Raw genomic sequence first — 72,089 nt, 5'->3', positions numbered from 1 at the left:
TCTTCACCTTCACCTTCTATATGTATTCAGTAATGCAAACACCTAGCTAACGGAAACACGCTGGCAGCACGAATAAATAAATTATTTTTTTTTTTTCTCCAATTTCCAGGCAGTTTCATTGCAGCTGCAGAACTGTTAGCCTGGCACAAAGTGGAGATAAACTGTACGGGCAGGTGGATAAATTAGGATCCTCAGAGGAAAAATTGATACTGAAGTTGAAAATGAATTAATGCAAGATACGACTCAGCAACTAAAATATAATCTATAGCAATAATGTTTTGCTGCAAGGTGTTTGGAAAATAATGTATTGGGGATAATTCACTGCCCAGGAGAACGGCAATCTGAATTATGTGACAAGTGAGTACAAGGAAATATGGAGCCATTGAAAGGAGCTGCAGATCCTGGAGCCGGGTTCAGGCTGGGCTGATAAATGGGCCGCGTTAGTGTATCAGAGCCATTACATCCTTGCTGAATATCGGCACCACAGGCGCTAGAATTATGTGCCGCCTTCACAAGCATCATTCAGCAGCACAGCGTCATCTGTCCATATCAGACGAATGATTCCATTACAAGCAATGCTTTATTCTTCACTTGACTAAACAAACAGAGCTCAAACTTCTGGCTGCGCTGTGAAATACAAAGCCCAATGCAGAAACGTGTGGCATAAATTCTGCAAATTTTCCATCCAGATCTGCAGGTGGAAAAACCACAGGGTATTACAGCACCAGCAACGTGGAAGAGATTTTAACAAATTTCATCCATGGGCTGTAGAGAACTAAATTGATATGTGTCGTGAATCATAAATCCGCCGCATGTCATTACTTATTGCACATTTGGTCGTAGATTTTCCCTATTGAGTTTAATAGGGAAGTAAAAAAAATCCTCAGCAAAACTTAAAGTGAGATTATTTGGAAGCAGAAAAATCCATCAAGTTTTCAAGAGGGATCCACTATAGAAAAAGCTCATTGTTTTATTTTTTTAGGCTGTGTGCACACGTTGCGGATTTTTTGCGCTTTTTTCGCATTTTTTCGCTATAAAAAGCTATAAAAACGCATAAAAATGCATACATTATGCATCCCATCATTTAGAATGCATTCTGCAATTTTTGTGCAAATGAAGCGAAAAAGACGCATCGCGGTAAAAAACACAGCATTTTTGCTAATTTTTTGCGTATTTCCCGCTATTTAATGCATTGGGAAGCTCCGGAAAAAAACATATAACATCAAAAACATGCAAAAAAAGCATCAAAAACGCATGCTGATTTCTTGCAGAAAATGTCCGGTTTTGCTCAGGAAATTTCTGCAAGAAATCCTGAACGTTTGTTTTTTTTTTATTTCTTGAAGCATTTCCTAAAGTGGTGTTCAAGATAGTATTGAAAAATTTGTTTTCTCGCTGTGCTTTATAGCCATTTGATTTCACAATTTCAGGTTTGGGGCTGAATCCAATAGAAATTCGCCACAAAAAATGACACTTTTTTTTACCTCGTTGCTAAAAAAGAAGCTCAAAAATCTTAGACAGCAAAGTGAATTTTTTTATTGAATGGAAAAGGCAAAATGTAATACTCCAAAATTTGTATAATATGCCATTTATATTACTGGTGTTTGCTTAAGCAGCAAAAGGAAATCAAGGCACAAGTTTAAAGGGTTGTCCAAGCTTAGGACAAGTCTACAGACTTGTGAATCCTTACAGTGTGGACAGAGCACACTGTCAGGATTCTCCTGAGCGGGGGGGTCGAGTGCCTGCAAGTATATGATTTGCATTCTTCTGGCCTCATTCCCACTAGACATGTCTGGCCTCGCTCAATTCACTTGTATTGAGTGAAGCCACGCATGTCTAGTTGGGATGTGGCTGGGAGTATACATATAACATACTCTCGCTTCCAGCGTTGGCATACCGCGTGCTGTGAGGATTCACAAGTCTGCAGTCACAGAGAGAGGCTGCAGACTTGGGCCCCAAGCCTAGACAACCGCTTTAGCTACAGCCCCTACACATCCTACACCTAAGCCCTTGCATTAGTTTATATTTCAATATTGAGCGTTTTTCCAGCTGTCTTTTCGAATTAGGCACTGTTCACATTACATTTGCAAACTACATTTGGTGGAGGTGTCGGGAGAGCTCCTGGCTTATATGACAGACATACCAAAAAGGCCTATTCATTTGACATATAACGAAATAGTGTTGGTATATATTTCAATATTCTAGAGAAAAAAATGTATATCATACTGTACAAATATGTTACAATTAGAGCCGACACATACCCCTGAATGTCTATAGAGTGGTGTACTCTGCAGCCTATTTAATCAGTGGTAAAAGAAAATAAATTATTCTGATTACCTTTAATGAAAATCTCAAACATAATGCGAACAGAGTCTTAAATGTGTATGGAAATGTCAGCCCAAATGGCAAAAATGTCAAGAGGTGAACAGTACACAGATGCACCACATTACTTGTGCATTAGTCTCATTATAGGGAATTTGTGACTAGATTTTGCTACTCCATCGGAGAGAAGCATGATGTAGGGGCAGAGATCCTGATTCCAGCAATGTCTCTCTTGCTGGGCTGCTTGCTGTCATTTTGATACAATCACTGTTTTATCTGCTGCAGATCTAGAAGTTCCCTGAATGCTGAGCCCTGTATAACCCCACCCACACCACTGATAGGCAGAAAACTGCCAATCAGTGGTGGAGGCGGGGTTATACAGAGCTCATGAATATGGAGGACTATATGGCACTAGGTTTACTAGTCCTCTAGCGATAATCTCCAATCAGTGATTTTATGAAAAGTACAGGAATCAGCCCAGTGTGTGACACCTCGCTGGAATCAGGGTCTCTGTCTCATCATTATGCTACTCTCAGATTAGGTGGCAAAAACCTGCCAACGGATTCCAGTTTAATCTTTCTTATTATATTTTATAGAGATAATCAAAGGTGACTTGTAAAATGTAAAATATTTCTTATAATAGAATTATTCTAAATTTGATTTGAGATTATGTTTTATAGGAATATTTCCTGCATAGTTTGTAAGCTTGCGACCACGGCCCTCATTCCTCTTGGTATCTATTTTGAACTGTGCTTTCTGTTATGCTGTAATGTCTATTGTCTGTACAAGTCCCCTCTATATGGTAATTTGTAAAGCGCTGCGGAATATGTTGGCGCTATATAAATAAAAATTATAATATATATATGTATATATATATATATATATATATATATATATACTGTATATATTACCATGGTAATGGTATATATAAATGGTAATGTGTTTTGTTTTCCAGACTTAAATGGCGTGGTGGAAAATCTCTATATCATTCCAGCTGATTATTTTGGTTCAGTTTAGTAAGTGCAACATTGATCCATGCCCAACGTCTTGCATCTGTTTTCCGTTGCAAACGAGAGGATTAATAGTTAATTGCAGCTCAAGGCATCTCAAAGATATACCAGATCTCCCAGTGGACACTGTACGGCTTTACTTGCAAAATAACTTAATAACATCTGTTTTATCTGGAGCTCTTGATCACTTGGTCAGCCTCCAGGAAGTCGATGTGTCTGGAAATCCTTGGAATTGTGATTGTCAAATACTGTATTTCAAAATCTGGCTTGACTCCATACCCGTTCAGAGAAACCCAGCAAACGTAAGATGTGCAACCCCAAATACAGTATCAACGAAACCATTCCAGAACCTCACTGGGAATGACATGACTCCATGTGGAAGAACATGGCCAATTAAGTGTAAAAAGTTCTTTATACGAGACATGTATATGATTGGCCTTGCTGTGTTGGTTCTCATTTTGATGTCCTATGTGCTCAGGATGGCAAGAAAACTGGCTTGTTGTGTTGCAGTCACTACCAGCTCTCGTCACAAAAAGGCCTCAAATGAAAGCTACAAGTCAAAGTAATTACAAGACCTGTCTCCAATGGTGGATTATCATGAGTACATCTACGATCAAAGTCATACCAAGGGGATTCTGAATACTACGCCTTTTATCAATCACATATAGTAGAATAAGCATGCATGTCGCTAAACGTATATTTCAATGCACTTATGGCGCGCACCAATAAAAAATGTTATTTTTGGACAGCAAAATAATTTGACTATGCAGTTCTCGGACAGATTATTTCCATCTTTTATTAAGCCTATTAAATGCCACAAATTAGGTTGGTTACGCAATAGCATTTCATTTTGTATTCTACGCTTAAAAAATGAAAGTTTAAAAAAAAAGAAAAGCAGTTCAATTAATCTGCCCCATCATTTGTGATTTTACACTTTAATAAGTAGTGATGTATTAGGTGAGATATAAGAAACACTGAGTCTCCACTGTATTTATGCCAAAGGATACACTGAGACTTTGTTGAATACATCTCTTAGGATAAACTGAGATTCTGCTTTATACATCACATAGGATACACTTAGACTCTGCTGTATACATTACATAGGAAACACTGAGACTCTGCTGTATACATTACATAGGATACACTGAGACTCTGCTGTATAGATCACATAGGATACACTGAGACTCAGCTGTATAGATCACATAGGAAACACTGAGACTCTGCTGTATAGATCACATAGGAAACACTGAGACTCTGCTGTATAGATCACATAGGATACACTGAGACTCTGCTGCACATATCATATAGCATACATTGAGATTTTTGTATGTATATCACATAGCACAACACCAAAAATATATCCACCAAAGAAAGACCATGAAGGAATATAATTATACCACCAAAAAACCGCCTTCACACAAGGTCAGTAAAACTGAAGTAACTTTATTGACCAATCAAAAAAATTAAAAAATATACATATAAAATACAGTGGGAATACACCAAAGCACAGGAATAGGTGGGCAACCCAGATATGAGCCCCATGAAGTAGTAACATCATATAAACATCAACCCAATCATATTTTGACGCAAAGAAGTAAATAAATGTGCAACTGACCATGTACAAAATATGCAGACAAATGATAAGGTAATAGCTGTAACACATGAATATATAACAAAAGTAATGATATATAGTTACCAAATGGGGCACTCCTGGGGGACCCACCAACACCCGACGCGCGTTTCGCACCGAAATGCTTCGTCTGGGGGTGGTTGGGTACTGGCCATTGTTAGTATATATGTATAAAGGATCCAATAGGGACAGAGTTACCAATAATTAGCTAATATGAGAGTCCTGTGTACGCCTGCGCAAATAGAGACCATCGCGGTTGAAATAGAATATCAGATGTCAACCCACCTTGATAACTAAAGAGACACATGCATCTACCGACGGCCGCCATGACCGCATAATCACCGCCTCTCCAGCCGTAGCCGGAACCACCATCGCCGCCTAGCGCTGACATCACATCCGGTGTGGCGCGGCTTGGCACCATGGCAACCATAGCCTGAAGACAAAGCGCTCCATCAGCCACATGAAATACCTCAGCCGCATGGACACTAGCGGGAGACGATACCCGCACTAGGAACGGGCATCGAGTAGCCAAGTGCTAACCACACGATTGTAGCGTACCAGTACCATAGGCAGCAAGCGCTGCCAACCACTGACGTCACATCCGGCGGCATGTATCACCATAGTTACCATCATACACATAGTAGCGACCGCACGATAGATAAGAACGTAACAGAAACCCGACGAACAAAAGGTGCAAGGTGAAAAGGTGCGCAGTGAGTGAAAAAATAAAAAACTGAAAAGAAAGAATTAAGTTAGTACAAACATATAAATTATGTCGACATATATATAATGTAGTAAAAAGGACTATTTATGGTATGTAAAAAAACATGTGGACTCAGTCCAAAAGCCACATGCGTAAAAAAGTATAATATATATATATATAATCATTAACATATTATGCAAAAGAGAGAAACACATATATACCCATACAGAAACACAAATATATATATAAATATAATGAAAGCACATAATGCACATGGACACCAGCACACGAAAGAAATAAAACGCCGATAGTAGCCATATTCCGAAACCGATATGATATCAAAGAGGCGGAAGAAGTCACATGACACCATCATATCCACTGTAACACAGGACACAAAAGATCAGCACTAGTCCTAAGGATCAAACACAAGACAGAAAAAATAGTTTAATGATTAAAACAATAAAACCAGCTAAAAACAACAAATAAAAGACAAGAGACTGCACTACATAACTGCCAAGACTAATATAATGAAATGAGAAAAGAGAAAATCAGGTAAGTATAAACAGAAGGGCTAAACCATGTCTACCCAAAACACAGAATACCCTAGCTCCAAAGATATCCTGGAACCAAATCACAAGAATATCACGGAATCAAATGGACAAAAAGGCGGAAAAACTGTTATGATCATTTAAGCCCATAGGTGTGATAGTGTCTAACTTATAAATCCACCTCGCTTCTTTCTCGGCCAACATCTTCTTCCAATTGCCCCCTCTTGGTCCAATAAACACTCGATCAATGCCTTTAACGGACAATCCCCTAGGGTCACACCCATGCCGAGCCTTAAAGTGCCGTGGAATGGGCTTAAGCTTATAGGAATCAGCTTCTGTCACTGCCCCTTCTATGTCTAGCACATGTTCGCGTACCCGCCTACGAAGTTCCCGTGTGGTCATCCCGATGTAAATAAGACCACACGGGCAGGTAGCATGATAAATAACGGCCTTTGTTGTGCACGTAATAGTGTGTGTAATGCGGTAAACACGATCGCCTTTAGCATTCAAAAACTCTGAGGCTGTCTGAATGTTCTGACATGCCACACATTTACCACAATTTGTGCAGCCCCACTTAGGGCCTCTAGCTCCAAAAATAAATTTGGAGTCCGATGCCCTGTGGTAGCTGTGCGCCAAGTGATCCCTGAGATTTTGCGAACGTCTATATGTGATGGAAGGATTAGAACCAACACATTGTGCAATAGTTTTGTCTGTCAAAAGGACAGGCCAGTATTTACTAATGGCCCTCCTAACATCCTCACTTCTGGAGTTGAAATCTAGGATGCAACGTACCTGGTCCGTACTCCCATCCTTATGACGTTTTTGTAAAAGAGAGTTCCTTTGACAATGATATGCCCTCTGGTAAGAGCGGCAAATGGTCTTCTTTCCGTAACCACGATCCTTAAACCGAGTGTATAAGTCCCGGGCTTGATTCTCAAACAGTTCATCATTAGAGCATATCCTTCTGGCACGAAGAAATTGCCCCGTTGGGATATTCCTGATAAGATGACGTGGATGCTGTGAGGACGAATGTAAGAGGGAGTTAACTGATGTAGTCTTACGAAACAAATCTGTGTGGATTGTTCCGTTGCTACCTACTGTGATAGCAATATCCAAAAAATCGATTTTTTCCGTTTCATACCTATAAGTCAGTTTGATGTTTTTAAGATTTGAATTTAATACCCCAATGAACGACTTCAACTCAACCTCTGTCCCCTGCCACACCATAATAACGTCATCAATATATCTCCACCATGAAACAACTTGATGACTCAGAGGGTTACATACCATAAATAGTCCTTTTTACTACATTATATATATGTCGACATAATTTATATGTTTGTACTAACTTAATTCTTTCTTTTCAGTTTTTTATTTTTTCACTCACTGCGCACCTTTTCACCTTGCACCTTTTGTTCGTCGGGTTTCTGTTACGTTCTTATCTATCGTGCGGTCGCTACTATGTGTATGATGGTAACTATGGTGATACATGCCGCCGGATGTGACGTCAGTGGTTGGCAGCGCTTGCTGCCTATGGTACTGGTACGCTACAATCGTGTGGTTAGCACTTGGCTACTCGATGCCCGTTCCTAGTGCGGGTATCGTCTCCCGCTAGTGTCCATGTGGCTGAGGTATTTCATGTGGCTGATGGAGCGCTTTGTCTTCAGGCTATGGTTGCCATGGTGCCAAGCCGCGCCACACCGGATGTGATGTCAGCGCTAGGCGGCGATGGTGGTTACGGCTACGGCTGGAGAGGCGGTGATTATGCGGTCATGGCGGCCGTCGGTAGATGCACGTGTCTCTTTAGTTATCAAGGTGGGTTGACATCTGATATTCTATTTCAACCGCGATGGTCTCTATTTGCGCAGGCGTACACAGGACTCTCATATTAGCTAATTATTGGTAACTCTGTCCCTATTGGATCCTTTATACATATATACTAACAATGGCCAGTACCCAACCACCCCCAGACGAAGCATTTCGGTGCGAAACGCGCGTCGGGTGTTGGTGGGTCCCCCAGGAGTGCCCCATTTGGTAACTATATATCATTACTTTTGTTATATATTCATGTGTTACAGCTATTACCTTATCATTTGTCTGCATATTTTGTACATGGTCACTTGCACATTTATTTACTTCTTTGCGTCAAAATATGATTGGGTTGATGTTTATATGATGTTACTACTTCATGGGGCTCATATCTGGGTTGCCCACCTATTCCTGTGCTTTGGTGTATTCCCACTGTATTTTATATGTATATTTTTTATTTTTTTGATTGGTTAATAAAGTTACTTCAGTTTTACTGACCTTGTGTGAAGGCAGTTTTTTGGTGGTATAATTATATTCCTTCATGGTCTTTCTTTGGTGGATATATTTTTGGTGTTGTGCTTATTGTTGTTTATTGACTTTAGGTCAATATTTATCCCGATCCGACATGGATTTTAGAAGCAGAGATGCTTCAAGGACGGCTTATGCTCAGAATGTTTTCAGTGAGGGGAATTCTCCAGCACAGGAACCAGTACAAAAGACTGCACTTAAAAAGACTTTTAAGAACTTGTTAAATCGCCGTACTCGGATATGGTGGAATAAAATGTCCCTTGAAAATTATATATCCAGGAACTTGGTCCCACGAGGTCTAAGGGTCCAGATATTTCCCTCGTTTCCAGTTCATGATGTGGTTCCAAGGACTCGCTGGGAGGCGGCATGTCATACATGTTCTATGACGTTTATGACTATCTTGATTGATATTAATACAAAGACCATCAATGATCTGGGATTAGAGATTGATGAGATCTATAATAACTTGCAGAAGGAGTGTACAACGGAGGAATTTGATGTGTTCAAAAAGGAGATTGATGGCTTTTGTGATGAACTGGAAAAGGATATCTCTGCTAGCAAAAATAAGAAATTCCAACGGGATCTCCAGGACAAAAATGACAACAAAGTGTATAGATGGAGTCATGTTAAAACACAGGATAAAGGGGACCCTTCATCGGAAGTGGCCAGTACATCTAGTACCGGGACATCTAGATCATCTGTTAATATGGATGATCAAGGTCACATGCGGTTCAATCAGAGGCGGAAAGATGACCGTTCCCGGAGATATAACACTAGGAGAAGACTTAAGGGGAATTCTGATGAAGGGGGTGACGAACCTCAGAAAAATCAGATGAAGGTAATTAATCTTTCTAATGTGGAGCTAACAGATGTTCATGTGGCGGTTTTGTGTAAGGGCCTTACCTTTTCCCCTTCTTCCGCTCCTGATCATTTTTCCATCTTAAAAGATTTGCAACTTTTTGCACGTAGATTGTTTTTTAAGCGAATGTATCATCAAAAATCTCCCTTGGATTTGTCTTCTACAGAAACAGAAACGGAAGTACTCCAGATTTTAGAGGAATTAGCTAGGGAAGCTGATACCCCTATGCTATACCCTAAGTATCTCCTTCCCAAGTCCAAAAAATTCCCACAGATTAATATGGTGCCTGCAATTGATTTATTTGTTCAGTTAGTTATGAAGGATATTGAAAGAATTCCGGAAACCATTAAAATGGATAATTTGACACATGACGAAAGATCAGCATTGAAGGAGTTGAAAGATCTTAAGGAGGTAATCATCAAACCTTCTGATAAAGGGGGCAATGTGGTTGTGTGGTCAAGGGTTGCATATGAGAAAGAAATGATGAGGCAACTGAGAAATCCATTATGTTACAAGAAGTTAACCTTTAATCCCATGTCTAAATTTAGGGGCGAACTCTCGGACTTACATGAGGAGGCGGTGTCTAATGGCATACTGACATCCAAACAGAGGGAGGGGTTGTGGAATGAGGATCCAATGGTAGCGAGCATATATCTCCTACCGAAAATTCACAAGGACCCAGTTACTCCTCCAGGTAGGCCCATAGTATCAGGGGTCAATGGCTTATGTGACTCTATAGCTAAACTAATTGATTTCTATCTAAAACCCCTGGTCGAGGCACTACCGTCTTACCTCAGAGATACGACCGATGTCTTGAGGAAGTTAGATGGGCTACAATTAGAAGAAAACATGGCTCTTGTCACCTGTGATGTCGAGTCTTTGTATACTTCAATTCGACACCAGGATGGCTTGGAAGCCACTTCGTTTTTTCTCTATAGTAGTGATTTAGATCGGGATTTTTGTGCGTTTTTGATTAGGATTTTGGATTTTGTTTTAACACACAATTTTTTTATGTTCCGGGATTCCTTTTTCCTTCAGTTACAAGGCACTGCAATGGGGGCGTCTTGTGCGCCCTCTTATGCAAATTTATTTTTGGGGTTATGGGAGCGGGATATTTTTCAAACTAATCCTCACCCTCTGAGTCATCAAGTTGTTTCATGGTGGAGATATATTGATGACGTTATTATGGTGTGGCAGGGGACAGAGGTTGAGTTGAAGTCGTTCATTGGGGTATTAAATTCAAATCTTAAAAACATCAAACTGACTTATAGGTATGAAACGGAAAAAATCGATTTTTTGGATATTGCTATCACAGTAGGTAGCAACGGAACAATCCACACAGATTTGTTTCGTAAGACTACATCAGTTAACTCCCTCTTACATTCGTCCTCACAGCATCCACGTCATCTTATCAGGAATATCCCAACGGGGCAATTTCTTCGTGCCAGAAGGATATGCTCTAATGATGAACTGTTTGAGAATCAAGCCCGGGACTTATACACTCGGTTTAAGGATCGTGGTTACGGAAAGAAGACCATTTGCCGCTCTTACCAGAGGGCATATCATTGTCAAAGGAACTCTCTTTTACAAAAACGTCATAAGGATGGGAGTACGGACCAGGTACGTTGCATCCTAGATTTCAACTCCAGAAGTGAGGATGTTAGGAGGGCCATTAGTAAATACTGGCCTGTCCTTTTGACAGACAAAACTATTGCACAATGTGTTGGTTCTAATCCTTCCATCACATATAGACGTTCGCAAAATCTCAGGGATCACTTGGCGCACAGCTACCACAGGGCATCGGACTCCAAATTTATTTTTGGAGCTAGAGGCCCTAAGTGGGGCTGCACAAATTGTGGTAAATGTGTGGCATGTCAGAACATTCAGACAGCCTCAGAGTTTTTGAATGCTAAAGGCGATCGTGTTTACCGCATTACACACACTATTACGTGCACAACAAAGGCCGTTATTTATCATGCTACCTGCCCGTGTGGTCTTATTTACATCGGGATGACCACACGCGAACTTCGTAGGCGGGTACGCGAACATGTGCTAGACATAGAAGGGGCAGTGACAGAAGCTGATAACTATAAGCTTAAGCCCATTCCACGGCACTTTAAGGCTCGGCATGGGTGTGACCCTAGGGGATTGTCCGTTAAAGGCATTGATCGAGTGTTCATTGGACCAAGAGGGGGCAATTGGAAGAAGATGTTGGCCGAGAAAGAAGCGAGGTGGATTTATAAGTTAGACACTATCACACCTATGGGCTTAAATGATCACAACAGTTTTTCCGCCTTTTTGTCCATTTGATTCCGTGATATTCTTGTGATTTGGTTCCAGGATATCTTTGGAGCTAGGGTATTCTGTGTTTTGGGTAGACATGCTTTAGCCCTTCTGTTTATACTTACCTGATTTTCTCTTTTCTCATTTCATTATATTAGTCTTGGCAGTTATGTAGTGCAGTCTCTTGTCTTTTATTTGTTGTTTTTAGCTGGTTTTATTGTTTTAATCATTAAACTATTTTTTCTGTCTTGTGTTTGATCCTTAGGACTAGTGCTGATCTTTTGTGTCCTGTGTTACAGTGGATATGATGGTGTCATGTGACTTCTTCCGCCTCTTTGATATCATATCGGTTTCGGAATATGGCTACTATCGGCGTTTTATTTCTTTCGTGTGCTGGTGTCCATGTGCATTATGTGCTTTCATTATATTTATATATATATTTGTGTTTCTGTATGGGTATATATGTGTTTCTCTCTTTTGCATAATATGTTAATGATTATATATATATATATTATACTTTTTTACGCATGTGGCTTTTGGACTGAGTCCACATGTTTTTTTACATACCATAAATAGTCCTTTTTACTACATTATATATATGTCGACATAATTTATATGTTTGTACTAACTTAATTCTTTCTTTTCAGTTTTTTATTTTTTCACTCACTGCGCACCTTTTCACCTTGCACCTTTTGTTCGTCGGGTTTCTGTTACGTTCTTATCTATCGTGCGGTCGCTACTATGTGTATGATGGTAACTATGGTGATACATGCCGCCGGATGTGACGTCAGTGGTTGGCAGCGCTTGCTGCCTATGGTACTGGTACGCTACAATCGTGTGGTTAGCACTTGGCTACTTGATGCCCGTTCCTAGTGCGGGTATCGTCTCCCGCTAGTGTCCATGCGGCTGAGGTATTTCATGTGGCTGATGGAGCGCTTTGTCTTCAGGCTATGGTTGCCATGGTGCCAAGCCGCGCCACACCGGATGTGATGTCAGCGCTAGGCGGCGATGGTGGTTCCGGCTACGGCTGGAGAGGCGGTGATTATGCGGTCATGGCGGCCGTCGGTAGATGCACGTGTCTCTTTAGTTATCAAGGTGGGTTGACATCTGATATTCTATTTCAACCGCGATGGTCTCTATTTGCGCAGACGTACACAGGACTCTCATATTAGCTAATTATTGGTAACTCTGTCCCTATTGGATCCTTTACACATATATACTAACAATGGCCAGTACCCAACCACCCCCAGACGAAGCATTTCGGTGCGAAACGCGCGTCGGGTGTTGGTGGGTCCCCCAGGAGTGCCCCATTTGGTAACTATATATCATTACTTTTGTTATATATTCATGTGTTACAGCTATTACCTTATCATTTGTCTGCATATTTTGTACATGGTCACTTGCACATTTATTTACTTCTTTGCGTCAAAATATGATTGGGTTGATGTTTATATGATGTTACTACTTCATGGGGCTCATATCTGGGTTGCCCACCTATTCCTGTGCTTTGGTGTATTCCCACTGTATTTTATATGTATATTTTTTATTTTTTTGATTGTATATCACATAGGTTAATATTGATGCTTTACTTCATACACCACATAGGACACCTTGCAGACCACCGAGACTGCTGTATATATCACATACGATACGCTGAGATTGCTGTATATACAGCAAATATGATGCACTGAGACCACTATACATCATATAAGATACACTGAGGCTGCTCTATACAACACAAGTGATAAATTAATATGACTCTGCTGCATTTACATCTCATAGATTATACTGATGCTTTGCTATATACATCCCATAGAATACATATGTACATAACATAGGTTACACTGAGACCCTTTCTAAGAACAGTATATGGGGCCTTTGCAGTCCACTGAGACTGCTGTAAAAATATCACATAGGATATGCTGAAATTGCTGTATATACATCACATAGGATGCACTGAGACTCTGCTGCATACATCACATAGGACACACTGAGATCACAGGATACATCATATAGGATACACTGAGACTGCTCTATACAACATAAATGATAAACTAATATAACTGCTACATATACATCAAATAGATTTTACTAATGCTTTGCTACATACACTGCATAGAATACATTGAGACTGCAATATAAACATCACATAGGATACACTGAGACTGCTGTGTACATGACATAGGAGATACTGATTTTGCTGTCTATATCACATAGTATACATTGAGACTGCTGTATACATCACATAGGATACATTGAGACTGCTGTATGCATCACATCAGGAGCAGACACACACAGACGAGGACCCCAGTGCAATAACAGTATATGGGAACTTTTGCAGTGCAAATAGCTCATTACAATGAAAGAGACTCCATCCCTCTGTGAAATCATGTTCAATGTAGTCAGCATTAGGGGAACCAGATCAGAGAGGAAGAAGGAATTAACTTGTCAAACAACCCACAATAATGGCAAATAAATTAAACCAAGCATACATTAGTCATAAAAAAAACCCTTACATTATTCTTTCATGGTAGTGTATGCTGTACTATGTGTTAAAACAAAAATGCTAAAGTGCTGTTTTCACCACACTGATCACCTAAATTTATATACTAAACTGCAGGATGTCTTGCAAAACCATTTTATTTTTGTCAAGAACAAATAGTACACATAAGGCAAAATTGAATAAAAAAAATAGGAGCATATTGTGTAAAAAATGTGTAAACTTAACTAACAATCTATGTTACTGTTTCTATTACAATACTTAGAGGTGGAGGCTCAAATTTATTATGAAACATTTAGCTGAAAATTGGCAATAAATAGATATAAATTGAGTCTAATTGTTTTCATTGTATAATTGGTAATTATAATTGAGATTGCATGTATCACATAGTATTCTGGCCCATAGAAGCATAATCAATTGTGAAACTGCCGTATTTGGTTTGTTACGCTGCATGCATCAGCTTTCTACCCCTGTACACATTTTTATGCCTACTATAATAAATAAGAAGGACTTTGCTGCCTGGTGATTGCCTTCTACTATTCCTGTATAAAGACTTTTTTAACCGGCGTTATAGTTATGTCTTAAGAGCTGGACCCTTATATCTGTGGGGACTCAAGGGTACTAGTATTATTAACGGTACATGGTAGGGGTTTTTTTTCAGCGCAAGAGTGGCGCTTTAAGGCTATGTGCACACGTTCAGGATTTCTTGCAGAAAATTCCTGAGAAAAACCTGAAATTTTCTGCAAGAAATCCGCAAGAAATCTGCATGCATTTTTGCCGTGTTTTTGACGCATTTTTGGTGCGTTTTTGATGCGTTTTTTTCCGGACATTCCCCAATGCATTTTGTAGTGGGAAATCTGCAAAAAAACCGCACAATTAATGAACATGCTGCGTTTTTTGTTGCGATGCGTTTTTTTTCGTGGAAAAAACGCATCATGTGCACAAAACATGCAGAATTCATTATAAATGATGGGATGCTTATTGTATGCATTTTTTTGCGGTTTTATAGCGTTTTTATCGGGAAAAACCGTGAAAAAACAGCAACGTGTGCACACAGCCTCAATGTAAGTCCACTGTCCACGGTCATAAACTCACCCTACGGCTTCTTCACCGTTTTTCGGCACCGCTTCGGTTCCATGGTGCCATTGTGAGCGCAGCTTCTGAGTGGCCGGAAGTCAAAAGTTACATCACAAGCTCTCATTACAAGTCTATGAGAGGCAGAACAAGACCAAAATGAGGCTCTCATAGACTTGTATTGAAAAGTGACCTCTGCGACGTTCCATGAAACTCTGGAGCTGACGGCAGGTCACTTTTCGCCCGAGACTGACGGGAGTGATGCTGGAAAATGATAAAGGCAGCAGGTGAGTATGATACAGGAGCAGGGGAAATTTAAAGCACCACTCCAGCAGGGCATTAGAAAACAAATGCTGGAGTGGTGCTTTAAAGAATTTGTACTATGTGTCCCTGGGATCTTCAATGGAAAAGAAAAAAGTACACCAGCAGCCCAATGAATATGTTTTCCATCTATCTCCACATTCTTCTTACTTGATTGACAGGTCTCGCTTTACAGGAAGGGCAGAGATAGATGGGAAGGTGCACTGAAATGTTTGGCCTCTCAAGGGAGAGTAAAGGAATGAAGAGATATATATTGTATATATATATATATATATATATATATATTGCCATTGCAAGGAGTGAATATATATATATATATATATATATATATCTAATATATAAAGCTGAATGTGTGTGTATGTGTGTGTGTGTGTGTGTGTGTGTATGTCCGGGATTGGCATCTGCACCGTCGCAGCTACAGCCACAAAATTTTGCACAGTCACACGTCTGGACCCCGAGAGCATCATAGGCTATGTTGTGAGGCGAAATTTTAACCCCGCGCTTTCCAATCCACCAAACAATTTTGTCCCTATCTACATAATGGGGGAAAAAAGTGAAAGGAAAAGTGTTGGAGGCGTCGCAGCTACAGCCACAAAATTTTGCACAGTCATACGTCTGGACCCCGAGAGCGTCATAGGCTATGTTGTGAGGTGAAATTTTAACCCCGCGCTTTCCAATTCACCAAACAATTTTGCCCCTATCTACATAATGGGGAAATGTGAAAGGAAAAGTGTTGGAGGCAAATTGACAGCTGCCAGATGTGAACAAGGGGGACTTAAAGAATGAGAGCGATGGCGCCAAAGAGTATATACTGTACAGTTGCTAAGGTGGGGCCCCGACATGGGATACTCACCACACACGGGGATATGAACACACACACAAAATGCACCACACACTACCACGTGCTTGAACACATACTACCCTCAGCACACATTTCACCACACATACACCAACCTCGCCACATAAAAGTCGAAACACAAAAGTCGCCGCTCAAAACTCGCCACATGCAAAAACTAGGCTCACGCAAAACTCGCCACAAGTGCAAAACTCACCTCATGGAAAACTCACCACACGCAAAACTTGCACACGTGGAAAAATTGCCACATGCACAAAAGTTGCAACACATGCAAAAGTTGCCTCACACAAAACTTGCACATACTCAAAACGCACCACACATAAAACTCGCCACGCACAAAACTTGGCATGTGCAAAACTTGCTGCACACAACTTGCTACACTAACCTGTCACATGCAACTCGACACACAAAAAGTTGCTACACGCATGTCCCCACACAAAACTCATCTCACAAAAGTCGCTACATGCATGTCTCCACATGCAACTCAATACTCACAACTTGACAAACGAAACTCACCCTAAAACACACACAAGTCTGGTATTATCCTTCAAAAATAAAAATCTGATTAATAAGCAGACAAACTACAAGAGCAACAAATGTACCATATAGGAAATATGGCAGCTGTCAGTCACATGACCTGTCTATTATGTGTATGTGTGAGCTAATATATACAGCCAGGGGGAGGGCTTCCTGTTGGCTGGGGATTTATCAGGCTGCCAATTTAGCTTACAAATACCGAGGTAAAAATACTGAGCAAATAACGTGTGAACGAGGTCTAATACAGGAGGAGATGACATACAGATATATACTATATACAGGGGAGATGACACACAGATATATACTATATACAGGAGAGATGACACACAGGTATATACTATATACAGGAGGAGATGACATACAGGTATATGTTATATATAGAAGATGACATACAGGTATATACTATATACAGGAGGAGATTACACACAGATATATACTATATACAGGGGAGATGACACACAGGTATATACTATATACAGGAGGAGATGACATACAGGTACATACTATATGTAGAAGGAGATGACATACAGGTTTATACTATATATAGGAGATGATGACATACAGGTATATACTATATACAGGGGAGATGACACACAGCAGGTATATACTATATACAGGTGAGATGACATACAGGTATATACTATATACAGGAGATGACATACAGGTGTATACTATATATAAGGGAGATGACAAACATGTATATACTGAGGTGAAAATGAGGGGTGTGAGGTGAAAATGAAAAGGTGTGAGTGCAAAATGAGAGGAGTGAGGGAAAATAGTGGAGTGATCGGAAAATGACAGATGTGAGGTCGAAATGACAAGTGTTAGGGGGGAATGAGAGGGGTGAGGGAGAAAATGAGAGGTGTGAGGGAGAAAATGAGAGCTGTGAGGGGGAAAATGAAAGATGTGATTGGGAAAATGAGAGGCGTGATGGGAAAATAAGAGAAGTGAGGTGCTATAACTAACCACAGATATTTACTATGCCCAGGCAACGCCGGGATCTTCAGCTAGTATATATATACAGTGGGGCAAAAAAGTATTTAGTCAGTCAGCAATAGTGCAAGTTCCACCACTTAAAAAGATGAGAGGCGTCTGTAATTTACATCATAGGTAGACCTCAACTATGGGAGACAAACTGAGAAAAAAAAATCCAGAAAATCACATTGTCTGTTTTTTTAACATTTTATTTGCATATTATGGTGGAAAATAAGTATTTGGTCAGAAACAAAATTTCATCTCAATACTTTGTAATATATCCTTTGTTGGCAATGACAGAGGTCAAACGTTTTCTGTAAGTCTTCACAAGGTTGCCACACACTGTTGTTGGTATGTTGGCCCATTCCACCATGCAGATCTCCTCTAGAGCAGTGATGTTTTTGGCTTTTCGCTTGGCAACACGGACTTTCAACTCCCTCCAAAGGTTTTCTATAGGGTTGAGATCTGGAGACTGGCTAGGCCACTCCAGGACCTTGAAATGCTTCTTACGAAGCCACTCCTTCGTTGCCCTGGCGGTGTGCTTTGGATCATTGTCATGTTGAAAGACCCAGCCACGTTTAATCTTCAATGCCCTTGCTGGTGGAAGGAGGTTTGCACTCAAAATCTCACGATACATGGCCCCATTCATTCTTTCATGTACCCGGATCAGTCGTCCTGGCCCCTTTGCAGAGAAACAGCCCCAAAGCATGATGTTTCCACCACCATGCTTTACAGTAGGTATGGTGTTTGATGGATGCAACTCAGTATTCTTTTTCCTCCAAACACGACAAGTTGTGTTTCTCCCAAACAGTTCCAGTTTGGTTTCATCAGACCATAGGACATTCTCCCAAAACTCCTCTGGATCATCCAAATGCTCTCTAGCAAACTTCAGACGGGCCCGGACATGTACTGGCTTAAGCAGTGGGACACGTCTGGCACTGCGGGATCTGAGTCCATGGTGGCATAGTGTGTTACTTATGGTAGGCCTTGTTACATTGGTCCCAGCTCTCTGCAGTTCATTCACTAGGTCCCTCCGCGTGGTTTTGGGATTTTTGCTCACCGTTCTTGTGATCATTCTGACCCCACGGGGTGGGATTTTGCGTGGAGCCCCAGATCGAGGGAGATTATCAGTGGTCTTGTATGTCTTCCATTTTCTAATTATTGCTCCCACAGTAGATTTCTTCACTCCAAGCTGGTTGGCTATTGCAGATTCAGTCTTCCCAGCCTGGTGCAGGGCTACAATTTTGTTTCTGGTGTCCTTTGACAGCTCTTTGGTCTTCACCATAGTGGAGTTTGGAGTCAGACTGTTTGAGGGTATGCACAGGTGTCTTTTTATACTGATAACAAGTTTAAACAGGTGCCATTACTACAGGTAATGAGTGGAGGAAAGAGGAGACTCTTAAAGAAGAAGTTACAGGTCTGTGAGAGCCAGAAATCTTGATTGTTTGTTTCTGACCAAATACTTATTTTCCACCATAAAATGCAAAAAAAAATGATAAAAAAACAGACAATGTGATTTTCTGTATTTTTTTTTCTCAGTTTGTCTCCCATAGTTGAGGTCTACCTATGATGTAAATTACAGACGCCTCTCATCTTTTTAAGTGGTGGAACTTGCACTATTGCTGACTGACTAAATACTTTTTTGCCCCACTGTATATATATATATTGCCATTGCAATTTTTTTATATGTTGTACTAATCTGCTCTTGTATGTAGATGTTTGATGCAACTGGTTAATGTATGATTAATGCCTGTCGATGAAATGTATAGGTAATGTGAAAGTAACACTAATAAATACTACTACTCACTACTACCCAATTGGATGCTACTTCTATGTGACTGCTTACTTTAAGAAATCTGGTGTCACGCCGTATGCGGCGATAAAGGGGCAGGACGGCGTACTGGAACCCGCACCTGTCCCTGTCTCTATAGAAGGGCCCTGGCTTTCCCTTATCTCGGGGGTACCCATGATGGTTAGGAGGCCCGAGCCGCCAGCGTATCCCTGTCTCCTGTGCAGGCCCTATAAGTGGCCCCCTCTCCCCCCAGGGAGGTGGACTGCACCAGTATAACAATACAACTAAACAGGGTATACAGACAAGGTAACAAAAAGTCTCAAACTCGCCAAATGCTCACACAACCACAGAGGGTACACATAGAAGGGAAGAGAAGGAATAAACTTAGGAAGGAAAACAGGTTTAACAAGCATCCAAAACAGCAGACACCAATCTCTGTAAATAAACTTCCAACTCCAACACTACGCTCCTTCAATCTCAAAGCCAGGCAGTAGAACTGATCACTGACAAATAGCTGAAGTCAGGCTGAGTCTAAATAGAGGATGAGATTACAAAATCCACTTCAGCTGAGAGACCCAGCTCTCAGCAACTCAGCAATAAGGTTAACTCCTGCACTGCTGGCACAAAGCAGCCAGGTCAGAACACAGGAGAAGAGCTTCTGTTCACTGTGTGTGAACGAGGCCCAGAGCGCTGTGGTTCTCTGGAACCTCTCTGTCGCGGTAGCCCCGTGACATCTGGGTGTCGGGTATGCATGGTTATGGCCATAGGGAGAGGCATGAGCAGTTTTCCTATATTATTGACAGTGCTTGATTCCTGGTTGAAGAAAAAATGGCTATATGAATAGTTATGAATAGTTAACGTTGCAAACCTGTATTCTTGACAGTAGATCCGAGGGGAGAGTTGGTGAACTCATACACCCTAGACTGTCATCTGTAATGTACATGTCAAGCTCAAGTTAGTCAAGCATGTAAGTCACTGCTACTGGATCAGAGACCACAACCAACCTTCATCTGGCCCTGCATATAAAGATGTTGAAATGTTTGGAAACAGAAAAATCCATCATAATAAAGCTGTTTCTGGATCTTGTGTGCTCTACCGGAACAGATCTATAATTAAAGATATTGAGGGGGCTTTATTAAGACTGACGTTTCATATTCCATCTTTAAAGAGGAACTGTTAGGTGTCCCAAAAAAATGATTTTATTTTCTGGCCAAAATCTCTTCCCTGCATTGAATCTGCTGTTGCTTTCCATTTATAATTTTATTACTCCATTGTGGAGATATGCCCTTTTTTATTTCTAGTAGGGGAGGATGATATCACGTTAAACGGCTGTGCTGCGGTAAATGAAAAGCCTTTTGTTTTAAAAAATGAGTCTTTACTTTTCCATCACGTTTTGGGACCGGACAGGCGCCGTTCTCAAGGTAAAAAAACAAGTATATCAGTATAGTTAGGCTTGTTTTTTTACCTTGAGAAAGTCACCGGTCAGGTGGCGAAACGTGTCAGGACAGTATAGAGCCACCTGGAAGAAGCATATTCTCCTCCAGCCACGGGGCCGCAGCAGTTTATACAGGTGGTGTGCGTTCACACACCACCAGGTGGGTGAATACTCCAGCCTTTTACTTTCCTTACCAGGCGATACTGCTCTTTTTGTGTGTTTTTTTGGTCCCCAGAACAGTTTTTCTATTTTTTTTATTTCGGCTCCAAGAATGCTTGCGATCCAAAAGGGCGTTTTAGAAAGTTTTCTCTTGGGATGTGAAGTCCTCCCCCTCTAAGACATAGCCCAATTGAGGCTCAGGAGCGTCGAAATTTGGTTGAACAGCATGATCTTGTGAGAACTCCATGTTCTTGAGAGACCACTCTGTAAGAAGACTAAACTGGTAAGTCACATTGAGAACAGGTTGATCTCACGCGATCACTTTGTTCAACCAGTTTCAGATGCTGCCAAGCTTCGATTAGGTAGTGTGCTAAATGGGAAGGACTACGCTTTTCTAAAATGCTGTCTTGGACCACAAGAATACTTGGAGCTAAAATAGAAAAAAAAGGGCATATCTCCTTATCCAATACTTTTTGGATGATCCAGAATGCAGGCCCAACATCAGGGTCTGATCTCACAACTTGTCTCTTGGATGATTGAAGAACAATTCTGTCACGACATAGCTATCAGGTGACCAGGGGCTCCTTCCCTGTCCCTAACAGTAGGGGGCATCCTAGCTAGCCCTGCTCCCCGGAACCAGGGACTCCTTCCCTGTCCCTAACACTAGGGGGCTCCCTAGCTCACCCTGCTCCCCAGGATACTTCAGATGGTGAAGATGCCGGGGCCTCCACACTTGCCTTATTTCCTGAGTTAGCCCTCCATCTGTTCTCCTCCACCCAGGGAAGAGGGGGCGCTACTGTGCACCATAGTACGCCAACCCGACAAACAAGGCAACACAAACAAGGGTTAACAGAAAACTCCAGGCATACAAAATATTCACTCACATATAACAGAGGAATGCATCGGGGTGTGGAGGTAGGGGAATAAACCAAAACAGAGAAGGATAAGGAATTACCACATTACCATGCATACAAACCAAGTAACACTCACTAATAACTCCTTCAACTCTCTTTCTCATACAAAATCCTCTCCCTCCGTTAGATGCAGCAAATGCTAGCTCTGACAAGGATTTGAATCTAAGCCCAGATTATGAAGGGGAAAAGAGTGGCTAACTGAGCACAGCTGTGAGCACAGGGATTTCCAACATGGCCGATTAACCCCTGTTCTGGCAGAAGGAATAAACACATATAAAATGAAGGAGAAGTGATTCTTCTCAGCGCCGGAGTTGAAGTAATCAGACGATGCGGTCTTCTGGCTCCACACTGTCGCGGTAACCCCGTGACAAATTCCCACAGATACCCTCCAAAATTGGGTAAAAATAATCCTTCCCAGAAGAGCGGAAGATGGTGGAGATGGGAGACGTATTCCATATAAATGCCTCTGGCTTTAGAATGGGATGTATAAAATCTCCTGTAGGTATACTGTGTATATGTCCAAATTCTTTTGTCTATATAGTTTATATACAAAACACATACTTATACCTACAAATAATGACCGTAGTAGAACCCTGGATTCTCAGAGTTTTATTAACCCAATTAAAACCCCATTGAGCAATAAATCCTTCTTCTGTGTTGGATCCTTGAGAGTCTGAATATTATAACTGTCTGGAACTTTATAATAAAACTAGTTAAATGACTGTCTACATAGGCCTGTGGCGTCGGGAAACCATAGGTATTGTCTAAGGACTGTACACTACTGAGTTAATTATGTGAAGCCCCAAAGAAAATCTTATGGGACTTCAATTTGGTCCTTGCTTCCATACATTCAATTACTAGCCTCGGCCCTTAAGTATGATCAGCAATGCAAGACACGTGAAAACCCAACGTTCCCCATCCTGAAGCTCGTAGAGGGCCAGTTTCTTCTGCTTCCATCGGTTAATTACCGTAAGGCACCGTTGTACCGGTATATTTGTGCCCATATTCACATGCTAATTATACAATATTTTTGTCGCTTCAGTATACAAGTATTTGTTATAATTTACAAGTTAATGGAAAGAAACAAGAGCCCCGAATCTCCGCACGGTACCTGAGCACAGACGGAGATCAGGGGAGTGTATCAGAATAAATTGACAAACCCATCACGTCTGGAGCTTAATAAATGACAGACCGCGCAGCGTGATATTACACGGCGGTCACACATAGGATATGGCACAAAAGCCATTTATACAGATACACCCACACAGCTGGGAAGAATCTCCCACTACTCACAGCCCATTCTTACTATTGTAACTGGGGAGAATGGGAAGCGGAGCTGCCGGCGTCAGTATCACTAATGTCATTTACATTCTGCCTCTGCTCCTCACGGCTCAGGCTGGAAAGAAACATTTATTATTCAGATAGAAATTCATTTCCCATCGACAAAAGTAAAATAACTTTGTGAATTGCTGTGTAACGACTGACGGTAAAATAGTGCACAATTTCAGGTCATTATTGAAAAAAAAAAAATCAACAATTCTGTTCTACAGGGAAACATTCAACTACATGCTTGTTGCCAAAAAATTCTTCGAGTGAAAAATAATATTTTTTTATATGCTGGATTTATGCCGACTCTAAGCAACAAGCTACCAGCACGACTTCCGTGTCAATTTGGAAGCTCTATTCACTTCTCTGGGTGCCCGATGCTGCTCTGCCCAATGAAAGGCATGGTAATACTATCACAATATCAATCATTAACGTTTTACAGGGAGCGTTACTACTCGATCTGAAATCAGCATGATGTAGGGGCAGAGATCCTGAATCCAGAGATGTATCACTTACTGGGCTGCTTGCTGTAGTGTTGATAAAATCAATATTTTATCTGCCGCAGATCTAGCAGTTCTCTGAATGCTGAGCCCTGTATAACCCCACCCCCACACCACTGACTGATAGCTTTCAGTGTACACCGCGCATAGGCAGAAAACTGCCAATCATTGGTGTGGGCGAGGTTATACAAAGCTCATGAATATGGAGGACTAAATGGCAGTAGATTTGCTAGTCTTCCAGTGATAATCTCCTGCTGATAAAACAGTGATTTTATCAAAACTACATCAGGGTCTCTGTCTCTACATTATGTTGTTCGCAGATTAAGTGGCTAAAATTTTGTGACAGATTCTGTTTACGGATACAGCCAATTTTCGCTGTTCATTTTTTTCCCCCTCTGTCACCATATTAATCTCATCAGTATGATTGTGGTGGTGATGCCAAACTAATACAATTTTTTAAATTATTTTAGTGGCCTAAAAATTTCAGAAATGTTTAAAAAAAATGGTTTATGTCGCCATTTTCCCGAGACCCCTAACTTTGTTTTTCTCCTCAATGGAGCTGTCTAAAGCCTTTGAAAATGGACCACATACGGACACAAAAAAGGATCTGTGAAGGAGGCCTCAATGGTGGTGTGCACATGTCACATTTTTCGCACACGGTCCTCGTGTCCGTGTGAAAAACCCGCTGACACGTCAGGTTTTTTTGCGCAGCACAGACAAAATGCTGAGATCAACGTGACCAGGAGACAATGACGAGAGCTGCCTTCAGCAGCCGTCCGGCACCTGGGACCAGCAAGAACTGTACCCCTTCTTCCCAAGCGCCGGTATGTGTCAGGCTGATGACAACTCCCATCATTTTAGTCCTCATAAGAACTGGGCCGGACTGTGTATTACACCTGCCAGAAGATAGTGAAATAGATAAGGTGCATGGCCCAAAGAGAGAGTGGACATACAAGTGTACAAGGTACAAAGAACTAAAGCAAATCCAAAAACATGGGCCGGAACACGTGATGGTATAAATGCAATGTGTACAGGTGCTAACCGTGCTATCATCAAAAAGTTAATTAATTTCAGTTCTTTAATACAAAAAGTGAAACTCATATATTATATAGAGTCATTACAAACAGAATGATCTATTTCAAGTGTTTATTTCTGCTAATCTTGATGATTATGGCTTACAGCCAACGAATACACAAAAGTAATTTTATCAGTAAATTAGAAAACTTTATAACACCAGCTTGAAAAAATGATTTTAAAATCCGAAATGTTGGCCTACAGAAATGTATGTTCATTAAATGCACTCAATACATGGTCAGGACTCCTTTGGCATCAATTACTAGATCAATGCGGCGTGGCATGGAGGCGATCAAACTGTGGCACTGCTGAGGTGTTATGGAAGCCCAGGTTGCTTTGATATCAGCATTGAAACCATGAATGTCCAATGATGGATATATCTGACATTGGGTGCCTACCCCTGTTTGCTGTGGGCTCCAGCAATGAGACCACCATGACAGTTGATCTGAACATCTGACATGTGCCTCTAACAGCCGCGGGTGGAATACGGATCCACCCCAAGCTGTTAAGATTTTAAATGCCGCTGTCAAACTCTGACAGCAGTATTTAACATGCATTCTCAGGAAGCACGTCATTATTCCAGCCCATCGACGCCCATGTCATATGACTGCGGGTTGCCAATGGGTTGGCATAACAACCTGGGGTCTGTAGGAGTCCCCTGTGGTTTTCATTGCCGGATTGCTATTCACTTACTTACTACAGGGTATATGCTAATTTTTTTTTAATCTTAGTTCTTAGTTTTTACTGTTATATGACCACAGTGTGAACGTGCACTTACATATTGCAAGTATACCAAATTATGCTCCGGCTCATTTTTTTGGTTTTGCTTTACTATATTTATGACAAGTGTTGGGTCCTGTTTGAGGAACAATGTCGGCTGTATCTTTCCAGGCAATATATGGGATTCTCATTCCACAGCTGTTTGATATTCACTGATAATTTATCTGATATGCCAACTTTATATTATATGATTTTCCACATATGAATATCTGTTGTCTGCTTCTAGATTAATCATTTTCCACGAGGCTGCGATTCATTATTGAAATTCTATATTGCGCCTTTTGCATATATCAGTATAGCTACAAGATATTTACTGCAGATGTCAGGCTTGCTGAATGCTAACGTATGATGTAATAAATCACTGGATCAATAAACCATTAGACCTGAACCTGCGGCACATATATTACCGCACGCATCCTATCACAGAACTATTCAGGTACTCAGACGTTGGTAGAGAAAATGTGCTTAAATTTATGTGCAGACATTCTACCTCTCCAGATTCATAAGTGGTGATGGAGACACAGGGGAGAGGCGCAGGGTTTAGTGCAGGCCTGTTTTATCATGAAATTGAGGATTTGTGATATGATTCAGAGGTAACCCTAGTGCAAGGTAAAAGGAACTTTCTCGGTGGGTTAGTTACCAGATTACATCTCATTTTGGATAAAAATGTAGTATTTTTTGAAAATATTCTTCGTCATGAGCGACGCTCTACGCTCTCACTATCAGATTTTAGTTTTTTTTTGTAATGCCAGGATTTTAGAAATGTTTCAAGTTTGCCATCTAGTGGTAAAAACGACCAGATTGTTAGATTTCCCATTCTCCATAGACAGATTTGGCCTTTTTTTTGGGAAATTCACGTTGCAGCCTCCGTGCATTTATGATATTGATGTACAGTAGATATATGCTGTATGCCTAAGTATATGTTCACACGGAGTAAATACAAATTAGTAAAAACCCGAAGGGTATTTGTGCTAGTATCCATGACACCTTGCGGAGAGTGACAGGCATGCCGATATGAGGAGACTTAAAGCCGCAATGCTCCTCTGGGAAATATGCAAATTGTCTCTTCAGAGAGGAAGAGGACTAGAACTCTAGTGCCACCTATAGGAAGTAGCAATCCTAACAGTCAATGTCGACCCTTTAACGAGCCTTGTCACATGACTTAGGATAAAAGCCAAGCCAGAATCTCAATTTGCAGACACTGTGTTTTGGGGTACTGCCCCTCGTCAGTGCAAAGCGGAGATCTGGCTTGGCTGAGTGAGAAGCGTCTGAGCGGGATCCAAGAAGTATTGTTTCTCCTTACGGAGATTGCCATGCTAAGCATGCCGAGATGAGGAGACTTAAAGCCGCAATGCTCCTCTGGGAAATATACAAATTGTCTCTTCAGAGAGGAAGAGAATTAGAACTCTAGTGCCACCTATTGGAAGTAGCAATCCTAAAAATCAATGTCGACCATTTAACGAGCCTTGTTACATGACTTAGGATAAAAGCCAAACCAGAATCTCAATTTACAGACACTGTGTTTCGGGGTACCGCCCCTCATCATAGACTCCATCCTATAGCAATGCGTCCTTTAATTTCTGCGTAGGAGATGATGTGTCCCAATATGGCGACTACTTGGCTTTCTTTACTATAGACGCTTAGTAGCTACGTAGCTACAATGCTATAGGCATTTTCTTCCTCTTGTTTCACTTTAGTTTTGCCTTCTGTGACTCGCCAGTTAAAACTCCACACTGCCCTGGTGGACTTCCTGGTCCAGCCCTAAGTCCCATTTCTTCCCATTCACTTCTTTTGGGCATCCTGTCTGCAATTCGACTTCCCTCTGCTTCTTTCCTCTCCTCAGAATCTTACTATCTGGGTCTTTAGTCTCCCTCTTGCCACCAGGGCCAGCACTAGGGGCAGGCAGACCAGGCAGTCGCCTAGTGGCCCCCCTCATCCAAGGGCCCCAGCCAGTGGCATGCCGTTAATAGCGGCACATCATGTGACCGCTTTGGGGCCCCTGATTAAGAGGGAGAGGGAGAGAGCATCATGTGAAGCTCCCTCTCCCATCACTCCCTCTCTGTCTCTGACTCAGCCTGTGCCAGCAGTAGAGCTGAGGAGAGGCTGAGATGCTCTGCAGAAGCTAGAGCAGCAAGGGAACAAGGAGAGGCAAGTATTGTGAAGTATTGTGTGTGTGTCTGCTGCACAATACTGTCTTGTGTATGTGTCTGCTGCACTATACTGTGTGTGTGTGTGTGTGTGTTTGTGGGGGGCTGCATTATACTGTGTGTGTGGGGCTGCATTATACTCTGAGAGGGCTGCTTCATACTCTGGGGATGCATTATACTGTCTGTGTGTGGCTGCATTATACTCTTAGGGGGCTGTATTATACTCTGAGGTTGCTACATTATGATCTTAAGGGGGCTACATTACACTGTTAGGTGGCTGCATTATACTCTGAAGGGGCTGCAGTATACTGTGTGTGGTGTGAGGAGGCTGCTTTATACTGTGTGTTGGGGCTATTTTATACTCTGGGGGACTGCATTATACTCTGGGGGGTTGCATTATACTCTGGGGGCTGCACTATACTCTGGGGGCCTACATTATGCTCTGAAGGGGCTGCATTATACTCTGAGGGGGCTGCATTACTGCGTTATACTGTGTGGGGGGCTGCATTATATTCTCATGTGTATGTCTGCACATTGGCGGACACAAACATAAGAGGTCCCCTGTGCAAGAACATTATATGGGCCCCTTGCAGTCCAAAAGCTCATAAAAATGCATAATTCTACCTGCTTTGAAGGTAGTAGTGGCCTCTTTACCTCCTGGGCCCTGTGCGGCTGCACAAGTTGCACCAATGACATGTCCACCCCTGCATGATCTGCGTGAAAACTGCTCAGTCTGACTCCCATTGTGCTCAATAGATTAAAATATATTGCAGATCAACCTTTAAAAGTCTTTTCTATTACTGACATTTCATGTCACTTATTGATCACAGCTAGTAGTCAAAAGTACAGACCTGAAGCAGTTTAGATTTTTGCCATGAATTTTGGTTGGATTTTCCCAACTTTCAAAACATTTGTTTGGTTTGTACCTTTTATTTTTGAAAGTCAATACCATCCGTGGATCTACAACACTGAAGGGGTGCAAAATTTATAGTTTTGATTCTGCTTATTTTTCACTGCTGGATCACAAATTTTCCTGCGTAATGCTGATTACAGTATTGCAGTGTGAAAGTGGCTTTACAGAAGTCTGGTGGAGAAAGAGTTAAGGTGATTATGCAAAAACTTGTTTGTTTGTTTTTCTTCCTTCCTTCAAACTTATTGGATATCAGATCATCGGGGCGGGGATATGCATTCGTGTATGCGTGTTTGCATCTGTGTTCAGCATTGATATAACTCTCACTAACATGCCAGCTTGAGAATGGCTTGCAATAAAAAAGTACATTTCCCCAGTGGACTACCTACGCTAACTTCATTGCTGTTTGGACTCATCGACTGAGGTGGGAACTTTTCTTTTCTAGACTAGACCTTAGCTTGAGGAAAGGCTTTGTCTTAAAGATTTGGTGCCAGGGCTTTCGTGCCGCCACATAAGGGAGAAACATGTATAAATAATACAAAATAATGAATATTATGAAAAAATATCTAAAAGAGCTGTTGATACAATCCAGATAACATAAGATACTGTAAAAATTAAATATACTTAATAAAGGTAGGCTGTGTGTTGATGCCTTTCTCCGGCCAGCACAGCATAAGCTGGCACGATGCAGAACCCCGTAGTCTACTTTTATGGAATACGGTTATTTCTGACATATGATCCTATGTTGTCTGGAATGTTTCAGTACCACTTTTAGATTCCCCATATTATTTTATTTTTCATAATATGTACATATTGGCTAACTGGAGATTTGGCAACCAATCCGGATTACGGGGACAGCAGAAGCTAAGACTTTAATCACTCTTCGCTTTGTATAGTGTTGTGCTTATCACTTTCATAACAAATAGAAGATTTTCTTGACGATTCTTAATTAAAGTATTTCAAAAACTATCTACTATATAATTGTCTAAGGGTCACTTCCGTCTGTCTGTCTGTCCTTCTGTCGCGGTTATTCATTCGCTGATTGGTCTCGGCATCTGCCTGTCATAGCTGCCGCGACCAATCAGCGACGGCCACACTCCGGAAAAAAATGGCCGCTCCTTCCTCCCCGCAGTCAGTGCCCGGCGTCCGCATACTCCCCTCCGGTCAGCGCTCACACAGGGTTAATGGCAGCATTGACCACGGTGTAACGCACTCGGTTAACGATGCTATTAACCCTGTGTGACCCTGGATCAGGAACCGGCCTTTTCCGCTCAGCGCGACGCCCCGGTGACCGCTGCATGCATTGCGGTCTCGCGAGATGATGACGTATGGTCTCGCGACACCGCTACGTCATCATCGCGCGAGACCGCAATGCAATCTTCGGGAACCGGCCGCTTCGATCCGGAGGCTCCAGGAGGTGAGTATGTAACTATTTTTTATTTTAATTCTTTTTTTTTTTAACAGGGATATGGTGCATACTACGTGACTGGCCAATATACTACGTGACTGTGCTGTATACTACGTGACTGGGCAGTATACTACGTGGCTCTGTGCTGTATACTACGTGGCTCTGTGCTGTATACTACGTGGCTCTGTGCTGTATACTACGTGGCTCTCTGCTGTATACTACATGGCTCTGTGCATAGCTGGGCAATATACTATGTGACTGGGCAATATACTATGTGAACTACGTGGCTGGGCAATATACTACGTGGCTGGGCAATATACTACATGGCTGGGCAATGTACTACGTGGTTGGGCAATATACTACGTGGCTGGGCAATATACTACGTGACTGGGCAATATACTACGTGGCTGGGCAATATACTACGTGGCTGGGCAATATACTACGTGGCTGGGCAATATACTATGTAGTTGGGCAATATACTACGTGACTGGGCAATATACTACATGGCTGGGCAATATACTATGTGGCTGTGCAATATACTACGTGGACATACATATTCTAGAATACCCGATGCGTTAGAATCGGGCCACCATCTAGTTATTCCATATCAAGCAAATTGACCCTCACAATAAACCCAAGTATGATGTTGTTTTCTACGTGTTTCAGACAAAAAAAGTCCTTCATCATGGACCTTTTTTTAGTCTGAATCATGGTTAAAGACTTTTTTTTTCTGAAACGCATAGGAACTACATCATGCTTAGATTTATTATGAGTACCAATTTTACAATATGGAATAAAAGTTTTTGAAATATTTTAATAAAGAATTAGCTGGAAAGTCTTCTATTTCTCATTCAGTCTTTGGCCACAAGTGACATTTCTGTGCTGAGAATCGTCGAAATCCTCAACTAAGGTGAGCTTGGCTACACCTGTTTGTACCTATCGGTTGCACATCCATACAAGGTGAGCATACTACCTTAACCTTACAACTACTACTCTCATCATCACACTCTAGTTCTCCAATCTCTGTGCTAACGAACATCCTGTTGTTTTAATATTTTTATAGAAACTTCCGTATGGTGCAGTCACCGGTCTGTGATTCGAATCTGTGTTTGGTCAAGGCCGACTGCCAAACTCCTGACCCCAACTTACGTAGTCGTATATTCCTATCAGGCTGCTCGCTAGGGTTAGGATTCCGGTTCTTGAAAAATGGACATGTGGATGCAGCCTTGTACCCATGCAAAGGAGCATTCTGCAATTTCATTATTTCTGATATTACAGAACCATTGGAGAACCCTAAGTAATTGCAGTCTGTCGGGCACTATTGTATGATGAATGAGGGATATGGCTTCCACTATGAGCAAAAGCCATGATGCAGATGAAAATGAAGCATTAGCTGTGTCATCATAGCACATAGTCCCATGTGCAACATTTTACTCACTAGTGATGACCAATTTGATTCTTGCTGGCCTCATGGAACATCATGATATATATCATGACGTTGTGTGGTCTACTAACCACCAATGGGACCAGGATGCCAAACCAAGTATGTTTGGAGCAAAAATAAAGATCAGTTGCCACGGAAGACCAGCCGGAACGCTGGGGAAGGGCAGCATGAATCAAATTGCTCATCTCTTTTACTCGTTGGGCAGTCTGGTCTGATGGGCAAATCCAGATTGTGCCGCCCTAGTCCCGTCAAACCCTTCTCTCCTGACTTGATGGAAGTGGTTGACATCTACATCATCTACACAGTGCTCAGAGACTCATGCCTGCACAGTTGAATCAGAGACCTGCACAGGCACCCTTTACTTCGGCAGAGGGAAATCATGTAATGATCAGGCGCCAGCTTTACTTCTACGTCAGCAGCTCTCTGGCAGGTCAATAGGGCAGAGTGAGGCGCGCCTGCGCAGGTCTCTGATTCCACTGTGCAGGTACAAGACTTTGAACACTAGGTGGATGATGCAGGAGACCTCATCCTCTTCCATCATGGTAGAGGAGGCAGCGTATGAAGGGACTAGGGCGACGTTGATCGCAATCTAGAGACATTCAATTTGGACCGGATCGTGCAATTTACATGCAACATGGGTCATTAATCAAAGACTTTGTCGAAGGTGTGAGGGTCAAAAGGGATTGTAGGAACTCTACTTGCATGCTTTAAAAGGTGATAGGCAGAGTTAATAAGGTATGAAATTGGTGACAGGTTCTTATTAATTTTTTATTATATGAACAGTTAAATATAGTGAATCTCTTTTGTAGAAAAATGTCAACTGTTAGAGAATAAAGATGGTGCTGAAGATGGACTTTCCAGAATGCATTTTAGCTTTACTATTGGTAATGGCATTGAAATGTATTGTTGAGAAATAATTTAATTTTAAACCCTCAGTCCTGGTTGTGTGCACATCTCCAGAATACTTTCTGCCTCACTCCTTATCAATCCTGAACACTAGTTTGTTGATGAGTTTTCTCTCGCCCTGACCACTGCCTCTTATCTATCCCTGACAACAGGACATGTCACGTCAGCGATGTCTCACACATCATGAATGCAAAGCTCCCTCTCTCCACTAATGCCGGATCTCCTCTGGAATATTATCTCTCAGTCATCCTGTACAGCTCTGACATTGGGAGGAGAATTGGATAACCACACTCATCCGCCTCCGTTGTTGGGGAATATGAAGACATATAGACATGGACCTATGTGGGATCAAACAGTGACTAAAGGTGATCTTATGGATTTTCGATAACTATAACATTTAGGTATTTGCAGAAAGAAATAATTTTCGGTTTTGAAAAAAATAATTTGTCAAATTGCAAATGGGAAAATGTTAAGTGTCTCACTGATGTAATTCTACACCTAAAAAGCTTTGAGCATTAATTCTTCTTTCGTAATGGAGGACGGAAATATTGCTAGAAAAACAAAATATTAAGCAAAATATGATTTTCAAATTAGGTCCTAAACATACGTCAACCTTTAACCTCTAGTACACATCAATACCACATCACTTTACAGATATCATCACTGTCCCCATTGGGGCTCCTAGATTCCCTACCAGTATGCCTTTTGAGTGTGAGAGAAAAGCGGAGGACACCCAAGCAAACATGAGGAGAACATACAAACTTCTTGCAGATGTTGTCCTTGGTGGGATTTGACCGAGGTCTTGCAGCCTCAAGGGGATCAAACTGTGTTTCAGCCCCAAGAATAAATTTGTATGATAAATGATGCCATAATGTGAGGCCACGTTACAAATTTTGATTTGGACCCGTACGAGTGAGACTTGACAACACAGCCAAAGGTGTAGGGAGTTCCACACCTGGGCCATTACAGATCAAAACTTCTGATAAGGTACGAAGACATGTCAAAAGTTTTCTCAAACTTGAGGTTCACTTTACAGTTTATTAGATATCATGGAAGTAGTTTTCCGGTTTCAGAAAAACTGTGTCCCCGGCTGCAGTTTGTTTAAAAAAAAAACACTTCCAGAGCAGAGTCTCCACTGCTGCTATTGTCTGCAGCGCTGACATTACGTCAACAGTGCAGCAGCTAATCACTGAGCTCAGTCGAGTACAATGTTAGTCAATAATTCTGTGTTCATCTGCAAATGTTTTTCTCAGCTCTGATCAAGCGGAGATAAAAATTTCAGCATGCTGAGAGTGGCTGCATATATCGGAAGAGACTCACCAGTCTATGTCAATGGGTGCGAGAAAAAAAATAGCACAGCACATGGATCATACATGTACCGTGCGATTTTTACACACCCATCTCAAAGGAAACCCGACATTTCATTAGCTGAGTACAATAAAATCACAGTGTGAACTGTCAGAATAGATATATAGATAGAATAGATATACAGATAGATAGATGTCATTGAGATATAGAATTAGTGTAGAGTGTGTGTGTAGCTTGCTCTACATGTATTTAGCTAATAATTAAATAAATTAAATAAAAATATTGTGTGGGGTCCTCTTTAATTATCTTAACCAGCTATTGGAAAGTGGACAGCTGGGGGCTGATGTTTATAGCATGGGAGGGGGTAATAAAAATGGAGCTTCCTAGGCTATTATCAGTTCACAGCGGTCTGCATAGCCTTTACTGATCATTAACAAGGGGTGACACCCCTAAAAAAGAGAATGAAGCTGAGTCCCCTATGTTTAATAACAGCAAAGGATAGGCAGGCATACATTTGACAATGGAGTTACTAATGGGAGTGTCTTATAGATGCCTCTCCATTGCTAACCCCTGGACGTCAAGTCATAAAACATTACAAAGCTGACATCAACTCCAATACTATTACCCCACTTGCCACCGCACCACTGCAAGTGGGAAAAGCTGAAACTAAGTGCCAGAATTATCGCATCTAATGGATGCACCATTTCGGGTGTGGCTGAGGGCTGAGGTTCTTAGTCTGGGATGGGGCCAATGTCCATGACCCCTTCCTAGGCTATTAATATTAGCCCGCAGTTGTCTGCCTAGCCTTTGCTGGTTATTAAAAATAGGGGGACCCCACATCATTTTGGGGGGAATCACCCCATGCTAATAACCATTAAAGGCTACACAGACAGCTAATAATAGCCTGGGAAGCTTCAAATTCATTACCCCCTACCAAGACTATAAACATCAACTCCCAGCTGTCCGCTTTCTCTCACCTGGTTAAGATAATTAAGAGGGACCCCAATTATTAGCTAAGTACATGTACAGTAAGCTACACATGCACTGCAATGCTGATATTTCTATCAATCTATCATCTATCTATTTACATAAAAAATCGTTTTCTTAATTAGAAAACTACAGTAGCTTGAAATGACAGAGAATTACTGTATGAAAATGTAATGACCAGAGGTCCGAATAAGATCCAGTGAGTCACAAACCAAGACCAAGGCAGAAATCTCCAACGGTATTTACTCAAAAGCAAAATAATAAAGGTAATATGGAGAATATTAAGGCAGATGCACCCCAAAGATACACTAGCTCAGCAGCAGCTGAAATCACTGTGCCACTCCAAGGTCTCCTGAGAACTGTATACTACAACAGACTAGTAAGAAATTTACCTAACAGGGCAACTAAAAACAGGAAACAAGTGTAAATTGAATGTAGTGTTATCAAGGGAGCCCCTGGAACGGCACACTGAGTATAACTTACACAACTCTAATATAAGATACACCTCTAAAGTAACAATTAAACACTCAGAGCAGAGATACCCGGGTATCTATAACTATGGTACCATATCCTGAGATGGATTTCCTCTCAGGCAGGAATCCACACAGGCTGCAGCCAGTCCATATCTTCAGCGCCAATAAGTTACAGCAAGCTCCTCTTGTCTTGTCGGCCGATGCCGAGCCCAAACGCCGGGGACTTAGTTAGTGGTCTCACGATGTTGTCTCTGCTTCTGTAGCTCCTAGGAATGCTTCCACGACAACCCGTCCGTCTCTGTATCAGCAGTCTGCCCAGACTTGTTTCTCCACTCAACGCACAGGGAATCCACAGACTTCCAAATACGTACTGGGTTTTTAGTAAAGTCTCAGTCTTTTCTTAGATAAAGGGTTAGCTCTTCTCCAGGAAACGTTAGCAACAAAAGTCTCTCAAAAGCTTCTTTTCCTCCAAACACACTCGCAGTAAATCCACACACAGTCTCTTGTTAAGATATCACAGCAGCTTCTGCCTTTTCTTCCCGCCTTTCTCTCTCAGCTCTCACTTCCTTGTTTCACTTTACATACAAGACACCAGACACCACCCCCCAGCACACATTGTCTCCGGGAGTTTTGCAGGGTCTGTCCTCTGCTGCAGCAGGCAAAAACCACAGGGTCCTAGTGCCCTCTCAGTGGGACTACAGTTCACTCTCTTACATAAAGGCTGATATTAAAAACACATATGCATGTCATACGGATTATAGGTATATTTACGCTGATGAGTGTAAGCCCTAAAGGTGTAGACCCATATACATTTGTAAAGGCATTTCCTTTCTTCGCTCCTATTTTGGAGCTAGAGATCAGCCACCAATGCCGAATTGTAACAGTCTTTATTAGAAAATGGAAGTACCGCGACTCTTTGTACAAAGCAATGGAGATTCTAGAGTTGCAGATATGAAACATATTCTGATCTCCAATGATGGGCTAAGTCGTATTTTAGGTCCTAGTCTAGTTTACCTAGACTAGAACCTAAAGTGCAGCCCACGATTCATCAAAGAATTGCGCCAGATGTAATTGTTTAGAAAAGTCGTCAAATTTTTCCACATTAGACAAGATTATGCAACGCTTGTAATTTTCATACCAGTTTCGCCCAAGCTATGCCAAATTGAGCGAAGCTGGGGTGGAACAGGGCATGAATTCACAACTTGTCTAATTCATATCGAGCTGTTTCTATCCTTACACCAGAAATCTTACTCCACTCCTTGAATGGAGTAAGATTTTTGGTGAGGCACACATCTCTCGTCAGATGCTCCTGAGTTATTAGGAGGTTTGTGTATCTTGCAGAATCAGGTGCGTCTGACTCCAGCACACCCTCTCATCAAGACCATCAACACCAGCGTGGACATCGCTAGTCTTGATGAATCAGGGCCAAAGTGTGTATTTCAGAAGTACACAAAACATGTTATGCCTAGTAAATTTTCCGTTTATGTGTCTTCATACTCAGGTGGAGCACAATCAATATGATCCCATGCAGTTAGGTATTATAATGAAAGCTGTTTTCCAACCACGGCCCAGGGCTGCATTGGGATTTTTTGAGCTCTGACCTGGGGTTTCATAACACTTTACACTTGTATGAAAAGCAAATTAATTTCACATGCTTTGCAAAGCAGTAACCTATATATCCAAGCGATTTTGGGGCAAGAATGTCATTTGGGGGTCTTCTGCAGTAATAAAAGTGGGTATCACTGTCTTACAGATTAGTATTTTGGGCTTTTTTGTATCTTATGTAATAACTGACCAGAAGAATCGGCTTTCATTTGTAGGAAAAACAGTAGATGTCAATATGAATCAATGACTGTGTACCTTAGTGACGTCAGGGGGCAGACATACCATATGCAGTGTCGGACTGGGGTGCCAAGGGCCCACCAGTACCCAACTCCAGGGCCCCACTTTTCAGCTACGTGCAAATGTGTCATTATCCTCAATCACAAATGTACTGCTTAGATTGATAAATGTACATAGTGATTAAAATATATAGTGCCAGGTACTGCTTATATGAGAGAGTGGTGTTTCACTCCTGTACAGCGGCCCACTGGAGGATTCTCCTGTTCTCCTGTGGGCCAGTCCAAGCTTGACCATATGTGCAACTTGTCAGCAGTTCTCTACTATTAAAGGGAACCTGTCACCCCGTTTTTTGAGATTGAGCTATAAATACTGTTAAATAGGGCCTGCGCTGTGTGTTCCTATAGTGTATGTAGTGTACCCCGATTCCCCACCTATGCTGAGATATAACTTACCAAAGTCGCCGTTTTCGCCTGTCAATCAGGCTGGTCAGGTCGGGAGGGCGTGGTGACATCGCTGGTCCTCCCTCAGCTTTACGTTGGTGGCGTAGTGGCGTAGTGGTGAACAAGCAGCGCGCGATCTGCGCTGTAATCCCTTGCATCGGTGGGGGCGGCCATCTTCCTGGGGCCGCGCGTGCGCAGATCGAGTGCTCTGCTGCACGGGGCTTCAGGAAAATGGCCGCGGGATGCCGCGCGTGCGCATTAGAGATCGCGGCGGCCATTTTCCCAAAGCCGAGATGCAAACTCGGCTTTGGGAAAATGGCCGCCGCGATCTCTAATGCGCACGCGCGGCATCCCGCGGCCATTTTCCTGAAGCCCCATGCAGCAGAGCACTCGATCTGCGCACGCGCGGCCCCAGGAAGATGGCCGCCCCCACCGATGCAAGGGATTACAGCGCAGATCGCGCGCTGCTTGTTCACCACTACGCCACTACGCCACCAACGTAAAGCTGAGGAAGAACCAGCGATGTCACCACGCCCTCCCGACCTGACCAGCCTGATTGACAGGCGAAAACGGCGACTTTGGTAAGTTATATCTCAGCATAGGTGGGGAATCGGGGTACACTACATACACTATAGGAACACACAGCGCAGGCCCTATTTAACAGTATTTATAGCTCAATCTCAAAAAACGGGGTGACAGGTTCCCTTTAAGGCCCCCATACATGACGTTAGATTAAAACCAGTTGAATCTGCCATTATTGGCAGGATCGGCCACCCATTTAATCTGTACGTGGGCCTCCCAATTATTCCCCAACAGAAGATTTTAGGGAGATAAGGGTCTGACACTTTAATTCAGACAAGGAGGTAAGCTGTTGCCAGAGACTCATTGGGTTTCTCCTCTCTCCCCATTGAAAACAGCTGACCATTCATGTATATAGAGAAGTTGGGACAGGCTGACCCCAAAGTTGTATGGCCAACTTTAGATTCTATGAAAGGACTGAGTTAATAAGTTTGATGGGTCATAATTATTGGGGGAGTGTTAAAGTGAGATAAGGAGATGTTCTATGTTGGGTAAGTAGCTAAGAGTATGGGGCCCTTATACTGTTTATCAGGGGCCAAAAATATCATTTATTAATCAAATATTTTTATTTTCATATTTAGAATATGTCTTTTCTTGAGGGCTAGTCTTTTTTTTTTCAAAAACAGATTGTGATCTTTGTGCGTGGTAGGTCCTTTTTAATGTTTTTGTAGCTTCACTTTAGAGAGATTGTTTCATCTTGCTTGTGAGGAACACACACTTGCTCCCCAATGTCTCTGCTTGTTGCTTGCCGGGAAGGGGGAGGGTTGTGCTTTCCTTAATGATTGACAGCTTGGACCAGAGGCAATGTGACGCAACTGGCTTGAATTCTGCCTTTTCTGATGCTGCCAACATAAGCAGCATCCAAGGATCGAACTGACACTGAAGTTGACCGAATCGGGAGCTCCCGGCATCATCCGGTTATCCCAGCCAGCTTCAGAGCAGTGCTTACAAGTTCTAGATGGACTCTGATGGACTGCAGAGGTGGCCAGTCACCTAGGCAATGAGTTCGGAGAGGATTCTGAATAAGAAGTAAAATGCAAAATTGCTAGGTTTTACAAGCACTTTGTAATTTTCACCATTATAGAACCTGAGAATAACCAAACAAATGTTAACATGCTCCCCCACAGATTACAACTGATCATTAGGGTCCCAGAGTCAGGATTCCCCATAATGAGGGCACCTCTCACAAAAAGTGTCCAAAGCAGACAACCTCTACAGGAATTCTTTGCACTGTCTATGTGGTCCTGCTTATTCAATGCTTAATTCATTTTGGTATACCGTTTACTGCAACAATATTCATATCAATAAGAAAAAAATTGCAATAAGAAAACTGACCTCTAATCTAAATATATCTAACTAGATGGCAGCCCGATTCTAAAGAATCGGGAGTCTAGAATCCATATATACTTTATTTATTCAAATGTAAAAATAATACAATTAATAAATAATAGTAAGAAAGAACAAAAAATGGCTGCACTCACCAGCTCTTGACAATTCTTGTTATTTAAGGTACAGTTACACAGGATCCATGAACATGCTTATGAGGGGAGGGATGAAAGACATCAGACGACAACTTTGCGTGTTGTGGCAAATGCCACAACAACGGTTCTTTGCTTAAGAACAATGTCAGGTAGTAGGAAAATAGCCAGTTAATAATAGGCAATAGTTCTTTGCAGGAATGCAGATATTAATAAATAGGCAGTTTATATTGCAGAGAAATTGCTGGGCAATAATGGACAATGTCCTTATGTGGCAAATAATAGAGCAATATACCCAATGTGGCAAAGAAGAGGTTAATAAACGGCAGTCTGTCAGTATAACAGTCAGTGAATAATAGGCAGTATATGGAGAAAACACCAAACAAAAGTTCAAAATTGGTGTGAAAATGTCACTGAACCACTTCACAACTAAATATATATAGTTTTGGTAAATGGTATTATCATTTTTTTGACGAAATTCGGCAGGAGCTTGAAGAGCAACGTCACTGGGCCCGCCTCCACGCAGTAGAAACTTGCTGTGAGGTAAAAATTCAAAAATCACACCAAAATGGCGGGCGGAGTGTGTCACAGTACGGCACGTTTCTGATTGGTCGCTCGCAGCAGGCGGCAACCAATCAGACACTGGACACTGTTGATGTCACTTATCTCCGGACATTAGCTCCGGACATTATCTCCGGACATTAGCTCCGGACAGGAAGTTGGCACAAATTGCAGGAAGTAGTATTCTAGGCAATTATATATTAGATATTAGATATATTAGATATTAGATATATAATTGCCTAGAATACTATTTCCTGCAATTTGTGCCAACTTCCTGTCCGGAGCTAATGTCCGGAGCTAATGTCCGGAGCTAATGTCCGGAGATAAGTGACGTCAACAGTGTCCAGTGTCTGATTGGTTGCCGCCTGCTGCGAGCGACCAATCAGAAACGTGCCGTACTGTGACACACTCCGCCCCCCATTTTGGTGTGATTTTTGAATTTTTACCTCACAGCAAGTTTCTACTGCGTGGAGGCGGGCCCAGTGACGTTGCTCTTCAAGCTCCTGCCGAATTTCGTCAAAAAAATGATAATACCATTTACCAAAACTATATATATTTAGTTGTGAAGTGGTTCAGTGACATTTTCACACCAATTTTGAACTTTTGTTTGGTGTTTTCTCCATATACTGCCTATTATTCACTGACTGTTATACTGAGAGACTGCCGTTTATTAACCTCTTCTTTGCCACATTGGGTATATTGCTCTATTATTTGCCACATAAGGACATTGTCCATTATTGCCCAGCAATTTCTTAAATAACAAGAATTGTCAAGAGCTGGTAAGTGCAGCCATTTTTTGTTATTTCTTACTATTATTTATTAATTGTATTATTCTTACATTTGAATAAATAAAGTATATATGGATTCTAGACTCCCGATTCTTTAGAATCGGGCTGCCATCTAGTTATGTTATATTTGCCTTATCAAATTTGCAGCTTTTAATTTCACGCCTCATAAATTTTACTTCCATCTTTACTTCCTATAATTTAACAGGCTTTTGGAAAAAAAGCCACGTACAAGCAAAAAATGTGACAATTAAAATGCATTGTCATTGGATTTCTCTGATAGATTCAGTAAGAGGACTACAATGAGAGCGGCAGGCAATTAATATACAGCTAAACATGTGTAAGTCAGAGAAGGTTAAATGCGCCAGAGTTTTCAAGGAGGCAGTAACTCTTCAACTTTATGTGACTTTTTAATTACAGGATCAGTCACAACCCTCACAACCTGCAGCTGATAATTATGTTCTTATCAATTTACTCTCCATTGGGAAGGATATATCAAAAGTAAATAGCAGGGCAACCTATTATCTTCAAGCAAAATGTAACACATGAACATTATTTACAGGGCTGGTGAACTTACAGTACTATTACATAATGCTCCAGATCGTTAGGCGATGTTGAAAAAGGGTAATAATATAGCAATCTTTATAGTGGTTGTATACATTATATATAATAAAATGTCCACCGTTACATAATTCAAACGGCAGCCCTTCCTAGTCATGTGTCAGGACAGGCTGCAGCCTGAAAAAATCACTGCTCCAGTGACTTTTGTCTCAACTGACAGAGGAGCTGTATTGAAAGCACATGTATGAGCCAAAGAGAATGGCTGTGAAAGGAGAAGAAATAAATGTTATCAGCTGACTAACTGCACAAGGAGGACTGAGGGTAGAGAAAGTTTTTTTGTGCTCAGTCAGCTGAGGAGAAGATTTATTTCTTCTGGTGTCACAGCCTTTCTCCTCAAATCATGGAGGTATGTGAACAGGCTGCAGTGTGAAGAAAACAGCTCCTGAGACTTCTCTCTCAACTGATAGAGGAATTGTATCATAAGCGCACATACTTCCGTGAGCCGAGGGGAAGGGCTGTGACATCAGGAGAAATAAGTCCTTTCGTCAGCTAACTGAACATAAAGGAGTCTTTTCTCCACCCTCAGTCCTCCTTGCGCAGGCCGTCAGCCAAGGAGAAGATGTATTTATTTTCCTGCCACAGACCTTCTCCTAATCTCATGGAGGTGTATGTGCTTACGATGCAGCTCCTCTGTCCGTTGAGACACAGAACTAGGACAGACTGCTACTACCAAACTTGTTTGGCCTTTTTTTTGTTATTTAATATAGTATATTAACAATACGTATGCATTTGCTGTGCTTCGTGAAAAATAATGTGATTGTGGGAATAACCTTTTCATCATCATTTCCAGGATGCTGATTGGTCCAAACCTAATACTTCTTGGAATCTGGTTCCTGACAGTTGCTGATGGAAGTGATTGCCCTGTACAATGTAAATGTATAAATTTGACTGGTAATACATTACGAGTGAACTGCAACTCCCAGAACTTGATGAAATTTCCATCACTACCTAAGGAAACAGAAGAGTTATACCTACAGGAGAACTTATTAACAGTAGTCCCGGCCGGGGCTTTTGATAATTTAATAAACTTAAAAAAGTTGAATTTATCTTCCAACCCACTGCATTGTGACTGCAAGATCTGGTACTTAATTATGTGGCTCTCTGATGGAAACATGGTTGAAGTCAGCGAGATAAAATGTGTCCATCCCTCTCCGCTGTATGGGAAACCAGTCAGCCAGTTAACAGAAAACGAAATCACTTCTTGCTCGAGGCACACAAGGCTCTGTTCAGACTTTCTATTTAATGATGCATTTCTTTACGCTCTCCTCTCCCTCTTGTTCTTTCTAATGATCTTATGCTTGAAAACTTTGAAAATGATAAAGTTTAAAATCAAAGTAACTGATAATGACATTGAGTTAAGGACATATAAGACTTCTAAAGATAGTTTTCGTAAGAGAAGGTCTGTTCCAAATGTCAAAAAACGTATTAACTCCTTGAATATCTGTGATGTGGATAGAATCCGATGATTTACTAATATTGTAATTACAGATAAATTGACAAATACACTGAAGGCCCCAATACACATTAGATAGCTGTCGGAGGAATGACCGTTTCACCGACAGCGTTCTCTCCCGATTCTCCCATACTCAGTAGTGCTGGCTCAGCCAAGTACTCCTGTTATCTCTATGAGAGAGCCGTTGCTGGACTCCTTTGACATCAACTTAATTCCTGGAGAAAATAAGGATCATTTGTGGGAATTTGCGGGAGGCCCAATACACATTATACTGTTGGCCGATCCACTGATCTCATGGTGTTTGGTTGACTTTAGTGTAATGTGCATGGAGACCCTTAGTACATGTGCCAGTGTTTGTGGATAGAAACATCCAGGTTAAAGCCAGCCAAGTATAACTCCTACAGGAGTATTCCCATCTCATATTTACAGGAAACGGCATACATTTATGATAAATGTAGGTCCCAATTCACAGGTGAGACTTATATCTATCAGACATTTCTATCGATGTATCTATATATAACCAACTACTCAAATGTGATTGTTTTACAACTTTGCTACAAGATACCTTAAGAACCTTAAAGGCTATGTAAGTCTTTCAGTCCACTTTTATTGGCCCAATAGATTTGTAATAAATAGTCATACCTCCCTGCAAATAGTCTTCATTAGCAATTTACTATTGTTTTGTGTTTACAGCTTCTATTCAAAATGACTAATATCCATGGTAACAGACTACAAAGCATTTGTAGTTTGATTCTGTAGTCATACTGCCTTTCTTTTGTCCCCTAATTCTTGATAATATACCGTATATACTCGAGTATAAGCCGACCCGAGTATAAGCCGACCCCCCTAATTTTGCCACAAAAAACTGGAAAAACTTATTAACTCGAGTATAAGCCTAGGGTGGAAAATGCAGCAGCTACCGGTGAATTTCAAAAATAAAAATAGATGCTCCATACCGTTCATTATGGCCCCATAGCTGTGCCATATAGTGCTCTGCACCATTCATTATTGCCCCATAGATGCTCCTTATAAATCTGTGCCATTGCTGCTGCTGCAATAAAAAAAAAAATGCCATACTCACCTCTCTTGCTTGCAGCTCCTCAGCGTCCCGTCCCGGCGTCTCTCCGCACTGACTGTTCAGGCAGAGGGTGCCGCGCACACTATATGCATCATCGCGCCCTCTGACCTGAACAGTCAGTGCAAGAGGACGCGAAGACAGAGCGGCGCCCGGCGTGTGGAACGGGTACAGGTGAATATGTAATACCTACCTGCTCCCGGCATCCCGCTCCTTCTCCCGGACAGCTGGTCTTTGGTGCTGCAGCCTCTTCCTCTATCAGCGGTCACAGTTACCACTCATTAGAGAAATGAATATGCGGCTCCACCCCTATGGGAGTGGAGTCCATATTCATTACTTTAATGAGCGGTCCCACGTGACCGCTGAACAGGGGAAGAGCTGCAGCACCCGGAGACCATGGGACGGGCAGGGACAGCGCCAGGAGCCCCGGAAGCAGGTAAGTATGCCTCAGCCCTCTCCCCCTCACCCGCCGTCCCTGCCGCCCACCGTGACTCGAGTATAAACCGAGAGGGGCACTTTCAGCCCAAAAATTTGGGCAGAAAATCTCGGCTTATACTCGAGTATATACGGTACATTTGCATTAACGTAGGGTTTATTTATCGTACTCGTGTCACCTAGGTTTGTACAAGAGCAGTAAACTTAAAATGATTTTTAATTAAGACTATTTCTAAAGTTACTAAAAGAAGATGTCATTCAAGTTGTATTACAATAATAAATATTGTAGCGTTTCACCTACTACGTGTCTTGGGGGACACTCGCTTGGCATAGGATTCAGGTACTCAATCACGATATCTCACACAAATCAGTCCATATGGTTTATTTATTTGTCATAAGCCGCACCGTAAGCCAGGTTACACATCACCAGCTTACACATAGTCCAATGCTTCAACACGTGTGGCTTTACAAAGCATTCAATAGGCACGCCTTGTCTCTCCAGTCACCAGGTGACTGCACAGTTCAGCAACTGTCATGTGTTAGCACACAGTTCTTTTCCCCATACCAGGGGTTACCTCTCAGGAGCTCCTGCTCCACAGGTTGACTCCACGTCAGTCCCAGGTCCTCAACACGGGCTGTCCAGGTCGACGGTCTCACAGTGCTTCCAGGCCCTTGCCCTTGGACCATTCAGATCCAAACATAGGAACCCACAGGAAAACATGTGACCCACACTCTGGTCACATTACATACCTGTAACCACTCCCCTGGGTGGGTGTGTGGGTGTGTGTGGCTAGTTTTACCCGCCCATCTCTCATAACTAGCCCTGCCAGTCTCCTATTAGAACCACACATTTACATGTGGGACTACAGGTCCCAGACCACAACATAACTTCAGACTGACAGCGCAGAGTGTCCTCCTATGCGACACACATACCGGCCATCTACAATTCTGCCGGGCTTTGTCTCATCACAATTATGCCTCCAAGTGTATCTTGAAGTGCACACGCACCGCCCCCTGGCTGTAAGATTGGTCATTGCACCACAGTAGGTAGACTTGGCCTTGAAAAAAAACTTGCAAATCCAATCTTTATAAGATTATTATATTGTTATTTTATATTGTTCATGTATATTTTATATATATATGTACAAATATACAGTGTATACTTTGATTTGTAACGTTTAACTAATATATTATCTATGTACCATATTTCCTTCCTTCCTCAAGAACCTAATTAGTGTTGCCCTTTTTTGCATTATATTTTGTAAGACTATGCAGATTTAAGAGTTTGAGCCATTATATTTCAATAGTCCAAGTAATAGTAAGGTGACCACTTTGTGTTTAGGTTTAGAGGGATTCTCCACTATTTGGACAACCCCTTTTTAAATGAAATAGTCTCCTTTGTGAATTGAATTCCACTAATTTCCCTGACGACTCTGCGTGGATTTGTGTGGCATTTTTGTGTCAAGGGAGTGCTTGCAGACAATCAAAGGCCACTATTGGGCTGCTGCATTCTTACTTCTGTAAGGGTACCGTCACACTATACGATTTACCTACGATCACGACCAGCAATATGACCTGGCCGTGATCGTAGGTAAATCGTAGTGTGGTCGCTGGGGAGCTGTCACACAGACAGCTCTCCAGCGACCAACGATGCCAAGGTCCCTGGGTAACCAGGGTAAACATCGGGTAACTAAGCGCAGGACCGCCCTTAGTTACCCGATGTTTACCCTGGTTACAAGCGTTAAACTAAAAAAAAAAACAAACAAACAGCACATACTTACATCTGGTGTCCGTCACGTCCCTTGCCGTCTCTGCTTCCCGCACTGTGACTGCCGGCCGTAAAGTGAAAGTGAAAGCACAGCCGATGTGCTCTGCTTTCACTTTACGGCCGGCAATCACAGTGCGGGAAGCAGACAGCAAGGGACCTGACGGACACCAGAATGTAAGTATGTGCTGTTTGTTTTTTTTTAGTTTAACGCTTGTAACCAGGGTAAACATCGGGTAACTAAGCGCGGTCCTGCGCTTAGTTACCCGATGTTTACCCTGGTTACAAGCGAACGCATCGCTGGATCGCATCGCTAGATCGCTAGATCGGTGTCACACACACCGATCTAGCGATGACAGCGGGAGATCCAGCGATGAAAGAATGTTCCAAACGATCTGCTACGACGTACGATTCTCAGCAGGATCCCTGATCGCTGCTGCGTGTCAGACACAGCGATATCGTAACGATATCGCTGGAACGTCACAAATCGTACCGTCGTAGCGATCGAAATGTTATAGTGTGACGGTACCCTAAGACCAATGTTGGATAAGTGGAAGAAGTTAAAGCCCAGGAGACCAATAGAGAACAATGATTAGCTGCAGGGCTCACGTGGCATAAGAATTCCACAAAAATTCCAGCCCACCCGGCACTGACAACAATGGAACAGTGCCCTTTCAGGAGGTGAAAAAAATGTGTTTTTTTTTATTTTAATTAAAAGGTGGATTACTTCATTTGAAAAGTGTTTGCCAGGTAGTGTAGTTTGAAACCACAATACTATGGGGAACAGTTCACACGTGGTCAAAATTGTTGGTACCCCTCGTTTAATGACAGAAAAACCCGCAGTGGTCACAGAAATAACTTGAATCTGACAAAAGTAATAATAAATAAAAGATCTATGAAATGAACAAATGAAAGTCAGACATTGCTTTTCAACCATGCTTCCACAGAATTTAAAAAAAAACAAAAAAAAACCTCATGAAATAGGCCTGGACAGAAATGACGGTACCCCTGAAAATAATGTGACAAAAGGGACATGTTAAATCACGGTGTGTCCACTAACTAACATCACAAGTGTCTACAATCTGGGGCTCAGTGAGTATATAGGGCTACAGATACTCTCCGTGCTGTTTGGTGACATGGTGGGTATACACTCAACATGGACCAGAGGAAGCCAAGGAAAGAGTTGTCTCAGGAGATTAGAAAGAAAGTTATAGACGAACATGTTAAAGGTAAAAGTTATAAGTTATAAAAGTTATAAGCAGCTTGATGTTCCTGTGACTACAGTTGCACATATTATTCAGAAATTTAAGATCCAAGGGTCTGTAGCCGACCTCCCTGGACGTGGCCGCAGGAGGAAAGTTGATGACAAATCAAAGAGATGGAAAATTCAAATCAAAGAGACGGATCATCGGCGATCAGACAACTGCAGCAACTAGTCTCCCATGGAAACTATTGAAGCATGCAAAAAGTTAAAAAAAAAGTTTTTTAAAATAAAAAAATATATATATAAAAGTTCAAATCACCCCCCATTAGCCCCATTCAAAATAAAACAATAAATCAAAACATACACATATTTGCTATCGCCATGATCAGAATAGCCCAGTCAATATAAAAAAAGGAAAAAGAATTAACCCGATCGCTAAATAGCGTAACTAGAAAAAAAACATCAGAATTACGCTTTCTTGTTCGCCGCTGTATTCCAATAAAATGCAAAAAATGGGCAATTAAGAGATCGTATGTACACCAAAATGGTATCAATAAAAACATCATCAAAAGAATAAGTGCTCACCCAGCCCCAGATCACGAAAAATGGAGAAGCTACAGATCTCGGAAAATGGCACCATTTTTTTTTTAACCAAACTTTGGATTTTTTTTTAACCACTTAAGAACCTAGACATGTTTGGTGTCTATGAACTCGTAATGACCTGGAGAATCATAATGGCAGGTCAGTTTTAGCATTTAGTGAACATGGTAAAAAAAAAACAACTATGGAATTGCACTTTTTTTTGCAATTTCACAGCGCATGGATTTTTTTCCCCCATTACACCGTATGTTAAAACCAATGGTGTTATTCAAAAGTACAACTTGTTCTGCAAAAAACAAGACCTCACATGGCCATACTGACGAAAAAATAAAAAAAGTTATGGCTCTGGGAAGAAGGGAAACAAAACAAAAAAGAAAACGCAAAAACGAAAATACCTGTGGTCGTGAAGGGATTTACACAATAAAGAAGATGCTAGAATTATAAATGGCACATATTTCTGGAATATATTAGCTATATATTAGATGGGGAGCCATGTTTTAGATTTTCCGTTGGGGACAAAGTTACGTCGTTGATCACACATTTGTGTAAGGTTAATAGATTTCACAATGAGCTCGAATATTAGTGAATGGCACTTGTTCATTCACGATCGTGGATTCTGTCTCTGCTGTTCGAACGATCTGCATTTCCAGTTAATAGCAGCAGATTTCCCTTGATATAAATTACTGTGTGGCTCCTCCATATTTTCTGTGTTATTCAGAATTCTGTAAACTTTCCTTGTTGGATCAAGGCTAATTTATTGTATCTGGATCCCATCTGCCTTGCAAATATTTCCCCATCTCTCTGCACTGATCCTGTCCAAGTAGTATTCACCATCTGCTAGACATGGCACTTTCTGGCATCTCAGATACAGATCTGTCTTCCTATCTGTCAAGTTCTCCACCTTCCAAATAAACATTTGCTGGCATTAATACAGTGTTTGTAAATCTCTATATTTCAATTATTAGAATGTTTATGACAAGAAGGTAAATAAATGTAATCACATCAAGGAGAACGAAGGTTAGAGAAGAAAATGAAGAACTGCCCCCGTTACTGGGCATCCACCCTTCCTATCTAGAGAAGCTACACTCCAGTTGTTTATGTCAATCGTTTATTTCTTGCTATTTCGCAGCTTCAAATATTAATATTTGAATTGACGGGAAATTTTCTGTAATATTACTTCTAATCAACCTCTTTCCTACACATTGGCAAGTAGTGGTCATAGTTATTCATTAATGTGATCCAGCACTTCAGGAAATCTTTTGAAGGTTCGAAATGCATAGGTAAATATATACCGGGTTCCTAAGTGATTATATGTCTGCCCTGATATGTTTTTAATGGTGACGGAATACAATAAGTTTTATCAAAATGCTGGATGGTTTTTATTAAAGGGGTTCGCCACTACTTGGAAAACCCCTTTTGAATGTCTATGTTTTCCCCCCAGTATAATAATAAAACTTATACTCGGCCGGCGCCTTTCCAGCGGAATCGGCACTGGCTCTCCCAGGGCTCTCGTGACATAGTTATGTCACACAATCCCTGTGGTCAATCAATGCTGGTTTCACTCTCCTCTCATAAAGATGTAATTGACATCCGAAGGAAGTGAGGACAGAAGCAGCGTTTACTTCCTCCGGATATCTTGATTTGTATGTTTGTATGAAGAAGGGGAGATTGAATTAAGCATTGATTGGCCGCAGCCAATGCCGACACCACTGTAATGGCACCAGCAATGGAGGTGAGTATAAGTGATATTATTTTATTGGGGGGAGACATAGGGATCCAGAAGGGGTTTCCCGAGTAGTGGACAACCTCTTTAATTGTTATGAACAATGTTTGTCTTCTGCAAGCCGGCAGGTGCCTTTGTATTTGGATAAATGAGGAGCAGTCATCATGAGCAGTAATAAGGTATCTGGTAAGTCTCTCTGACTTTTTCTGGCTAGTCAAGTAGATGACAACGACTGGCATTGTATTTTAAATTCCGCTACCCTTAAAGGAAGCCTGTCACCCCTAAAACATAATTATAAATAAGCACATAGTCACATGGGGTACTTAGCCCCCATAAATATCATACCTTTACTCTATAGATATGTCTCTCTGTTGTGCATAAAAATACTCTTTATTACCATATACGATTTAGAGTGCTTGGTGCACCCTTGGCATGGCTGAGCAGTTCCAGTTGCACCATTCTGCCCCCCTACATTTGTATGCCCCGGGTCCTTCTCCAGTGATTGACAGCACTGCCTTGCCGAGAGCTCTATCTCAGGAGAAGGCTGGTGCCGGCGCTCACTCACTATAATGGAGCAGCTAAAGCACAGAGGAGAGAGCTGTGTGCACCCAGACTCCAATCTAGGAACTTTGACAGTGAGTGGAGACAGCAACCTTCTCCTGAAACCGCACTGGCTCTGTGCTAGCCAACACGGTCCATCATGTGACAGTGAAGAGGGGATATCCAAATTCAAGGAGTGGAATGGTGCAGTGAAGCTTCCCAGCCTGGCCGATGGTGCTTCGAGCCACCTAATTAGCATATGGGAATAAAGAGCGTACTGTGCACGATGGAGGGACAGACATACAATAAATGATTTTCTTATAGGGGCTAAGTCCTATGACTATGCACTTAGCTTAAATTGTTTTGAGGGTGATAGACACCATTTCAGCTGGCCGTAGACATAAGATAGCTGTTGGTGAAACATGTATTTGGCAAATAGCCATCACTTCTGCTTCCCATTGATTGCCCAATTCTTCTCTTGCTCACATAATTTGTTAGGGAAGAGATGGAAGACCCACATACATATGGATGGTTGTACAATCCTGCAAAATCTGTGGGTTTAGTTAACTTTTATCAAGGAACCTTAAAGGGAACCTGTCACGTGAAAAAAAAAGCTAAACGGGGTTAATCTACAGGTTAGTAACGTTCTGAACCTGCCTGGTGCCGGTACTTGGAGCCCCGCTACCGGGAGGAATTAAACTTGATTCTTCCCGGCGGCATTCAGCGTTCAGTCATGAGAGCGGCGACGGTGAGTGTTCAGTCACCACTCAGTGTATATAGAACGGCGGCTGTAACCACGCCCCCGTGGCGGCTCAGCATTGGGGTCAGCTGTCAGTCAGTGCTGGGGATGCAGTTACAGTCGCCGCTCTCTATACACAGCACAGTGACAGAATGCGCATCGGTGCTGCCCCGGTGACTGACACCCAAACACTACCAGGACGAATAAAGTTAATTTTCTCCAGGCAGCGAGGGTCTACGTGCGGGTACTGAGCAGGTTCACAATAATTTCTCTATTTATAGTACAAGTGATCAAACAATTCCAAAAATACAGGTTCTAAGATATACGGTGAAAAATAAGCAAAAGTTTTGAAAAATAACAAAAAAAAAATAACGAAAAATTTGAATCATCCACCTTTTTCCAATTAAATAAAAAATGTAAAAAAACATCATATCGACATTATTGAATCTTTAACAGTTTGAGCTATTAAAATATTAACTTATTTAACCCAGATGCTATACACTTTAAAGAGAAATGAAACGACAAAATTGCTCTTTACAGTCCTTCTTCCAAAAATACAATAAAAAGCTATCTAAACATCATATGAACCTCAAATGTACAACTCACCACACACAAAAAAACAAGCCCTCATACAGCTCCATCGATAAAAAGAACAAAAAAAAGTTATAGGTATCAGAAAATGATATAAACCAAATATATGTTTACAAATTTCTAAAAAAAGGTTGCTTAAAGCTACATGGCTACTAGATACAATGCATCAGAAATCACATAAAAAGATAATCACATATTTAGTTTACATAATGAATTCAATGGGTAGAAGTCATTTTTCAGGAAATGTAAATTATTTTTTCAAATGGCAAAAACTACTTAAAAAAATAAAAGACGTGATATTCACCCTGCGTGAGCCTATGCAGTAATGTAGGTCATTTCCAGCTATCGCTAGTGTGTCACGGAAAGGAACAAAAAGAACAGACAAGGTAGGACAGGGTAATCGTCAAAATGGGAGCAACGGGGGTGAGAATCACATTTTTCTTTTTTTGTAAACAGTGTGTAGCATTTTAAAAATAATTTATATTCCGTATATGAGAAAGTCATTCTATGAATCCATCTGACATTTAAACACACACATCAATTTTAGAGGAGTCGACGAAACATTGTACCTTCTATTGTGAAATTCAGACCTCATCTATCCTTCTCAGCTCATTTACTTTGCATTTGATGCTGATCAGGACCATTAACCTGATGACGGACATTGAGCATTTAACATAAGGTTGATGGGTAGGTTTGAAAGAACGTGACATTATAAAATGTTATACATGTAATATCCATTATGGATCATATCACTATGTGAAGTGCATTTTTAATAAATTGACTTTTAAAGCCACTTGTGTCTTGGTATGTAAACAATATCTGCCAGATGCTATATGTCCTTTGCATGTGCAGCGCCCCAGGGTCCTGGCCGTCACAGTGGTATTGCTTTCCTCTCAGGAAGGGTAATGCTACATTTGGAGGCAAAGAAGGATAACTGCATCCAGGTATCACAAACATGCAACACATTTCACACTCCAGCCCACCAGGGGGAGCTCCTGACCCTATTTATTAGGTCACTCCCCATATATATATATATATATATAACTGGTAGTCTGTAGAGAAAGTTAGAACATTCCGGGCCAGAGTCTGAGGAGGATGGAAGGAAAAGGAGCTGTACAAGCCCTCAGAGCTGCAGCTCCCAGAAAGAGACATTGAAAGGCAGAACTGTATTGCAGCGAGCGTGAAGGAAGTCGAAGCAAAGGAGAGGATACCAGAAGGGGACCAGCCCCGCTCAAGCTGTCTCCTTCTGAGGCGCAAAATCCGGGTAGCCGGAACGCTGAGGGAGTAAGGACCTCTACGCCTTACTTCAGAGACCGGCAGGACAGCTAACTGCAGGTTACCTGTCCGCACCTACACCCAGGAGGCACGGTGACACCTACAGAGCCGGGTTGTCTAAGAGACCCTGTAAACAGGCTCAAGTCACCAGTCATACAGGTATTGTCCTATCCTATATGGGGGACAGAGAGAGCAAAACATAACATCTGTGAGACCCTTATGTGAAGCCATAGGCAGTAAGGGACTACACCACCGCAGCGCAAGGGAAGGCTACTAATTTCCACCTGGATAAGGGAACTCTGGATTTGCCTCCAAACTGGCCGGACGCTGCCTGCCCTGTGATCTGGTGCCCTGGACTGTGGATGCTGAAGTCTTAAGTAAAGGTAAAGAGACTGCAACCTTGTGTCCTCGTTCTTCACTGCGCCATTCATTATTTACCATCTACACACCGGGAAGCCCTGGGGATGCACTTCACCTGTGAAAAGGTATAACATCTAGCTGCCATAACATCACCCCAGTGGACCCCTTAAAGCAGCGTCGGTCACCATGACCGAATACCACAGGTGGCGTCACGAAAATTCCCCTTAAAGACCTTTCCCTTTTTACACGGACATCCCAGGGCCATGGACCGGGTCAACCACCGTGACATCCCCCTGTGAACCGAAGGACCCGGTATCGAGTACCCCACTGCCCTTGGGGGGGCGATCCACATGTATTGTTGAAAACCGCTTCTGTCTTCTCCTCAGTGTTCATGGACTTGATATGCTACTGCTAGACTACGGGAACAGGATCTATAGTCCTGCCCTACAGGGATAAAGGACACCACTAAGCGCAAAACAAATTATGGTGCTTGGTTATTATTAGTGTTTGAGTGAACATGCTTGGATAAGGTGTTATCTGAGCATGCTCGTGTGCTAACCGAGTGACTTCTGCATGCTTAAAAAATAGGTTTGAGTCCTCGCTGCTGCATGTCTCTCAACTGTTTGACAGATGCAACCAGGCTCGGACTGGCCCACCGGGGAACCGGAGGATCCTCCGGTGGGCCCTGGCACTGACACCTGCTGGCAGGGCCTCCCCCCGCTCCAGGGCCCCCTCCCCCGCTTCAGGGCCCCCTCCCCCGCCGCTGCCGCCCGCCTTGAATACTCACCCTGCCTGCTCCAGCGATGGTCTCGGCATCTGCACTGCAGCTCGTCCTGAACGAGCTGTCACATGACACCGCTCATTAAGATCATGAATATGCGCATATTCATGATCTTAATGAACGGTGTCACATGACCGCTCAAGCAGGAAGAAGGTGCTGCGCCGGCGCCGCCGCCTGGAGTCAGGACAGAGCGCGAGGGATGTCGGCACGGCCGTGCAGTGGGACAGGTGAGTATGAGGGACAGTGGAACGGGGGGATGAAGGAGGACATAAGCCGGCGCGCCGAGCAGGAGCAGGTGCGGGAGCGGGTGCGGAGAGATAAGCCTGCATGCAGGGGGGAATATGAGCCATGCAGGGGGGAATATAAGCCATGCAGGGGGGAATATGAGCCATGCAGGGGGGACTATGAGCCATGCATACAGGGGGGAATATGAGCCATACAGGGGGGACTATGAGCCATGCATACAGGGGGGACTATGAGCCATGCAGGGGGGAATATAAGCCATGCAGGGGGGAATATAAGCCATGCAGGGGGGAATATGAGCCATGCAGGGGGGACTATGAGCCATGCATACAGGGGGGAATATAAGCCATGCATACAGGGGGGGGGGATATGAGCCATTCATACAGGGGCGGACTATGAGCCATGCATACAGGGGGGAATATAAGCCATGCATACAGGGGGGGGGGATATGAGCTATGTATATGGGATAGGAGGGAGATGAGCCATGCATACAGGAGGGGGGTCATTATACAGTATGGAGCATCATGTGTGGCCGTTATACAGTATGGAGCATCATGTGCGGTCATTATACAGTATGCAGCATCATGTGTGGCCATTATACAGTATGGAGCATCATGTGTGGTGGCCGTTATACAGTATTGAGCATCATGTGTGGCCATTATACAGTATGCAGCATCATGTGTGGCCATTATACAGTATTGAGCACTGTGTGGCCATATTTTTGTTTGCTTATAATTATTGTATATAAAACAGTGTGATCAGCAGTGCTAAATGGCTGCGGTTGGGACGTGGATATGGGTGTGACTAGTTGTGAAATGGGTCTGGTCAGAGGCGTGGCCTAAATTTTGCCGCGGCGCACTACGCGCCGCAAACTTGATACCTCCTTCCCTTCAAAAGTTGGGAGGTATGGTACCACATTTGCCAGATCACGGCAAGTGCCGCAAATCCCATAGGGAATGAATGAGGCCGAACGCAGTGTTGCCATAAGTGATCCGTTACACGGCAGATGCAGAAAAAACTGCCCGATCTGCTGCAAAAGGCGACTTTCACATCAGCGATTCTTGCCAAAGTCACTGCCGATAGTGTCATACTCACCAATGGGGGAGGCAGCGTTAAAAGTGCCTAGGGCAGCAGAAACTCTAAATACGGCCCTGGGGGCTACATTATATTCTGTGGGGGGACTGCATTATACTCAAGGTACTATATTATATTATGGGGGCTACATCATACTATATGAGGGGTTACAGTATACTCTATGGGGGGCTGCATTATATTCTGTGGTGGGGCTGCATTATTCTCTCAGGGGACTACATAATATTATGGGGGCCACATCATACTATATGAGGGGGCTACAGTATACTCTATGGGGGGGGCTGCATTATATTCTGTGGTGGAACTGCATTCTCTCAGGGGACTACATTATATTCTGTGGTGGGTGGCATTACACTATATGAGGGGGCTGCATTATACCCTATGGGGTGCTACATTATATTCTATGGTGGGGACTGCGTCATACCTGAGAGGGTTGCATTATATTTTGTGGGGTGCTGCATTATATTCTATGAGAAGGGACTGCATTATATTTTATGAGGGGGCTACATTATATTCTGGGAGGGGGCTACCCCAACCCTTGCTACATTATTAAGGCGTGAACTACCTTATATTATACCCTGATATTAGCGCTTTTTACCGCACAATTGGTGGTCTTGTATCTATTTCTATGTAGCTACATAGTGGGCCCCAAGAATGATTTTCTCTGGTGGGCCCAAGGTGCTCCAGTCCGACGCTGGATGCAACAGAGGCATGGATAGCCTAACAAACAGGCAATTCCTGCATATGCGGCTGTCAATCAGCCGAGAGACATGCAGCCGCCGGGACTCAAACATATTTTTTGAGCATGCCGAAATCACCGGGTTGGGGCACGAGCATCTTATAATGGAATGGGATCCCCATAATTTTCATAAACAGCTAAGGGAAAGCCGACAGCTGGGGTTTGATATTAATATTTTGGGAAAGAGACAATATTCATAAAGGTTCCCAGGCTATTAATATAATCTTACAGCTGTATACTTAACCTTTCTTGGTTATTAAAATTGGGCACCCCCCAAAAAAATCAGTTAGGGTTCCCCTGTATTTTTGATAACCAGCCAGGCAAAACTGACAGCTGTAGGCTGCAACCCTCACCTGTCAGCTTCAACAAGGTTGGTTATCAAGAATAGAGGGGTCCCAACTGCGTATTTTTTAATTATTTAAATACATAATATTTAAAAAAATGTCATGGAGTGCCTCCTTTTTGACAACCGGTCAAGCTAGAGCAGACAGCTGGGGCTGCTATTCTCAAGCTGGTAAGGGGACCATGGATATTGCCCCATCCTAAAAATAGTAGCCCACAGCTGCCCCAAAAAAGGCACATCTATTAGAATGAATAGGTGTCTGATGAACGCCTCTCCATTACTAAGCCGTGGGCTTGATGTCACCTGACAATACAAAGGTGAAATCAACCTCACAAATATGAACCCCACTTGCCACCGCTACAAGACAACTGGGAAAAGCCGGGCAAAGTGCCAGATTTGGCGCACCTAATAGATGCACCTTTTCTGGGGTGATTGAGGGCTGCTATTTTTAGGCTGGGGGGATCAATATCCATGGTCTCATACCAGCCTGGGAATACCAGTCCCAACTTTCAGCTTTAAATTGGCTGGTTGACAAAAATGTGGGGGCTGGTGGGGCGATTGTCTCTGGAGTCATGGGGACTCAGTCTTGCAGCATGGGCATTGTGAGGCACCAGGCCTTCCGCCCTGGTGGTGCATTGTCACTGCGACAGTGTTTATCGCATGACACCGCTTCTTTAAGGTGATAGGATCCCACTGAGAGGTTCACCGTGATGTCACAGCAGCTTCATACAGTCTGATCAGAATGTTAAACTAAGAACCTCTTGTTCAGTAATATATATTTTTGTCTAGCGGCAACAATCAACGTATGACTTCCATGCTTTTTGTGTATTGCATGTTATTTACCCTTTCTTGGATCAGCACTACTCCCATTTAACAAAGGTGACTTTAAATTACCAAGAGACTGCAAAGAAAGGGGTCCAACCTATTTTTGCTCTTTTGCTTACTATGATTTTTTGGAGGTGCGGTCCATGCTCTTTGTTTTGGTGTATTGCTTGATTCTTGATTGATTCATTCACAGCTACTATTAGAATATCATTCTACCTATTTGTAATCCATCCATCTTGATAATAATCCTTCTCTTCATCTTCCATTTTACTGATTCAGTGATTTCTTTGCCAATGAATTAGGACACTGTACTCTGGGACGTGTGATATAAAAGTGAGCTGAAAAGGAATCTTTGAGCAGATTTTTTGCTGTGCAATAAAAAGTCAGCATCAGGTAGGGGTTAAAACAGATTTCAGAGATGCCTCTCTTATCTTATCTGTTGTTTACTTGTAATGATTGTTTTAGCACCAGGAGATTATCATTGCTGGACTGCCTGGTAGTCTGACTCCGCCCCCTCCTGTGATAAGCAGCTTAGTGTCAATAGTAAATACAGAGCCTGGTGTGGGTGGAGTTAGCTGTGTTGTGGGCCGGGTTAGCTTTCTCAGCTCTGCTCTATGCTACATCTAAGAGCTCTGATTGTGTCAGAACGGCTGTACCCAGTAATATAAGTGATACATTGTTCGATTCAGGCTCTCATTGCCTACATCAGGCTACTCTCAGATGAGGTAGCAAAGACCTGATGACAAATTCCCCTTGATTGTATCAAGATTAATTATATTTAAATGTGTATATAATGAAAAAAAAATCTTAAAAGATTGACCTCCAAAAAGTATACAGTGGGGCAAAAAAGTATTTAGTCAGTCAGCAATAGTGCAAGTTCCACCACTTAAAAAGATGAGAGGCGTCTGTAATTTACATCATAGTTAGACCTCATCTATGGGAGACAAACTGAGAAAAAAAAATCCAGAAAATCACATTGTCTGTTTTTTTAACATTTTATTTGCATATTATGGTGGAAAATAAGTATTTGGTCAGAAACAAAATTTCATCTCAATACTTTGTAATATATCCTTTGTTGGCAATGACAGAGGTCAAACGTTTTCTGTAAGTCTTCACAAGGTTGCCACACACTGTTGTTGGTATGTTGGCCCATTCCTCCATGCAGATCTCCTCTAGAGCAGTGATGTTTTTGGCTTTTCGCTTGGCAACACGGACTTTCAACTCCCTCCAAAGGTTTTCTATAGGGTTGAGATCTGGAGGCTGGCTAGGCCACTCCAGGACCTTGAAATGCTTCTTACGAAGCCACTCCTTCGTTGCCCTGGCGGTGTGCTTTGGATCATTGTCATGTTGAAAGACCCAGCCACGTTTCATCTTCAATGCCCTTGCTGATGGAAGGAGGTTTGCACTCAAAATCTCACGATACATGGCCCCATTCATTCTTTCATGTACCCGGATCAGTCGTCCTGGCCCCTTTGCAGAGAAACAGCCCCAAAGCATGATGTTTCCACCACCATGCTTTACAGTAAGTATGGTGTTTGATGGATGCAACTCAGTATTCTTTTTCCTCCAAACACGACAAGTTGTATTTCTACCAAACAGTTCCAGTTTGGTTTCATCAGACCATAGGACATTCTCCCAAAACTCCTCTGGATCATCCAAATGCTCTCTAGCAAACTTCAGATGGGCCCGGACATGTACTGGCTTAAGCAGTGGGACACGTCTGGCACTGCAGGATCTGAGTCCATGGTGGCGTAGTGTGTTACTTATGGTAGGCCTTGTTACATTGGTCCCAGCTCTCTGCAGTTCATTCACTAGGTCCCCCCGCGTGGTTCTGGGATTTTTGCTCACCGTTCTTGTGATCATTCTGACCCCACAAGGTGGGATTTTGCGTGGAGCCCCAGATCGAGGGAGATTATCAGTGGTCTTGTATGTCTTCCATTTTCTAATTATTGCTCCCACTGTTGATTTCTTCACTCCAAGCTGGTTGGCTATTGCAGATTCAGTCTTCCCAGCCTGGTGCAGGGCTACAATTTTGTTTCTGGTGTCCTTTGACAGCTCTTTGGTCTTCACCATAGTGGAGTTTGGAGTCAGACTGTTTGAGGGTGTCCACAGGTGTCTTTTTATACTGATAACAAGTTTAAACAGGTGCCATTACTACAGGTAATGAGTGGAGGAAAGAGGAGACTCTTAAAGAAGAAGTTACAGGTCTGTGAGAGCCAGAAATCTTGATTGTTTGTTTCTGACCAAATACTTATTTTCCACCATAATATGCAAAAAAATGATAAAAAAAACAGACAATGTGATTTTCTGGATTTTTTTTTCTCAGTTTGTCTCCCATAGTTGAGGTCTACCCATGATGTAAATTACAGACGCCTCTCATCTTTTTAAGTGGTGGAACTTGCACTATTGCTGACTGACTAAATACTTTTTTGCCCCACTGTATGTGTGACTTTAGTCCTCAGTCTTTCGGATAAACCTTCCTTCGGGGGGTCGTCATCTCTTGCACATTTTTTATAACACTAGAGTGAAGAAATGCAAACGTGATTTGGGTATGATGAATAAGTGTAATCAACAGAATATTCAAGCCTGAACTTGTTGCTCCCAGCAATGAGATTCTGGCAGGTAACATTATAATGTATTTGCAGTCTTCACAACAGCAGAAGAATTGTAATCTGAATAAAAAGAATGAAATGTGAGTGTGAGTTAATTAACATTTACAGCTAAAAGCTGTCTGTATACATCCATCCCTGTAACCTTTCCAATAGACTTGAGTGCACCTTTAAAGTGACCCTGTCACCAGGTTTTTCCGATACAAAGTACAGCCACCACCATTAGGGTCTTTATTCACAGCATACTAGAATGCTGCATATACTGTATGTACCAATCCTGTCTGCAGATCCCAAAAAATAGCTTTTGTTATTCTTACAGATGGGGCGGTCCAGTCCGATGGGCATCTCTGGTCTTGATCCGGTGTCTCCTTTCTTCTTGTAGTAGCCGTCTACCTTCCCTGCTTCATGTGGATTACATGTCCTATGTCATCCACACAGTGTCCCCATCGTGCTCCATAGCAGGCGCACTTCTTTCTGTCCTGCAGAAGGCAGAGTAAAGTGCTCTAGTGCGCATGCACTTCCGGGTCATCAGTACCCTTTGGCCTTTCTGGCGCATGCGCACTAGAACACTTTGCTCTGCCTTCGGCAGAACAAGGAGAACTGTGAAAACCAGACATGTGTCCATGTTTCGTGCCAACCACTTGGTCCGCAAAAATGCAAGAACATGTGAACATCAGATAGTACTAGCTTCCCACGGCCGAATCTGTCTCTTTGTTTTGGCTATAGCGGCTTAAAAGTCTCCTCATCCCAGCATGTCAGGCTTGACATGTCACTCTCTGCAAGGAGGAATGTTACTCCTTGGATCCTGGTCAGATGCCTCTAACCAGAGGTGTAGCTAGAGCTTTTGCCGCCCGGGGCTGTTCCTGAGTTTGGCGCCCCCCCCCCCCCGGCTCAATACACACAAAGGTTACCAAAAATGGTTTTCCTGTTTTGTAGAACTTAAACTGGGCCTAATGGTGTCACCCCCACATGCCACACCTGTGACTTAATACCACCACACCATGACCAGGCCACATAGTGACCGAATAATACTACATACAAGGGACAAATACCACCGCACCATTTCCAGACCACATATTACCACCACATAGTGACTGAATACTACAATACTGATCAGTAATAAAAAAAGACCACAATACTATCACCATAAGTGCCAGTATTCACAGGAGATCTGTACTTAGTATGCAGTGTCTGTGTAGAGGTAATACAGAGATCACTGGTGACATTATACACAGGACCTCTATATAGTATACAGTGTATAGTGTCAGTGTATAGGTAACACTGACTCACCAGTGACGTCTCTAGGTGAAGTCCTTCATCTTTCATCCAGCACAGACCGCCATCATTCCTTCCAGCCAGGACTCGTTTCTGCAGGAAATAACACAGTTATCTCGAGCTCCGCTTGCAGAACACATTACTTAATTTTTCACAACTTCTACATTACATCACATGAAGAAAAAAAGGTGATATAGTGTCACTCTGCACAGTAACAGGCCTGCCCCCCATTTAAAACAGTATACTCAAAAAATAAAATAAACACATCACTGCAGTAATAATATCCCTTAATTATCCCCTATGGTAACACTATTCCCCACCCTGGCCCCGTTTATCTCATTCCTGGCTCCAGCCATATGTTCTCGCATCCTGCCCTCATGAGTATCCATTCTACCCCATATAATCTCCCCATCCTGCCCCACCAGCCTCCATCGTATCCGTCCTGCCCCATGATCCAATCCTGCCCTGTATCTACATTCTGCCCATGCCTCAAGTAGTGCCACCAGTGTGTCCAGCATATTACCCCCATGTTGTCCAGCAATCTGCCCCAGTGTGTCCAGCATATTACCCCCATGTTGTCCAGCAATCTGCCCCAGTGTGTCCAGCATATTACCCCCAGTGTGTCCAGCAATCTGCCCCAGTATGTCCAGCACTGCCCCCAGTGTGTCCAGCAATCTGCCCCAGTGTCCAGCCTTTCCCCAGTGTGTCCAGCAGTCTGCCCCAGTGTGTCCAGCATATTACCCCCAGTGTCCAGCATTGCCCCAGTGTGTCCAGCATATTACCCCCAGTGTGTCCAGCAATCTGCCCCAGTGTCCAGCATTGCCCCAGTGTGTCCAGAAGTCTGCCCCAGGGTCTCCAGCATTGCCTCAATGTGTCTAGAAATCTGCCCCAGGGTCTCCAGTATTGCCCCAGTGTGTCCAGCAATCTGCCCCATGGTCTCCTGTATTGGCCCACTGTGTCCAGCATTCTGCCCCATGGTCTCCAGTATTGCCCCGGTGTGTCCAGCAATCTGCCCCATGGTCTCCAGTATTGCCCCGGTGTGTCCAGCAATCTGCCCCATGGTCTCCAGTATTGCCCCAGTATGTCCAGAAGTCTGCCCCAGGGTCTCCAGCATTGCCTCAATGTGTCCTGAAATCTGCCCCATGGTCTCCAGTATTCAGTGTGTCCAGCAATCTGCCCCATAGTCTCCTGTATTGCCCCAGTGTGTCCAGCATTCTGCCCCATGGTCTCCAGTATTGCCCCAGTGTGTCCAGCATTCTGCCCCATGGTCTCCAGTATTGCCCCAGTGTGTCCAGCAATCTGCCCCATGGTCTCCAGTATTGCCCCAGTATGTCCAGAAGTCTGCCCCAGGGTCTCCAGCATTGCCTCAATGTGTCCTGAAATCTGCCCCAGGGTCTCCAGTATTCAGTGTGTCCAGCAATCTGCCCCATAGTCTCCTGTACTGCCCCAGTGTGTCCAGCATTCTGCCCCATGGTCTCCAGTATTGCCCCAGTGTGTCCAGCAATCTGCCCCATAGTCTCCTGTATTGCCCCAGTGTGTCCAGCAATCTGCCCCATGGTCTCCTGTATTGCCCCAGTGTGTCCAGCAATCTGCCCCATGGTCTCCTGTATTGCCCCAGTGTGTCCAGCATTCTGCCACATGGTCTCCTGTATTGCCCCAGTGTGTCCAGCATTCTGCCCCATGGTCTCCAGTATTGCCCCAGTGTGTCCAGCAATCTGCCCCATAGTCTCCTGTATTGCCCCAGTGTGTCCAGCATTCTGCCCCATGGTCTCCAGTATTGCCCCAGTGTGTCCAGCAATCTGCCCCATAGTCTCCTGTATTGCCCCAGTGTGTCCAGCAATCTGCCCCATGGTCTCCTGTATTGCCCCAGTGTGTCCAGCAATCTGCCCCATAGTCTCCTGTACTGCCCCAGTGTGTCCAGCATTCTGCCCCATGGTCTCCAGTACTGCCCCAGTGTGTCCAGCAATCTGCCCCATGGTCTCCAGTATTGCCCCAGTGTGTCCAGCATTCTGCCCCAGCCCCAGACAGTCAGACATAAAGAAAAAAAAAAAAGTAAAATCCTCACCTCTCCCGTTCCTAGCGCAGGTCCGGTGCGGTGCAGCCAGTCAGCGTCTCTCCGGCTCTGCGACGCTCAGGACAGAGAGGCAGAGCGGCGCGCACAGTAGTGACGTCATCGCGCCCTCTGCCCTGAGACGTCGCAGAGTCAGAGGACGCTGAAGCCGCAGGAACCAGGAGAGGTGAGTATTAGAGCGGGGGGCGGAGGCGGGGGCGGGGCCCGGTGGTGGGGGGAGCTGGCCGAAGATTTAAAGGGGCGTCTTTTTTTTTTTCTTCTTCTTCTCCTGCAGCGCCGGCCGCCCCCCGCATTGTGCCGCCCGGTGCGGACCGCCCCCCCCGCACCCCCCTTCCTACGCCACTGCCTCTAACCCAGCCAAACCCGATCTCACACTTTGCACTGACAAGGGGCAGTACCACGAAACACAGTGCCTGCAAATTGAGATTTTGGTTTTGGCTTTTCTCCTAAGTCATGTGACAAGGCTCGTTAGAGAGTCGATATTGATTTTTGCCACTTTTTATAGGTGGTGCTAGAGTTCTAGTCCTCTTCCTCTCTGAAGAAACAATTTGGCAATAGCTGTAACGTTACGTTGACAGCTCAATCGCTGAGCACAGTGGCTCTGTTGATGTAGCTGCTGAGCTCCGCGATTGGCTGCAGCGGTGATGTGAGCTGTCTATATTTAGCAGAAGAAAAGAAACAGGAGCAGCAGCAAAGAGCGAGAGCGCAACCTGGAAAGGGTTAGTACTTTCTCATGTTGCTATTTTGCCTTACTTTACCTTATGGGGGTCACTTTTTCAAAGACCCCTTTAACTTCATAACATAAGCATTACTTGTGTAAGGAAAATGTAATATCAGAGAGTATAACCAAGTCCCACAGATCCTCATCTCAGAAATAAACCATGTGACACTGCCAACAAGCAGGACTTGATATATAATGCATTTTCATGTTTTATTTGTAGGCTTTTTCCCTGCACATTGCTTGCACTGTGCACCATTCCTCATAGTATTAGTGTACTTCTATCTCAGCCCTTGACATGTAATAACAGTGTGCTATCCAGTGGCCTATTATTGCTTTTTTCGGCTGTCACAGATACTCAAGAGCGCTAGATTTAAAAAAAAGATTATAAAATAATCACTGATACAGTATTTGGCCCTGCTCCGTTAACCCCGGCAGTGTCACTCATTACATACTCAAGCCTTTCTGGGAGACATTGGTGAATAAAGTAATGTCTTAGAAATGAAAATAAATCTTACTGAAAGCATAACATGAAATGTTAACTCTTATTCCAAAGTCAAGATGAATTACCTCTCCATAGAAAATATAGAAAAAATTATTTGCCTTTTATATGTAGTGAAAACAAACCTCTAACCGGGCAGATTGATTTATCCGATGCCAGAGAACGGCAAGATGAATCGCAAAATGGCAAAATTGGAATGAAAGAAAGTTTACTTATGTCTATTGTGAGATAGCGCTTACTGCATGTGTTGGGGGACACTCGCTTAGCAACGGGACTCAGTCACACAGGCACGTTTTTCTCACAAAAACATTCCATGCGGTTTATTATGGCATCATAAACCGTGTCATGCACAGTTCATTACATTTCATGGAACACAATAGGCACCAACAGATGACATTAAGTTGCGGCTTTAACTTCTATACTTCGTATACGGCTTTTAACTCACAGTTCAGACACTACACCCGCCAGCCCTCCTTGACTAGTTCCTGAGGGTGTCCGTACGCCGTATCAATGTCTCTAGTCATATAGCGCACACGACATTGATTTGTAGTCTAAAGAAGATATATCATTTATTGATTCCCCAATGTTTTCTGATGGTTGTGGCAAAATACTCTTGCTGTGTTAGAACCTGGGTCAGCTGTAGGATTTTCTTGCCTGCCAGACTGTTGAAGCCATACAGGCAGCTTCAATGATGGCCATTATGGGTCTGGAGCTCAGACCAGGTTATCTCCATCTTATCTTCTTCATTGGAGAAGGGAATATGAACATAATTTTCTATTTCTTTGCCCAAGGCAATGGATAAGAGGCCCTGGGTCAAGCCAAAATGTGGCTGTTGTAAAGGAGAAAAAGGAGTGTTGTGTGAATCAGCACCAAAAAAGTGTCTAAGTGTCATTGGTGTCTCAGATGCCACAGTCGCTCTCCATCTAGCTGCAGAAGGTCTCTGCGTTTGGCATTGAAGACGCCTTCTTAATCCTTCTGACATTTGGACCCAGTGACAACCTCCCTCCAGCTCCAATTAACACACCTGGAACTGGGTGTTTATAGACTCCCAGTCTGCTTCAGGGAGTTGCTGGCGATATTCACATTTTCCCTTGTGAAGGCTTGGAGCTATAGCAGTTGGCTTACTTTCTCTCTGGGGCTGTTGGAGGACGCTTGGTGTTATCTCTCTGAGTCTGCTCCAGCTAAGTTGCTACACCCTTCTTTGTCTCCCTTCTTGTCTTTAGTGTACAGTGGGGACTGACCAGTGCTTATTCCACTCATCCTTATCCAGCGCCTGTATATCTAGGGATATAGATGGCTTAGGTTCCTGCTCGGCGATTAGTCTGAAACCAATATAGGGACGATAGGAGAGGCAGGGTGCTATTAGATCTGCCTAGGGGTTTCCACTCCCCCTTCCCTAGCGTTTCGACTTCCTTCCCCTCGTGTTGCATTTAGTCTTCCCACATTGTGCGTGACAACAAGGAATGAAATTCTGTGCTTTTTATTAACTTCATACATATGCTGATACAACACCATAAGGTTGTGTTCAAAGCCTCTGGCAGCAAGCACTGCAGAAATGACTAAAATCACTACAGACCCATAAAAAGTAATTGGGGTCCACCTGGCGCTTAATTACATCATAATAAGAAAAAAACGATTCTAGCATTACTGGTTCAATTCTTATACTTGGATTCTAGAGTCAAGACAGCTGGCAAGAGCTATGTCAATATTACCACCTGGTTATTAGAGCGCTAATTAAACAATGAATAATTATGCTTTCAGTTTGAATTATTAAATAGATAATTACATTGACAGAAAGATTTTTGTTATGTTTGTGTTGTAATATAGCGTCTATTAATCATATTTCAGGTTTTCGTGGCAAATATTTTATCCATTGGAACCAAAGCCATACAACTGTGGAATAAATATAAAGTAAGGCAGTACACCTTTTTTCCTAAAGAGCCTGATTTATCTATTCTCTCTTCATATTGTATAAAACCTAATATCCAAATGATTTAGTTAACCTGTAACTGAGCGCTTAGAAAACTTTTGACATGTTATGTAGACATTTCAGAGGCATTAATTGGTGAGGGCTTGGGTGCTGAAAATAAAAGATTCAAGTTTTTGCTTTTTTCCCTATGAGACTGAAGATTCGCTCATACACTTTCCTCTAAGTCTGTCTTCTGTCTTGGAGGAGATCAACTCTTAGCTAAATGCTTCTTTCACCTCCTTTTTAGACATCAGTAGGTTTCTTAACTTGGACCCTCGCGAATCAATTGTCCACAATGTTTCTAAGACAAGTCAAAACTTTTCTCAATCTGCAGTTATTCTTTAAAAATAGTTCAGATTCAATAATGAATACATTTTGATGCAACTCATCATCAAGACCCTTTACTAGAAATCTCCATATTTCTGGGGATATCTTGTGTGTCGCCTGTATTTTTAATGACTTGGTAATGGTTATCTTCTAAGGTTGTCACAAACTCACCTAAGGACAGGTAATGAACTGTCTGTGTCATTTCTATCTGAATTCTACACCAGGAGGTAGAGTCTAAGAACACATGCATCTGGAATACCCAGGAGTTGGGGATTACATTAAAGGGGTAGTCTGAAACTAACATTTATTTTAATCCTAAATGTCTATTTAATGTAATAATCTAATCTCTTTTCGAATATACTTTAACTAAAAAATTTCTATTGTTTCCTCACTACGGTATCTGATTTTTTTTTACCTACTTTCTGTTTGAAGACGCTTCATTTGAGAACCTCCAACATGTGCTGAGATACTCAAACGAGATGTCATCAGGAGGCAGAAGTGGCAGTCACTGGCATAGCCTCTAGCCGTACCATGAAATGAAGCATCATCAGTGATCTCCTTTTCAGGGGTTGGGATAGTCCCTGCTCTACTGAGCCTGCATTGGATGTCAATTCCGACATATAATTAGTAGGATCTTGTTTCTGTGCAATATTCTTTTCAACGCACAGTGACAGTGCGCTCCCTGGTGAGAAGTGGCAAGCCGGCAAAAGAGCGCACTGTCAGTGTGCATTGTAAGGAGAGAACCCGGCAAGCAAAGACCAGTGCCGCCCCCTCATGTGAAGTCAGTTTCGGGGACAGCGTTGGTCTCTGCATTACCTGAGTGCCAGTGAGGAAATCTTTGAACAAGACTGTATCAAAAATTGCCATATTTTGCATTTGTAAAGCATATAAACAATAAAAGAAAAGTTGATTCAAAGACGGACATAGCCTTTAATTCCATCAAGCGCATGTTGGCCACAGATTTTGGAATAAGCATTGTAGGACATTTGATTTTATTTTGGATGGGGAGGGGAAATATTTTATATTTAGCCTTTTTTTAATACACTGCAACCAACCAGTGATTGACAGTTTGCTTCTGTGACCAGCAAGCATATTTGAGGCAGTGATTCATCCTTTTTTCTTCGCTCTGGCTATTTTTAGTCTTCTTTTTGCATACATTTCTGCAAATTTGCAAGAATTTTGCTGCTTTGTTGGAATAGCTTGCCAAGCTAACAAGCTAATTGCTATAAGACTTTATTTAGCCGGGCAATGAAAACGCAAACACGACAAACCTATTCAGTAATATTACAGTTTATTGCTGAAGACCTAAAAGGAAACTAAAAAGAATAAGATAAAAGGGAAGAAAACAATATATGACCTTCACATTTAGTTTTTTTTGTGTGTGTTAAAAGGCAAGCATAAAAATACCCGTAAAACAAAAGTGGCATTAAAACACTCCAGATTATGATGTGTTCTATGGTAAAAAAAACAAAACACATAGCCGAATCTATAGCATGTTACAGTTTAGGGGAAAAAATGGCACTGGTTCAAAATCAAATAAAAAAAGCATTATAAATAAAACTGCCTTTATACAAAAAGGAAATGTGTTTTTTTTCATTAATTAGTTCTCCATGGTCTTCTTGGCTTAATGGTGGAGAATGCTGTGAATAGTCCATATACTTAGCAGCAAATAAGACTGTTCTACGCAGAGTTCTAACAGAGTTTTGCCATCTACCGTAATTTAATGTAGAGGCGGAGACCCTGATTCCAGTTATGTGTCACTTATGGGGCTGCTTACTTTAATTTTGCTAAAATTACTGTTTTATCAGCAGGAAATTATCTCTAGAGGCCTGGTAAACCAACTGACTTGTAGTCCTCCACATTCATAAGCTCTGAATAACCCCGGCCCCACCACTGATTGGCAGCTTTCGGCCTATGCACAGAGTATACAGGAAATTGTCAATCAAAGGTGTGGGTGGAGTTACACAGGGCTCAGCATTCAGAGAACTGGTAAATCTGCAGCAGAAAGAACTGTGATTTTTTAACCTCTTTCTGACCTCGGACGGGATAGTACATCCGAGGTCAGAAGCCCCTCTTTGATGCGGGCTCCGGCGGTGAGCCGGCATCAAAGCGAACAGCAGATCGCTGCTATGTAGCAGAGCCGATCGTGCTGTGCCAGCTTCTAGCCTCCCATGGAGGCTATTGAAGCATGGCAAAAGTTTTTAAAAAAAGTAAAAAAAATGTGAAAAAAATAAAAAAAATATAAAAGTTTAAATCACCCCCCTTTCGCCCCAATCAAAATAAATCAATAAAAAAAAAAATCAAATCTACACATATTTGGTATCGCCGCGTTCAGAATCGCCCGATCTATCAATTAAAAAAAGCATTAACCTGATCGCTAAACGGCGTAGCGAGAAAAAAATTTGAAATGCCAGAATTACGTTTTTTTGGTCGCCGCGACATTGCATTAAAATGCAATAACGGCTGATCAAAAGAACGATAGCTATCATTAAAAACGTTATCTTGGCACGCAAAAAATAAGCCCTCAACCGACCCCAGATCATGAATAATGGAGACGCTATGAGTATCGGAAAATGGCGCAATTTTTTTTTTTTTTAGCAAAGTTTGGAATTTTTTTTCACCACTTAGATAAAAAACAACCTAGTCATGTTAGGTGTCTATGAACTCGTACTGACCTGGAGAATCATAATGTCAGGTCAGTTTTAGCATTTAGTGAACCTAGCAAAAAAGCCAAACAAAAAACAAGTGTGGGATTCCACTTTTTTTGCAATTTTACCGCACTTGGAATTTTTTTCCTGTTTTCTAGTTCACGACATGCTAAAACCAATAATGTTGTTCAAAAGTACAACTCGTCCCGCAAAACAAAAGCCCTCACATGGCCAAATTGATGGAAAAATAAAAAAGTTATGGCTCTGGGAAGGAGGGGAGTGAAAAACGAACACGGAAAAATGAAAAATTCCAAGGTCATGAAGGGGTTAAAAACTACAGCAAGCAGCCCACAACAATTGGAATTGGGGTCTCTGCACCTATATCATTCTTTTCTCAGATGGTGTAGCAAAACTCTGGTGACTTTAAAGCCCACTAGAGACATGAAACAGTATAGTACAACATTACAAAACTAGAAATTTAAAAAGAAAAATATGCAGCACCTGATTTTCTAAATTGTCATAAAGAATCTCAATACCGGACTAGTGGTCTCCTGCAGTAACTTGAAGAGTTTGTCCGAAAGCAAAGTAATTTTGCCCCTAACTCTCTATTTGGTGCTATAATCTGAGTTATTTTCTAATATACTTTATTTTCAAATGTCCTACCACTCCCTAACTACACTGTCTAACAGCTCCCTGTGTGATGTGCGCTGTCTCTCCTATGTGATGGGAGGAGTGCGGGGTCTGCAGTGCGCGCAGTGCGCTGTCTCCCCTGTGTGATGTGTGCAGTGCGCTGTTTCCCCTGTGTGATGTGCGCTGTCTCTCCTATGTGATGGGAGGAGTGCGCGGTCTGCAGTGCGCGCAGTGCGCTGTCTCCCCTGTGTGATGTGTGCAGTGCGCTGTTTCCCCTGTGTGATGTGCGCTGTCTCTCCTATGTGATGGGAGGAGTGCGCGGTCTGCAGTGCGCGCAGTGCGCTGTCTCCCCTGTGTGATGTGTGCAGTGCGCTGTTTCCCCTGTGTGATGTGCACTGTCTCTCCCATGTGATGGGAGGAGTGCGCGGTCTGCAGTGCGCGCAGTGCGCTGTCTCCCCTGTGTGATGTGTGCAGTGCGCTGTTTCCCCTGTGTGATGTGCGCTGTCTCTCCTATGTGATGGGAGGAGTGCGTGGTCTGCAGTGCGTGCAGTGCGCTGTCTCCCCTGTGTGATGTGTGCAGTGCGCTGTTTCCCCTGTGTGATGTGCGCTGTCTCTCCTATGTGATGGGAGGAGTGCGCGGTCTGCAGTGTGCTGTCTCCCCTGCATGCGCTCTGATGTGTGCTTAGAAGAGTGGCAATAAGCTGTGAACAGAGCGGTGACAGAATACCCAGAGGAGACCAGTGATGTCACTTGCGGGGGTGGCACTGATCTCTTGCACCACCAGGTATAGTGACACCGCTCTGTTCCCTGCTTATTACCATTTATCTAATCAGACATCAGAGCGCACACAGGGTAGACAGTGAGCTTCGTACATCGCATAGGGAAACAGCACCTGGGGTAGACGACAGGGACAGCACTGTCCATGAAACCAACGTCACTGATGATGCTAAGTTTCAGGGAGGGGACAGGGGCTGAGACAGTGACCACAGCCTATACCCCCTGAAGACTCTTTTTTCAGGGAGGAGGCAGGGGCTATGACAGTGACCACAGCTTCTGCCCCCTGATGAATCTTTGCTTTAGGAAGGAGGCTTGTGGCGCCCCTGAGGTCCGGTCGCCACAGAGGTACTGCACCTCATCCAAAGGTGTGGGACTCCGTTCTCGGGTAAAGAGGGGGCACTACCCAGGACCCACACACTTGCAACTTGCATCCAATATCACATCACTTTAGCCTGGCAGATGGGCAGTCCCCAGAGAAAGGGGAGGGATGTCACTCAGACAAGAAGAGTAGTGACAGTTGGAAGGAAAGTGAGAGTCTGTGAGACGAAGTAGATGGAGTGAGACATGGAGAAAGGAGCTCCCAGAGAGAGGGAGCTAGAGAAAGGTGAAGCTACAGAGAGAAGACAAAGAAGGGGTCCTAGGGGCACAGGTAGTGAGGAATCCACCCGTGGGGCTCGCATCCACACCGACCATAGTTGGGTGGAGGGACCAGGGGGAACCGGCCCCCAAGACTAGTGGAGAATTACAAGGCTCAGCTAGCCAGACAGAGGCTGTGGTATCTATATGTGCCACAGCCACATCCACACACATTCACTAAAAAGTTGGCCACATAGGACCAAGGGTGTTGTGAATTCTGTGGTCGAGCTCCCTCCTGTGGTCACAAGTGGTACTTCGGCTGATTCTGTCTATGGGCTTCCGTTGGTGGATGTGAGTGGTACTGCGGCTTCTGAGTTTCCTTC

The 72,089-nt window shown here is 42.8% G+C and overlaps 2 protein-coding genes across 3 annotated transcripts in view; both read left to right on the top strand.

Moving 5' to 3' along the window:
• Positions 1 to 4,030, top strand: part of LOC138647113 (platelet glycoprotein IX-like) — a 25,326-nt gene extending 21,296 nt beyond the window's left edge. The window contains exon 2 of the mRNA XM_069735926.1: positions 3,275 to 4,030. Coding sequence (XP_069592027.1) covers positions 3,281 to 3,895 — 615 coding nt within the window. The 5' untranslated portion in view covers positions 3,275 to 3,280 and the 3' untranslated portion in view covers positions 3,896 to 4,030. The remainder of the gene's footprint in view (positions 1 to 3,274) is intronic.
• Positions 4,031 to 29,299: 25,269 nt separating this feature from the next.
• LOC138647643 (platelet glycoprotein IX-like) lies at positions 29,300 to 45,085 on the top strand. 2 transcript variants are annotated; one of them, XR_011315018.1, is made up of 3 exons: positions 29,300 to 29,413; positions 32,900 to 33,112; positions 42,612 to 45,085. XR_011315018.1 is itself a non-coding variant. In XM_069736794.1 (2 exons), the coding sequence occupies exon 2, from the start codon at positions 42,613 to 42,615 to the stop codon at positions 43,285 to 43,287; it is 675 nt and encodes a 224-aa protein (XP_069592895.1). In that variant the 5' UTR covers positions 32,978 to 33,112; position 42,612; the 3' UTR covers positions 43,288 to 43,425. The 2 variants fall into 2 exon arrangements, 1 of the variants encoding a protein (XP_069592895.1); XM_069736794.1 differs by lacking the exon at positions 29,300 to 29,413 and having other exon boundaries at positions 32,978 to 33,112; positions 42,612 to 43,425.
• Positions 45,086 to 72,089: the final 27,004 nt, after the last annotated feature.

This window comes from Ranitomeya imitator, chromosome 8 (assembly GCF_032444005.1).
Source record: "Ranitomeya imitator isolate aRanImi1 chromosome 8, aRanImi1.pri, whole genome shotgun sequence".
Lineage (NCBI taxonomy): Eukaryota > Metazoa > Chordata > Amphibia > Anura > Dendrobatidae > Ranitomeya > Ranitomeya imitator.
Note: the sequence above shows the minus strand (reverse complement) of the source record. Positions and strands in the feature narration are given on the sequence as shown.

Bases quoted from the DNA above. Each gene is read 5' to 3' on its own strand.
- LOC138647643 (XM_069736794.1), top strand. From the start codon at position 42,613: ATGCTGATTGGTCCAAACCTAATACTTCTTGGAATCTGGTTCCTGACA.